Raw genomic sequence first — 59,431 nt, 5'->3', positions numbered from 1 at the left:
TTTCAGTCATATAGGCGGGTAGTTTCCTTACCATCGTTCCTGAAGAGTTACACCAGTACTAGACTATCTTCCTCCGCGCTAAACTACCAAAGCATCTCCCGGGCATCGAACCAATGCCAGAGAGGTGACTGAATTAGAAGTTATCGACTCTAACCCCTCGACCACAGAGGCGGTTATATATCTTTTTTGAAAATCTAATCAGAGAATTGCTCTACTTTAACCCATTACTTCATGAGCATTTTGTGAAAAATGGCTGTTTTCATTGAAAAGTCTCCCGTTACAAGTTCAAATTGCTATAATACTATAAAAACTGCTTCAACACTAATCAAACTTGGCACAAATGTTGACTGGACCATTGCACTTGCAACAACATGCTCAGGCTTAAATTTTCTGTTACCATGGCAACGAGGGGACATCTCAAAATTGCCAAAAATCACTATTTTGCGTTGATTTTTTCCATCAAAATTGATTTCAAAGTGCTGCACTTTCTCAATGGATTGAGATAGAGTCAAATGCTTTTCAGCGTTGGTTACACGTTACCTTATGATCAATCTGGGGTCATTTACAGCCTCTCCCAAGTCCAAAATTTTTCTTGGCGATGAGGGGGACTCCGCCCCCCTTCAAACCCCCCAAACAGAAGGGGGCACATCCCCCTTCTGGCAACCCCCTGATGTATCTTTTGGTTGGGGGGCCGCGCCGAAAAAGAGGTCACTTTTTTTAACAACATTTCTCAAACAAAAACAAGTGTTTGGGGCCTAAATAAGGCATTTTTTCATCATTTGAGACAACAAAAAGGGGGGGGGGGTGAAAAAGGCGTTAAAAGGCGTGTATATGAAGTAATGGGTTAATAAACCCATTTTCCTTTTTAAGAAAACTAATCAGACATCAGTAAATTAATCAATATCTTAAAAAATCAATATCATCAGTGATCATGTCACTATTAATCAAGATTTAAAATCATCACCGTCAATAATTCAGTGTACAGTTCATCATATCTACATATCCTTTTATTTATGTTTCTTATATAAAAGAGAGGTTGATTCACCTTTGTTGGTACATTTACAACAACATTTACCTAAAGCCCGAGCCTGCCAGGCAAAGGATTGAAAAAGTCTGAGGACTGACTACTGCAGATGTTAATGTACAAATCGAGGCGCATAAAGGTTATTATTACATGCTTTTCGGTGGTTTATAGAAATATATCAGTGATATAAAACTGGTAATTTTACTGTTTGAAACAGCTCGGGCTTTAGGTTGCGCCACTCGTGAAATATAACTTTTGGTGCTCACTCGGTAAAATATATTCTGATCTTACACTGAACTAAACAAATATCCTCTATTTCTTGCATAAAAGTTTATGTCCAATGCGTTTTTTTCTCATTCTTTTATCTGTTTTTTTAGTATAAAGAAACACATTTGTCATGGTTTTCACGTGTTGGTATGATGTTATTTGACAGTAATGTTTTGAAAATGAATTTATATGGATCGTCACTGCAGTAAGTTACTTTTACATGGCACCCTGAGTTGTGAATATTAATATATGTGCAACAGCGGTGTGTGCTCGCATGTAATTTTCTGTTCATGCATGTTTTTTCTCTCTGTTAATGTATAACTGTATGTGCTTTTTTTAAGCAAGAATAATTATTACATCAAGAAAAAGGATTGAATATCAATATTGTAGCTTAAACAAAACCCAAATAGTTAAAACACTCCTACAATAAAAACTTCACAAAATACATTTGTGTTATATTCTACCTTACATTAATTGCTTGTTAAATATTCATCTATATATGCATTACAAACAAGACTATCATATTACCCTGTAATATAATTTGTATCTCCTATAACATAATCAAGTTTCCCTCTACAAAGCCTAAGTATGAATTGATATATCTAATTTACCCTCATGTGTGTATCAAAATAGGCTGTTTATAACAATATGTAGGTGAAATGATCATTTTCAGTACATGAACTTACAAAATGTGTTTTTCAGAAAAATTTGAAATGAAAATTAACACTACTAGATGATAATCCATGGTTATTTTGATAATCATCTTTACAGGAATAATTATATTTTGTGTAAAACATCAAATATGAAAACCCTCACTGGGTGATAGCACATAATATTCATCTATCAAATTAACTGTCAAAAGTAGCTTATGCTTCAATAGTCCTTTAATCAAAATTGCTAAATTTATGTAATGCATTAGGAAAGAATTCAATGTGAAAATACAACTTGAGCTACCAACAGTCTAGTGCCTTGGTTAGATGGATATTCAGACTGGCCTGGTTTTATACTGGAGGAAAAGGAGTATAGGACAAAAGCCCTCCCAGACAAAAGCTCTCCTGTCCAAAAATGACAAGATAGACAAAATCCCTCCTGTGCAACTGACAGGGCAGACAAAAGCCCTCCTGTGAAAAATGACAGGGCAGACAAAAGCCCTCCCGTAAAAAAATCTTTTGTCCGCTTTGTCATTTTTGGATGGGAGGGTTTTTGTCGGGGAGCGCTTTTGTCTGTTTCCTGAGGCTTAGACTAAGCACTTTCAGTGCCAGCAGTTTATTCCTTGTTTAGTTTTATGTCAAACCTACACAGTATAGTTCATATGGCAACTTTCTAGCTCAAACAGTGGAGGAAGACCCCGGGTGCCCTTCCGTAAATTATTTCAGGCATGAAAGAGTTGGATAGCTTCCTCTAAAGTTCCTGTTGGGATTCAAACCTGAAGTGACCAGACGCAAGTGGTTTGAAGTAAACGACCTTAACCACTCAGCCCTCCGCCTGCTAACAGTTTAAGGAATAAACATAACTTGTATTCGGTGAAAAATTATGTTCTACCACCTTTAGTGGAATGGTATCTTGGTATTTTACTTATTTGGTTTATTTTGGTTTTTCTACCAATTTAAGCATGTATGTTTGGTCATATCTTGGCAGATGATTCACCATACCAGCTTTCCAGGATTAAACAGTTGTTACCATTATCTCTGCGAGTGACCGACAAATAAACCTACATAATTTCTCAATCAGCCTTGAAAAGGCAAATGACCATTACACTCAATGTCTGAGATCTATTGTCATGGATAATTACGCCACGTCCAAGGATCAAACCAGCAACCACTGGATAACTTAACCGATATTCTCCCTATTGAGCTAAGTCGGCTGACATTGTCATAGTTCAATAAAATACATATTTACAACTACAAGAAGTGGACTAACTCAATCAATATTTGTAGAGGAAAAACATTTAACATGCTTTTCTTTGTGCTAAGCAAACTAATAAATCTAAAATACAAAAAAAGCAAACCTCAATAAAAAACAATAACGTCAGCAAAACAAAGCATAATTCTATCAACAAAATCAAACAATTTCATTCATGTTTAAATCTACATATTTAGGCAAGTTAAAATATTTTAAACAAATATTTTAATAGCAACATTACTGGCATACATAAATTGCACTAAAACTTAAAACTGAAATGGTACATATCTCACAAAATAAATAAAATGCTACTAGGAACTTTTCACTACATATTATGCAGAAAATTATTTTTTGCACAGATTGATCCCACTATGTTGAGGGAGTTAAGTCTATATGTATATACCTTGTATTCACAAATTCAAGTCATAGACAAATATATTTCTGTGGAGTTTCTGTGGTCATTAACACTTCTAGAGCTGTTAACAATATCACTGTAAAATGCTTTACTTGTAGACAAGGACCCCAGCAGCCCCTTCATGCATTATTTCAAGCACTAGCAAACACTTGGGTAGAACCACCAACCTTCCGTAACTTGGCTGGCTAGTTTCCGCACATGAAAGAAGTTTCAAAGGGGCATAATTCTGTAAATATTGCAGGCAGAGTTATCCAACTTGTCAATCTGATGTACATTGTTACTATAAATAAGTATTGTAAGTTTTAATTGAATATCTCAAGCAATAATTGAGATATTTGACTTTACAAAAAAACTTTAAACAACGCAGACACCAACGCGGACACCGGGGCGACTGCAATAGCTCTCCATATTCGAATAGTCTAGCTAAAAACACAGCAACAAATAAATGATATATACTTTGAATAATTCGAATCCTGTCTAAAGAATGAATTAAACTTAACACAGCTAATTTATCAGAACAAAAATTGATGTTTTCAGTCTTCAGTGTATTAAATGCAAATTTGTATTGTATTGAACACACCAAAAAATGGCGCAACTCAGATCTAAAATTTAGATTTTTTAATATGTTTTAAAACAAACAAATGCAGTAAATCCTGTGGGGATTTCATGTTATTCACAACTGTAAATAAATATAAATGAGATCTTACAAATTAATCTAAATGAGAACATATTATACTCTAAAATATCAAAAGAAACAACATGATTTATCTCAATATCACTCAAACTAGTACACTAAAACAAGGGCACATTTTATAATGTACATAAAACTACTAAGAATAACTAATGATTTCAAATTGTGAAGACTATACAGATGGTTAAGATCTAAATTGATAGTAACTTACTATTCATACTATGTTAATAAAATAATTACAAATAAATGCAGTGACATTACAGGCAAGTTGAAAAATAAAACCTAATATAGACATATCTTATTAAAGTGTATAAAGCTATATATCTCAGCTGTCTAGAGATTTACACAATTTTTGTTTCAAAGTATAATTTCAAAATGTCGAAAGAGAAATATGTTGGTATACTTCCTTTTGAGGGAATGGTGCGGGCATTAAATCATTGGTAAACGGTTAAAATCTAACTAAAAATAGAAAGATAATATTTTGTTCCAGAACATTTTATTCTGTTTACCAAAAGTTTTCATGTGTGTTAAACAGCAGAGATATTCTATTTACAACTCTTTCAAGAATCAACCTAAAAATTATGGAAAAAAACAACATATTTTTAACATTTTTAAATCTAAATAAAAATATTTTCATTTCAGCTATATAGCCTATAATATATCTAAACACTCTAATTATAAGTGCTAGGCATACAAACATGTAGTATTATATACAATGTACATACAGACCAGTGTAAGAAAATCAATACAGTCATTTGATGACTTTACTCTTCTTAATCACATTAACTTCAATATTTCATATTAGGAGATATATATATATATATCAAATTATCTCCCTTTCTCATAATTTCTTACACCATTAAATATAGGTTAGTGTTCATTACTTAGCATTTACCAAAATTTAATTGGTCAAGAATGGCACAGCCATTAAACTTATATAATATGGTAAATGTTTACTAATGAACACTAGCCAATTTAGCATTTGAAATTATTTTTAAAAACAGTTGATTTACTACATTAATTAACAGTTAACTGATTTAGCAAGTAAATGAGTTACAATTAAATTGAAATACTGCAATCCTATTGGACAAACAATAGCACGGCATGTAGTGTTAACACTCATCTGTTAAAAATTCTAAGTTAAAAAGGGGCATAACTCTAAAATGTAGCTTTCAGAATGATTCCCCTTGTCAAACTACTGTGCCTTGTCATGATAAGCAAGCATGAAAGTTTCATACTGATACCTTTAAAATTGTTTGAGTAATAAACTACATTAAAGCATTTGCACGACGACAAAAAAGACCCAGAAATCACACTAGCTCAACCTTTTCCCCAGTAAAGAAAAAGACAAGCTAAAAAATGATTTCAAAAACTAACAATCATTCATAATATTATTAAAATATAATGGTAACTTTATAATTCATTTACATTATCAACATTATTTGTCCTGTTCATGTCACCAAAGTAATCTTACAACACCAGCAGATGAATGGTTAACAAATTATCCCTGCAATTATGTCAATGTTTCATCACAAATAAAAATTGCACCCCCTTCCTCCTAAAACAATAAAAAAAATCTGCTTAACTTTCCAATATTTTTGAAATTAAGCATAATAAATTTTTTATTAATTCTCAAAATGTTTCATGGAAACATATAAATCGAAAAGATTAAGATCTTTTCTTTCATAAATGTCAAATAAGTAAAGTATATGTTATATATGTTGGCAAGAAGTTACACAATTCATCACTAACAGGGTTCATAAACAGACTAACCATTGGTTGATTTTAAAACAATGATTCAAAAACAACCAATCAGATTCAGTCTATCAAAATCAGTCATAGACTGGTTTACATTCTAACAAATATCATTTTTATAACTGGAATGGTTGCAGCTATAAAATTAAAGAAACAAGTCTGTTTTAAAGCTCTGAGCTAGTTATTAAACACAATGTTACAATAATGAAATCTAAGCTCTGAGCTTAATTTTGTACAACTTGAGCTTGAAGCCGAGAAGTTCAGTGAGCACAGCAGAAAATGCTGATAGAACCACCACCTTCGTGACATTCAATATCAATGGATTTGCTGATATACCAGAGATCTTAAAAGGACTCTCCAATTCCTGAAAAGAAAATAAAACAACAAAAATCTTAAGACCAACATCGGGCAAAGGGAACTTTACAAAATTCATATAGCAGTTACCTGTGTATATTATGATAAATACGCTTCAAGATTTGTAATATCAAAAGTTTACAACTAAAGTTTATGTAAAGAGTGTTAGGTCTTACACATAATCAATTTTTCTTTTTTATTTATACAGTCGTAAGTGCAAAACATTAACTTATTTCAAGTAATATATAGGACAATCACACAAAAAATACATCATATATACAAATACTGTGAATTTTCTTTAAACTGTGGACATTAAATTTTTTGAGTAAGAAAGTAAAATGCAAAGAATGTAATAATAGCAGAAGAAATAAAATTTCGTCTGAATCTTTGTGGATTGACCTATTAAGGAAAACCACAAAAAATTACACCACATGAATAATTCATGCAATGATTTTGCAATACACTTAAACAAAATGGCTTTACATCTTTGAAACTTCTTCCTTACACAGTATCTTAAAACCCTGAACCTGTCTGAACTGAAAGTCATTAGTCTTTACCAATAATATCTGTGCTGTCTTGATCAGACTCAATGTTTGTATTTTGTTAATGAAATCCCTTTAAATTCAAATGAACTATTCCAAATTAAAGCAGGGTAAATTCATTTCACGAATTCAAGGCAGTTTATGAATTTTATTTATTCTGACATGCCAACAATTTACCTTTAAGAGACTTTCAGCCAACTTGAGGACATTATTGGCCACCATGAGTTCTTCTTTTTTATGTGGTTTCTGCTCCATCTGTAGATACAGGTTGATCTGTTCTGTGATCAACACCGATAAATTCCGGTACTTCTTGTTGATCCTCAACCCCAGGGTCATGAACCGTAACAGATAAACTCCAAGAGCCATACACCATAACAACAGCTCCCAGTTTACTAGATAGTTCAGGTAAGTTTCCGCATCTCTTAGCAACTGTAATTTCAAAAATGCTACTTTTTATACATAATACGTACATGTACTTTCTTTTGTTAATATTATCTTGAACAAGAGCTGTCTGTAAGACAGTGCACTTAACTATTCTCAGTGCTTAACAACGAGAAAAGGGCCAAACACTGTGAAAAGGGAACTCTGAGAGTTATGGGACCTATGCCCATCATGTTAGATAATCACATAGAACAAGTGTGTGAAGTTTCAACCCATTCCTTTCAGTAGTTTTAGAGATACCATCTTGCACACAAAAACTTAACCAAAGAAGGATGGTGACAAAGGCAGCCGGGTCATTACAATAGCTCCCTCTAATGGTCAAGCTGAAAGTTGAGAGTTGTGTAAACTATATATAAAATCACTGGAGTCATTTTACAATATATAATTATCTGTGTTCTCACTTTAAAGGTGACAAGCTCTTAAATAAAGATATCATGTCAATAGACACGCAAGAATGCGGCAAAAGTGGGTTTTTCCAATCTTATCTAAGGGTAAAACCAAAATTTTACAGATATAACTTGGTAAATATATTGATAATAGGCTTTATGCTTTGATCACACAATTTTGAATGGGAGTCTACCATGAAGATGCAATGGTAAAAATTAGTTTGCACCCTAGGATAAGATGGGAAAAATCCACAGTTGCCATGTTTGTGGCAACATCAGTCAGTCACTTACCTATTTCCTTTACAACTAATACATTAGGTTAAGCTCTTCAAAAGCTGTCATATCAATTTCAAAGCAGTACTTTGAGTGATTCATCTTAATATTAAACAGTTATAATAACTAACATACTTTGAAATAAGCATATGTTGTTGTTTTTTAAATTATTTCAATATTTTTTTTTTAAGGGGGGGGGGATGGGGGTTATTCAATAATTTAAAATAATTTTGTGCAAGGTCATACCTGTAAACACATTAAAATCAGCATACTTAATGTCATAAGGAAAGCTGATGATACGATCACATCTACAGATCTCTGTGGGCCTCGTTTCTGCAAAAAAATAAAAACTCAATTATAATATAGTCTTATATGATCTTCTTTACATGATTCTTAAGCTTGTTTAAATGATGACCTCTCATTTATTTTTATTTTTTATGAAAAATTAAAAATGTAAATATTCTACACATCTAGTCTATGAATGACTGATAATGACTATTTGATGTTTTCTTCCATTGGTTCAATTAGTCAAGGCACCTTTTGTACATTTCATTGACTAGATGGATTAAAAAAACAACTTGAATGTAATTCTATGTAATTCAGAATCAGAGTGAGATAATTGGCTTGAAAATGAATATTTGACCAACCCTGAAGGGCCAGACACCTCCGATGTATATTATCGTCTATAATTCAGTAATTGAAATTAATGTAACAATGTGAACAGTGTATAGATAAAACTATGTATATGAGCCGCGTCATGACAAAACCAACGTAATGGGTTTGCGACCAGCATGGATCCAGACCAGTCTGCGCATCCGCGCAGTCTGATCAGGATCCATGCTGTTCGCTTACAGACCCTATAACAAGTAAAGAACTGCTAGCGAACAGCATGGATCCTGATCAGACTGCGTGGATGCGCAGGCTGGTCTCGATCCATGCTGGTCGCAAACGCATTACGTTGGTTTTGTCATGACACGGCTCAATTATTTACCTTGAGGTAAGATCTGAGAGACAGCCATGTTCTAATGTTTCTGACTTTGTTCAGTCTCAGGTGAGGCAAGTCAAATTTTCTAGCTCTTCTTGATGATGTCAGGTAACAGAAATGCTTCGCATACAGTAACCTCTACAAATAACAAAATATCTATATATGGCATTTATACATTAAATATTCTACATAAAACTTGATTGGTGCTTTGCTTAATTAGAGATTACCAATAGTTAAAGTTAACACATGATTAAAAGTTGAAAAAGTAAAAAAAAAATCCAAAAATTCTGGACTTGCCTTTCATAGTCTTAAGTGTATTCTAAGTCCTAGGACATAAAACCAACTTTAGGACTAACTTAAAGACCATTTAAATAAATGTTTTTACCTTTAGTACAAGACTGTAGACAATAATTAAAATAATTCTCTTGAGAAAAGTTAAGAATTACAATGACAAGACCCTTTTATTCAAAATGTGTTACTGCTCACCTGTATTGTTATTCAAAATCATGACAAGACCGCTTTTATTCAAAATGTGTTACTCAACTTACTGCTCACCTGTATTGTTATTCAAAAACTAAGAGTTCAAACAAGAGGGCCATGATGGCCCTGAGGTCGCTCACCTGTATATAGGCCCCCCCCCATCCCCCACCCCCCCAACGTTGCAGGGCCAATTTTAACCCAAGGGCTTTTATTTGCACAAACTTGGTAGACACCCATAAGAAGATGTTTCATGCTAAACATCTAAGCTCTAGCTCATTGGGCTTTTTAAAAGAAGATTTTTTTAAAGTTTTTACTATACACATATAGTTAAAAACAATGACACCCCTGGGGCCGGGCCAGTTTTGACCCCAGGGCTTTTATTTGAACAAACATTGTAGACACTAACTAGTAAATGTTTCATGCTTAATATCTAAACTCTAGCTATTTGTGTTTTTTCAAAGAAGATTTTAAGTTTTTGCTATACACATATAAGGAAAATCAATGACCCTCGGGGCGGGGCCAATTTTGACCCCAGGTCTTTTATTTGAACAAACTTTGTAGACACTCACTAAAAGATGTTTCATGCTTAATATCTTAACTCTAGCTATTTGGGTTTTTTCAAAGAAGATTTTTTTAAGTTTTTGCTATACACATATAAGGAAAATCAATGACCCCCGGGGCGGTGCGAATTTTGACCCCAGGGCTTTTATTTGAACAAACTTGGTAAGACACCTATTAGAACATGTTTGATGCTAAATATCTTAGCCATAGCTCTTTGAGATCTTTAAAAGAAGATTTTTTAAGTTTTTACTATATGCATATTGGGAAAATCAATGACCCCCCGGGGCAGGGCCAATTTTGACCCCAGGGCTTTTATTTGAACAAACTTGGTAGACACTTATTAGAACATGTTTCATGCTAAATATCTTAGCTCTAACTCTTTGGGTTCTTTAAAAGAAGATTTTTTAAGTTTTTACTATATGCATATAGGGAAAATCAATGACCCCCTGGGGCGGGGCCAATTTTGACCCCAGGGCTTTTATTTGAACCAACTTGGTAGACACCTATTAGAACATGTTTGATGCTCAATATCTTAGCCATAGCTCTTTGAGTTCTTTAAAAGAAGATTTTTTAAGTTTTTACTATATGCATATAGGGAAAATCAATAACCCCCCGGGGCGGGGCCAATTTTGACCCCAGGGCTTTTATTTGAACAAACTTGGTAGACACTCATTATAACATGTTTCATGCTAAATATCTTAGCTCTAGCTCTTTGGGTTCTTTAAAAGAAGATTTTTTAAGTGTTTACTATATGCATATAGGGAAAATCAATGACCCCCTGGGGCGGGGCCAATTTTGACCCCAGGGCTTTTATTTGAACAAACTTGGTAGACACTCACTAGAAGATGTTTCATGCCAAATATCTAAGCTCTAGCTCTTATGGTTTTTTAAAAGAAGATATTTAAAGTTTTTTCTTTCGGTTGCCATGGCAACCAGAGTTCTGCATGGAATTAAATTCTTTGAACAATTTTTAAAGGTGACCACCAAAGAAACATTCCTGTGAAGTTTGGATGAAATTGGCTTAGTGGTTTATGAGGAGATGTCATTTAAAGTAAAAGTTTACGGATGGACGACGGACGGACGGACGCCGGACGAAAAGCAATCACAAAAGCTCACCCTGTCACTTTGTGACAGGTGAGCTAAAAAAGGAGTAAAAAGTTGACTTCACTGTAAAGATAGATGATAATTCATTTTAATCACTTAAAAGCAAATATCTGCTCAGGGATTTTGCTACACTGGAAGCAGTGCTGCTAAAACACACTAAAAATCTCAAAGAGTGCTATTGTTAATCGTACTATTCAGGATATGCCTCTAAACCAGAATAAAGGCTTGGTCTGAAAGCTTTCCCGTTTAACTGTGTATATCACTGAATTCATAATGTAACTAAAATACTAGATGAGCAAACCTGTTTAAAAGTCCTATCAGCAACAGAGAGCATGAAGAATAATATTGCACTGAGACAAAACCTCTGTAAGGCAGCATTGGTGTGAATCAACCGTGACCTGAAATATTGTAAAAAATACTGAGTTCCATAAGTCAGCTGGATAGCCTCCTCACATGAAAGAATACAAGTCCCTTGCGAGGATTTGAACCCACAGCGGTTGGTCAGGGGCAAGTGGTTTGAAGTCAACCATAATCACTAGGCCAAAGATGACCCATGTATTGATAAGACCTAAAATTAGTAAAACAATTTTTCTAAACATTAAGCCACATATAACATCTTGCTCTCACCTCCATGTGTTATGGCCGCTCCATTCCCAAATGACTGACAAAATATCCCACGTCAACAGTGCTGGCAAATCCTTTGAGTGAAATGCTTCAAACAGCAATGGTGTGGCAGCCATTAAGAGTGAAAATGTAAATCCAATGAAAATATAATCTGAGCTTTCTGGTATCTTGTCAACAGTTTCAATGATAGCCCAGCCGATGTCAAGGGCTGTAAGCTCTACTTTCTTACACTCATTCCTCTCCCAGATTATGCATGTCACTGAAATTAAGTACATTGAATGAGTGTAGATTTTTTAAAGTTGAATAAAATTTTATCATGCTACCCTTTATCTACTGTAGTTTGGGTAAATGGATTTGCCCTGCTTTGAATTAGAAACTGTCAATTAGAAGAAAATTAATATCAAAATACATACAGTACAGAACCTGGCAAAGCCTTATCACTTTAGTTTCCTTCAAGTTAAAGGGCTAAACATTAAATATGATATTTATATCATCACCTGAGTGCAGTAATGAGTTATTTAACTGGAATTAGCTCATTACTGCACTAGGGTAACATTACATATTACTTTTTTCATTGAATATGTTACATTCATCTATAAATAGCCTAGTTTTGTAAACTTTTACAGTTTATAATATCACTAGTATTCATCAACCAATAGAAAGCATACATTTTTTTTATTGGGTTTAACGTTGCACCAATACAATATAGGTCATATGGTGACTTTCCAGCTTTACTGGCTGAGGAAGACCTGAGAGTTGCTCCTCTGTACATTATTTTAGGCAAATGCGGATAACCTGAGTAGAACCACTGACGTTCCATAAGCTAGTTTAATAGCTTTCTCACATGAAAAACCCAAAGATGCCAGCGTGTATCCAACCTACAGAGGTTAGAGAACAGAAAGCATGATAAAGCCAGATTTACTTTTATAAAGAATAAGGTTACCTTTATCAGGTGGGTGAGCACTACTAGATGTTGATGACTGAAACGAAAACATAGAAGGTTTGTCTATCTTATTCATTCTTTATAAAATCTTTTGTTGTTTTTATCTCTCAAAAACTTATGCTTTATTAAAAACATTATATTACTAAAATGGAATGGCAAAAACTTAAAATGTACACAACATTAGTTATAGCAATAAAAAAAGCTTAACTAAATTCCTTAAAATTATTCAAATGAAAAAAAAATCACAACAATGTGATGAAAATTCACAAACACTCACTGTGTTGCAGTTTTTTTTAGGATGCTTACTCATTAGGCATGAAGATATTGTGTGAATGTACAATGTCTACTGTAAATAGTTGTGGTGACTTATAATAACTGAATATTTTCTTATTTCATCATTATTGTCATATACATTGTATGAGTTTCTGAAATTACTTATGTAATGACCAAAGAGGTTTGACTTAGAGTTAACATGTGATATACAGACTTCAATTATCACATGATATATAAATTAATTGCCATCACCCAGTGTTTCAGTACATGTCAATTTGAACTGAAGTTTTTTAACCTTTACCCTACTTTGTTTAGAAGTGTTTGTTGTTAGTTTACAGGACACAATATTTGTTTTTTTTCAACATGGAGCAGTAATCAGTGTACAGCCTGGTCAGTCTGTGCAAATGTACATATGTTTCAGTGTACACTCTAAAAATGCACATGTTTCAGTGTACATTGTACAAAATGTACATGTTTCAGTGTACAAATGTACATGTTTCAGTGTACAAATGTACATGTTTCAGTGTACAGTGTACAAAATGTACATGTTTCAGTGTACAGTGTATAAAATGTACATGTTTCAGTGTACAGTATACAAAATGTACATGTTTCAGTGTACAGTGTACAAAATGTACATGTTTCAGTGTACAGTATACAAAATGTACAGGAAGAAAACATCTAAATTGGATTTTCCCATTGCATTTTATTACGGTCAGAATAAGATAATTAAAATCAGATCTACTGATATATCATGGTTCTTCATAAAGTATCAAATTTTAATTGAGAAATGACTGATATTTAACAAACCTGGAATACCTTATAATAAGGAACTTATTATGGGTAATGATATAGTGTGCCATTCTGTTTAATTTTTTAATTGAAAATAATTATCTTTGTTTTTTTTTTACTTCAAAAGAGAGAGAGAGAAAGATAGAAAGAGAATAATTGTTAAAAAGACACAAATCTATACTATTATATCGATATAAATAAAGAAGAACATTGTGAAATCAAACAGAAATATGTGCTACTTTAAATATAAGTTATGTCACACTATCTTCAAGAAGAATTTGAGTTGTTTATAATGAATGTTACACAAAGTTATATTATGTTTGATTACATTGAAAAAAACAGGATATCTACAATTTATGCTATTATAAAGGTATTCTTGAAAAATTTAAGAGTGTAATAAACTACTATATTGAGGAGAGGGATAGAAGATTTATTATAAATTTGAGAACTGATTTCACCTCCCTTAAAGATTGTCTCCCAACTCATAAACTACTGGTACACATTACAACTATTTCCCCTTCCTTAAAGATCCCATAAAGAAAATGCTGGGACTCAATAAAACTACTGTTTATCACAATATTTTAGCATATGGCAAATTTACAATACATTATACTTTAAGCTTGATGATACATATATAAAATTTCATTCAATATAATGAGGATATGAAATATTGATTTTGATCACATAATGAAGGTGTTACTAATAATTAGTTACACCTTCATTCTGTGATCAAAATCAATATTTCAAGTAAATCAAACATTACCTTACAGGGCACAAAATCCTCATTTAACATAAATCCTAACATACAACACAGCTTTGTAAAAACTGACTTTACATTAGATATTTATAATGCACTCTTATCTTAATACAACAAAACCAACTTAACTTTGAGGATGCAAAAATGGTAAGTTGTTTCACATTTGAGGATACGAAAGTTCCTCTCATCACTGAAATCTTTTGATGCATTAAAATTCACTTTTTGGTACAATAAAACTAATCTTTTGGTACATTAAAACTTATATTTTAGTAAATTTAAACTTATCTTTTGGTACATTATAACTGCTTTAATACGAGTCATGCTGGCAACAGAGAATCAAATACACAAGTTCAGAACTGATTACAAAATACTTTCTGTACAGTATAAAACATTCTGTTTGGTAAAGGATACATTTGTTTTGCTTTTGACAACAGACAAAGACTTGTAACAATCAGATTTCAAACAAGATGCATACTGTGAACTGTTGTTACCTTTTTCCTCTAAAATATATCAATTATTATTAATAATCCACTATTATTAAAACGTCTATAAAAATTATAAAAATACAAATACCAAAGGTTAAACTTTCATTTTATGTAAATATTTCAAGAAAAATATGTTGAATTTGTTAATGTAGTCAGATTTAACAAATGCTCCAATGTCCCCCTCTACAGAGGGCATTGACCCTGGTGACCTTGACCTTTGAGTCAATGACTACTTAAAGGATTTGGTAGGTAGAGCTCATCAAGGTGTATGTTCCTGTGAAGTTAGGAGGCTCTAGATGGAAGAACTTCCATGTTAGGCCAGGGTCAAGGTTAAAGTTGTTACAGACAGACAGACAAACAAACAGACAGACCAAAAGCAACTAATCACCAGATTATTCTTCTGGTGGGCATAAAAATATATATGATATATGGTAAAAGTTTGTGTATTATCAGGGATGTCATACCTTTGTACTGGAATAACGCTGTATAACATATTGTGAAATGTTAGCATTATACACTGATAATATTTTCCAGAATAACAGGATTTAAACAACCAACACTCATGTTAGTGAAAACATGGTTTTTCTGCCTTGATTCACAGCACAAAAAAAAATGTGATTGAAAACAAAATCGTAACAATTCTGACCAAATTACTACTCAATAAATTATGTGCTTGAAAACAAAATCGTAACAATTCTGACCAAATTACTACTCAATTAATTATTTGCTTGAAAACAAAATCGTAACAATTCTGACTGAATTACTGCTCAATAAATTATGTGCTTGAAAAAAGAAATTCATAACAATTTTGATCAAATTACTACACAATAAATTATTTGCTTGAAAACAATTTTTTTCACAATTTTGACCAAATAACTACTCATCTTCATTTCAATGACAAATTCTCAAAATGAAATATTGCAGGTTTTCTTATACAGATTACAAGTAAAGACTGAAAATAGTTATTTTCTCATATTAAACAAAATAGTAAAGGAGGTCCTGACATATGTAATTGAAATCCATAACATGTATGATGACAAAGCAAATTTAATAGTGAAATAAGTTACATACAAACAATTATTAAGCAAATTAGTCCTAACATTTTTCTTTTAGACAAGCATTATATTTGATGATTATTTTTAAACTGTTTGGCAATCTTGAATAATAAAGGTTGAGCTAAAACAACAATATTGTTGGAAATAATGGTTGCTCCCCAAAATAGCACATTGGAATAAGGAGAACATGGGTAAGTTGTAGATGGAAGGAGAAGTCAAAAGATCATGATTGATCAATTTTAAAGATCATGGCTGATGAATTTTAAAGATCATGGCTGATGAATTTTAAAGATTATGAATAATCACTTCTAAAGATCATATGATTGATCAATTTTAAAAGAACATGATTGATCATTTTTTAAATATCATGAATGATCAATTTCAAAGATCATGATTGATTCATTTTAAAGATCATGACTGTTCAATTCAAAATGGAGTGAAATATGAAAAAAGACAAAAATTATCTTAATATTCAATTATTTGTTAAGTAAAATGAATATTTGTATGCAATTAAATTATTTAATATTCGTGTCTGACATATGGATGGACAGACGGACAGAGCAGCAGCTATTTGCATAAAAAAAATTCAAATCACTTCAACCAACTCGACAACACTTTTTAAACATTAATATAAAAAATTTACAACAGAACTTTTAAGAAAATCTCTGGAGAAAATAACTGTTACTGTTAAAACAAATGTTGTCACACAAACTCTAACACTCACTGTCATTAAATACATTAATTTTTAATTAAGATGAAATTAGTAAAAGGATAAAATAGTAAGATCATTATATAAAGACATGAAAACACTACAAGGTGTTATATACCCACCTGTCTTCTGTTCTGTAAACAGTAATTAGTTTAAAATCAATCACTGGTGATTATATAGTAATAGTTATGGGGTTATTACACCATGGTTATAACATGTTCTGAAATTTTGTTATGGTATCACATTTTCTAGAATTTTATCCTGTTATAACATGTTGTAGAAACTTATTCTGTTATTCTGTTATAACATATTCTAGAAACTTTTTCTGTTATAAAATGTTGTAGAAGTTTAGTCTGTTTATAACATGTTCAAGAAGCTAATTCTGCCATAACATGTTCTTTAACTTTTATCATGTGTTATAAACATCATTCTAGAAGTTTATTCTGTTATAACATGTTCTATAATTTTATTCTGTTATGACATATCGTAGTACTTTATTCTGCTTAAAGTGACATTATGCTCATATTTTCATAGTCAAGTGAAGCTGAATTGACTTTATATTTGAAAAGATTGACTGTCAAAATGGTGTTTAACCAATAGTTGATATTGGAAAATGTTCAGGATAAAATTATAAAACTGCCTAAAATATAAAAAGACTGCCCCACTCTTTTTAAAAACTAAGCGCTATAGGTAAATCCTTATGCATATTTACAGAAATTTTATTGGGTTATGTGAGTTATTTATTGTTTATGCGAACTTAATTATAAAATTAAAGGGAAAAATGACAAAATGAAAACTTATTTTGATCTTCACCCGTTCACTCACTATATACCCTTGGATGGGCATAATGTCACTTTAAATTATACGTTTCTTTGTTTATTCTTTTATAAAATAATATGATCTAGAAGCTTTTTTATACTAGAACATGTTCTACAACTAATCAGGCTATAATAACATGTTCTAGTATTCTATATGCAATAACATTTCAAAAACTTTATTCTGTTATAACATGATCGTAATTAGAGGTGTTTTTTCTGTTATAACAATGTTGCATTCAACCCTCAATATATCTATCATTAAACAAAAATATAAATCATGCATAAAAGAAACAAAATCAGACTTTGCCATAGGACCATTACAAGACGTGTGTAAAGTTTGTACATCAGTCAAAACTGAAACCAGACTGCTACAAAAACTGACAGATCATGTTTCAACATTGAAGGTATTCATTTTAAACAAATGGGTCCTGTGGCACCAGGATTGCTCGTCTGAGAAAGCTGAGACATTAACAACATCTAAATTTATAGTTTTAGCTCTGATAGCCATCTTAATCAGAGGAACAGAACTTTGTGATATCTCTTCCATCACAATAAGTAAATCCCTGCAAAAATGAGCCAATCAATGGGCATGCTCTGGAGTGCGGGTAACTAATACCTGCACTCCAGTTAACGCACTGTGCATGTATGTGTATACGATTTAACTCTGGCACATTTTAAACAGAAAAGTCCCCAAACTATGATACAAGATATTTTAAGGATTTTCTGCTTCTGACACTCAGGCAGATACTTTTTTTTTTGGACAATTTCTACTTTAATAATAGAATTTTTCAATATCTAAAGTAAGAACTAAAATAGAGAAAAAACTATCAAAAGCATTTTTTTCTTTCCTTGTGTATTTTTTTTATAACTGAGATATTGTCTTTAATCTTCTATTTTTCTTAATCATAATCCACAATTGTACCTTTTCAAGGAAAAGTTTTTACAAACATGCATGTATATGTTACCTATTATCTATGTAAATGCTATACTTATTATGTATGTATTCATTTCTTGGAAATAAATGCACCTTATACCTGGTAAAAAAACAAAACAAGAACCACCGCTGCGTCAATCATTACACCTTGACTTTTTCATTGAAACAGACGAGCTAAAAAAATGATAACTTGGTAGAAACATTAATTTTACACCTTGATAAAATATCAGAGATTTGGCATATATATATTTATGAAAACCCTGACAATGGAATTCGTCTAAATACATGCATTTAACAGTACCCTTTTTAAATTATATATTTCGCACATTGCAATATATATTACATGTACATACCGTAAGAATGTTCATTTGCGTGTAGATTACTCGTTGTTATACCAATATTTTGTCCACTTTGGGCCGACTGTGCCTCATTATCGGAGTCCTTGTCCGGTTCCTCGTGATTGCCAATCTCCGGATCTGTCCCGCAACTGCTCGATTCTGTTGTACTGTTAACATCAGATTGTAAATGGTCACCCCACTCCTCTGAACTTGCCATATTCTGTATAACATAATGATTAACATGAATAAAATTTATAATTTATAATAGGTCTTTATTCCTTTATCAACAAGAGCTGTCCGTAAGACAGCGCGCTCAGACTTTTTTTAGTGCTTGCCTATAATACAAAACATTGACAGTTAAGGGCCCCATAATTCAAATAAAATCTTTGACAGAATTACCTTCTCCTGGACATGTTTGGGAATCATGATTGTAAACAAGTATTCCAACTTTCAAATTAATATCTCAAACAGTTCAGTCAAAAAGTGGACTGGTACTAAAAACTTAACAAGATTCTAAGTCGATAAAAGGCCTTAATTTTTTAAAACAAATCCTTGACCAGAGCTACCTTCTCTTGCGTACAGATGGGGGTAATGATGTGAAATAGCATTAAAAGTTTCAAAGCAATATCTCAAAGGGTTAAGGCAATAAGTGGATTTTACCCATATTCAATGTATTTTCTAAGTCAAAAAGGGGCATAATTCTGTCAAAAACCTTGACAGAGTTATGTCCTCTTGTCTGTTGATGAAGGTCGTGATGGTAAACAAGTATGGTCAGTTTCAAAGCAATACCTCCAATGGTTTTGAAATAAAGTGAGGTGGTACAAAAAACTTAACCAAGCTCAATACACTTTCTAAGTCAAAAAAGGGCCATAATTCTGTCAAAAACCTTGACAGAGTTATGTACTCTTGTCTGTAGATGGAGGTTATGATGGTGAACAAGTATGGTAAGTTTCAAAGCCATACTTGTAATACTTCTGAAATAAAGTGGGGTGGTACGAAAAACTTAACCAAGGTGTGACGCCAATGCCGACACCGGGGCGAGTAGGATAGCTCCCCTTTTCATAGAAAAGTCGAGCTAAAAATTCTTTTCTTTCTTTTATTTTAAAATTTGATTGCGTTTACTTCCATATGCAATATTTATAAAACGTTTGCGGTGAACCAATCACATCTGCGATTTTTTCGTGATGTTTTACTTTCCTTTTCAGTTTCCAATTCCCTGCCTATGTGCAACAAAATAATTTTATCATAACTTTCTAGAATGACAGGCTTTATTAAGTGGAAGTCAAGTTTAAAATAAAACACCTTTCATCTATTTATGATCTCAACACAAAATCCATTTATTGCAGACTAATTTAAATATCAATGAGGCGGCAAACACATGTGCCTAAATACACATGGTTTGACTGTATATATAAAATCAAATAAATATCAAAACTATTCAATACCCTTACCCTTCTACTGCCCCTACTTCCTCTACTGTATTCTGTCCCTTCAGTCTCGCCCTCTGAAGAACTGACTCTTGCTGTACTATGCTTCTTATTATCCCTTATATTCAAACTCATATGTCTACGATTACGTAAACCAGTTCCACCAACTTCACTAGTGTCCGACATATTCATCTTTCTCCGTCTCACACTTGGCAAGATTTTATTTGAGGCAAGGTTATTGTCAGATTCAGACTCAGTGTCAGTGTTACATATACCACTCCCTCTTACAGACCTCTTTGTTTGTAACAAGACATCTGATTGGGTATGAGTTGGTGTTCCCTCCCTTGAACTCTTTGGAGTGATCTCCCTTAGTTGTACTAAGTCTTTTGTAAAGTGGACAGAACTCACCGAGTGTGTGGTAAGGTTAGAATCTTGAGCAGATATTGACTGAATGTCATTTTGACATTCCAGCTTTAGGTTAGAGGGACAAGTGCTTTTTAAAGCTCTCTTTTGACTAGAAACATCTTTGGTTTCATTATTTTTATCACAAGCACCTTTTGTGTTCTCGGTCTCCATTTCCGTAGAGATATTTACGAAAGAACTTTCACTGTCTCCAGTTAGAGTTTTATCATTCATTATTTTATCATTCAAGTCATGTATAGCTGTATCCTGAATTGAGGCTTCATTACAGGACTCAATATGGGAAAGTCCCTCAAACTTTATTTTATCACTTATGGAGATTTTTTCATGTAATTCATTGGCACAATTTGGTTCAGTTTCTGTCAGTTTATCGTTCATAGAAATGGTACAAATGTTCACACGTACCACATCCTCCTCTTCAGACGAAATAGACTGACTATGTCTTTTTGATTTTTCACAACCACTCTCATCTATTGCTAGCTTATCTTCATCTGAATTTGAATCTTTTGGAAAGTCACTCTCTTGACTTTCGTTCTTTTTAAGAAATGCTTTAACTTTAGCATCAGCACTTGTCGATACTACAATACGTGGAGAAATATCCAGTTTATTATCTAATAATGAATCTCTTACATCACAACCATTTGAGTCATGCTCTAATGATGATTTGTCAGCGATAGAGTCGCTAGCTTCATGTGTATGGTACGCTGACTCCGAGTCCTGGGAACCTTTCTCAAGGTTCTGTTCTCGTCGCAAACTCGGCCTCTGATTGTTTGGCTTCAGCCTAACTCTCCTTTCTTTTGTCCTTTCTCTCAATGGTCTTGAACCTATATGACCTTTCATACTTGACTTTGATTGACTTGGTGTCGGGTCATTTTGAGTTGTTGGCGAGGACCCAGTAATGTCATTGTTAGAAACACTTCCTCTATTCTGTGATAAGGACCTTTTTCTTCTCCATCCATCCCTGAAACAAACAAATCAAGATATGTTTCTACTCTACAGACCTTATGAGATATATGTCATAAAAGTTCTTGATTGCTTCTTAAAGCCGCATGCCTCTAGAAATGTTGGAAAATATCAAATAATCAGGTATTTCATAAATAAAGAAAACATAACCTTTTAGTTTAATTGACTTATATTTTTGGCAAGATATAAGAAAAAAATATTACAAGAGCTCTCTGTATGACAGCGCACTCAACAATTCACATTGCTAGACTGTTTGAAAAAGGGGCTAACTGTAAAAAGCTAAATCAGTTATGGCACCCACGCCAATAATGTAAAATAGTCACATAGGGCAAGTGTGTGCAGTTTCAACCCATATTCTTCAATAATTTTGGAGATATTAACTTCTACACAAAAACTCAACAAAAATGTAACAGTGCGGCCAACACTGTGGAGAGTACAGCAGCTCTCCTCATCTTCAAATATTTAAGCTAAAAACACAATTAAAATACTTCATTGTACATACTGTAGTGTACTAGTGTTGAATGTCAGCAATAAACTGATCTTATTCTAATATCCGTGACAGAAGAGACACGTTGTTTTAATAACGGACAATAATTGCCAGGAAATTAAGATTGGAAGTTCCAGTTAAAAGATATAAGAATTCAGGAAACAAAGTGATCCCTCAGAAGCATTAATCACAACAAAATAACATAAGAATTGCAGACTCGGTTTGATTGAGTCTGTACAAGATGCTCTATTACAGGAAGTGATATTAACAGTCTTATCTGATGATGTTACAACATTCTAAAAAGAATATTAACAGTTAACTTCTCTAATTTTGACAACATGGTTAGAAAAATTTAACATATCACTTTTGGAAAATTAAGTGAAGAACTTGCTATATAAAGTGCTCAGTAAACACATATATAATAATAATAATAATAATAATAATAATAATAATAATAATAATAATAATACATAAAGTATTAAAGGGACTCAACTGCGGATTTTTTGACATGATAGGACTGGAAATATTTTTATGATATTCATGTACCATTTGATATTGGTCTGAACTTACATGTAAAATTTCAGATCATTTTTCCAAAATAATTATTTTACTTGTGAAACAAAATACCCAATAATTGAACATTGTTACCAGGAAAACAATTGCATAAATATACAATTTTCAATATAGTTCTGAGTTTGTCTTTTTTTTTTTTTCTTTTTTTTTTAATCATTTCATTTTAAACAGCCCATTTGATCTTTGTAAGAAATTCAATTTTCTGTTTTTTTGTTTTTCTCTCTCCAGCTTTTTGACCTCAGTCGAGTTCCTTTAAAATGTCAAAAATTTATTCAAAGAGACAAGTCTACAAATCTCTACCAACTTGCAACTTTCCTACATGAAGTTAACAAAATCACTCAGCAAAAAATTGAATACTTCAGGACAATAATGAATTTTAAGAAGAAAAAAAAATTCAATTACATTACGTAATTATACTAGTATAAAAGTACAATTTAATAAAGAACGAAACATGGAAACATTATATTTTTCATTTGCAGCCCTAGCATTCAACATTCTTTCAGATATTCCGATAGCTTTCATATATGGTCCACTTAATAATGTCCTTTGCAACACTCAACCTTGCAACTCAACCAGTGTGGTCATAAAATAGGATTTCATACTTAAAAATATCATGCAAAGCTAAAGCTAGATTCTTTATAACTAAAATTGCCACAATTTTTTTTTTCCTGGGAAATTCTCTAATATCATAACAAACTCATAGAATGTTCACATCAATATAACAAAATAGGGAGTTAAAGGAGTTCAATGCATGATTCTTTTTACTGTCAACTAAACTATAAAACCAAAGGTATGTTTTCAGTCAAGAAAACATTGTATGACCTAGTTTTATAAATATTCATTCAACTAGCCTCAAGGAAAGAAAAAACTATTCAGGTCTTTCTGTTAACCCATTACTTCATATACACGCCTTTTAACGCCTTTTTCACCCCCCCCCCCCTTTTTGTTGTCTCAAATGATGAAAAATTGCCTTATTTAGGCCCCAAACACTTGTTTCTGTTTGAGAAATGTTGTTAAAAAAAGTGACCTCTTTTTGGGCGCGGCCCCCCAACCAAAAGATACATCAGGGGGTTGCCAGAAGGGGGATGTGCCCCCTTCTGTTTGGGGGGGTTTGAAGGGGGGCGGAGTCCCCCTCATCGCCAAGAAAATTTTGGACTTGTGAGAGGCTGTAAATGACCCCAGATTGATCATAAGGTAACGTGTAACCAACGCTGAAAAGCATTTGACTCTATCTCAATCCATTGAGAAGTTGCAGCACTTTGAAATCAATTTTGATGGAAAAAATCAACGCAAAATAGTGATTTTTGGCAATTTTGAGATGTCCCCTCGTTGCCATGGTAACAGAAAATTTAAGCCTGAGCATGCTGTTGCAAGGGCAATGGTCCATTCAACATTTGTGCCAAGTTTGATTAGTGTTGAAGCAGTTTTTATAGTATTATAGCAATTTGAACTTGTAACGGGAGACTTTTCAATGAAAACAGCCATTTTTCACAAAATGCTCATGAAGTAATGGGTTAAATCACCCACCTGTTGAAACCAAAAGTTATCAACCTTTACCATCAATATAAAGCTACAGGCCAGCCTGCAAATCCGTGCAATCTGACAAAGCTCTATGATGTTGGGTAACTAACATGAAATTTTCATTTTGATATCCCTAAAATTGATAATGGGCAGGACCCAAAGTAGAAAGTAGTCAAGTCCATTTCTGAAATTCAGCAGGTAAAGAGTTTAAATTTGTTCAACAGAAATTTACAATAAGTGAAGCCGTCAAGTTCAACATTACTCCTATGAATAAATTTCTTAAAAGAACATCCAAAGTGTACTATTTACCAGAAGATTCCTTTTTCTTTTTTGGTTGGTTTTCAATATAATAATGCACCAACACAGAATAGATCATATGGCAACTTTCTAGCTTTCCTGGTAGAGGAAGACCACAGTTGCCCCTCCATACATTATTTCAGGCACAAAACTGGCACCTAAGTAAAACCACTAATGTTTCCTAAGTTAGCTGGATAACTTCCTCACATCAAAGAATCAAAAGTCCCTGGCAGGATTCAAACTCACAGCGGTTAGGGGTTAGTGTTTTGAAGTCAACAACCTTTACCACTCAGCCAAAGATGCCCTAAGCAGATTTACTGGTGGAGGAAAGTTTCTATAACTGATTTAGATACATCAGTATTGTAATATCTTTAGTATGACAAAGTGTCATTCTAAATATTGAACCAAATAGCTTTTTTTCTAAACACAAATGGATATTTTTGATAAACAAAGACACATAAGACGGACAACACACTCGAACAGTCTCGGCACTTCATAGCAAAAATCAGGTAAATGTCAAGTAAGAATCTGAGCCAGTGACCTACAATAACGACAGATATGTGTAGATTTGAAGATTCAACTACTAATATCAGTTGTTCAAAAGATAGGATTTGCATGTAAAACAACAACAACAAGATATTTCTTAAAATAAAATACAGGAAATAATCCAGTAGAAATCATGTCTAGAATTAAGGAACTAAATCTGTAGTCACTCTGACCAAAAAAATAATCCTGAAGTTTCAAGAGAATCTTCTTTGGTCGTAAGTAAAGGTCACAGGCAACAGTTTAAACCAGGAATTTTTTAAGTTCACATAAAGGTTAAAGGAATATGAAGCAGCGGACAACAAGTGTTATACGGATGTGAGGTCAAGCCAGATGGTCCCATTATACTTTTAAAATCAAGCTTAAATATCAAATAAAGTAACTTTTTTGAAGAAAAAAAAATAATATAAATGTGAAATTAACAATACAAAAATAGGTGAGAACACAAGTGTTGCAAATGAATAATTAAGGATAATTCCCTGAGGCTAGGAGGTCAAAACTGGATATCAACAACTGTGGTAGGGTATTCTTTAACACATCTTACTTACGAATCACTAGAAGTTTCATTACTACATAACAGAGCGACAAACAATACAGTGTAACGAAAAAAATCAACAACGATAATGAAACTAAAACATAGAAAATATAGTTACATACATTACAATATAGGTAAAAAAAGAGCATTTATATGGATTTTGTCACTTAATTAGTGTATAAAATATACAGCTGTAACTGACTCAGTGCATAGCAGATGATAATTATTGTTGATATACACCAATACATCAATAATTACTTGAAAATTACTTGAAATAACTTGTCACCACTGCTAGAAAATATGTCCATTATAAAAATACAGCATAGATTTAGACATAAATGTCTGCTTCTGTATCTGTTTAGCGTGAATTTTCATAATTTCTAGACATTTAATTCATAAGTCAAAATTATTGATTCTTTAAAATGTGTAGTGACTATAGATCTACAGAAAAATATCCACAATATATCAATATTGTTTCTATTGATGACAGCTCTAATCAAATATACCTAGTTACTTCTAAAACAGAAACAATTTAGATCTAATCAATTATTTTTAGTATTCCTGTATTCCCAAGACCTTAAGTTTTATATATTAAGCATATTATTTCTAAACAGTTTGCCTGTTACATGTACAAATATTATATGAACCTTTTATTATCTCTGGTGGGGGGTTTCAGGTGGGTCAATATGGTCTGTGAATGGATCAGTCCAAGTAAAACCATGAGTATGACTGGTACAACAACTTCACTCAGTGACTGCTCCTGAAACATAGCATTAATTATCACATTAATTATTCCATTTATCAAATCAAAATTTAGATTAGAGAAGCTATATTTTGGGTTCGAGTTAACAGTAAATATTTACTGGCCCCCAAAATGCAATTATTTTAATTTCTCAAAATATCTTAAGTTACTTTTTGTATCCTATTAAGACAGTACTATTAATCATCATTTGCTCCTGCTTTTTTTGCAATTGATAGATCCCTACTCTGGCCTTTAATTTAAATAACAATAGTTTTGACCATAAACATTTTGTTAACAAATATGTTGGGGTAAAATTCTTTTTATATGCCCTTATCTGCTAATTAGAATTAGACAGGTCAGGGATCTATGCATTAGTACAGTTGAGATCATTTTGTATTTCTTAGTCAAAAAACCATTTTGTTTACATTTTGCTACCTTTATTACAAATTACTTAACATTCAGCACTACTTACTTTCTGAAGTTTCGGTGTTAAGCATAGTTTTAAAGCACATTATTCAAGCATAAGTATTATGGTTTGAAAGCAATATCTCAATTCATAAAAGAAAAACTTTTAAAAATGAATTGGTTTACAATGGGCACATTTTCTGAAAGTACCGGTGTCTCAAATATTGATAAAAACAACAGAAATGTATTATTTGTTATTTTCTTTTAAAATTATTGCAATATTGAAAGAAGAAAATGTCGATAAAGTTCTTGGGGATTTAGTATCAAGATTTTTATAATGAATAATAATATTTTGTCATAGAACAATTTATTATCAGTTATATAAATATATGTAATATCAGATCATGTATCTCACACATGCCAACACCATCCATATATGAGCCGCATCATGACAAAACCAACATAATAGGTTTGCGATCAGCATGGATCCAGACCAGCCTGCGCATCCGCGCAGTCTGATCAGGATCCATGCTGTTCGCTTGAAAACCCTATAACAAGTAGAGAAACTGATAGCGAACAGCATGGATCCTGATCAGACTGCGCGGATGCGCAGGCTGGTCTGGATCCATGCTGATCGCAAACCTATTATGTTGGTTTTGTCATGACGCGGCTCATATAATTCTTTCATTATTTGTTGTTATGTGTGATACTACATACTATCAACTTAATAATTACGTATTGTATCAGTCATCGAATTTAGCACTGGCCTGGTGGCCCATGGCCAGTGAAAATTAGTTCGGGCAAGTGAAAATTTTAAGAAAATTTAGTTAAATATATAGAAGAATTAATTCAAAACTGGAATTCGGGCTAGTAAAATTCAAAATCTTAAATTCATTGACTGTTGTATTACAGACCTTCAATTATAGACCAATTCAATTTATCAAAAATTGTGACATTTAAGCCGCTACCAACGCCTAAGTTAGAGAGGTAGCTCTCCCCTTTATATAAATACAATAGTCAAGCTAATAATATACCATATACCAGGTTATTTTCGTGTTTGGCAATTTTTGCAATTTTGGCAGTTCTCTAATTTTACCAATTTTGTTATTTTTTAGCTGCCTTAGTATGCTTGTATACCTACATGCAAGGTGTGAATTATTTTACAATCAGTTCAACAATCAAATATAAAGTTTGCTGACTGTGTCACTATAGATTGTTGATGTATTTTTAAATAATTAATGCTGAATAAACTGGAATATCGATTATTGGTATTTGACACATTGATAAATAGGTATCACAAGGTATAATTATATACTATAACTAAACTTGGTAGAAAATTTAAAATAGGAAGTCAAGTTACAGAAACAAGAGAATTCCAAGTATTAAATTGAAGTAAAATTTAGCAAATCTATTTTTTGTGATATTCAAAGTACATGAATATAGCAAAAATTAGAAATTCACAAAAAACAACCCAACAACCTGATATACAGTATGTTACTACGTACCCTCTACCAGGTAATATGGTTAAACTTACTGAAACACTTACATCCTGTGTCAATTCTTCCCCAACATTGTTGAAGAACACACAAGTTGTTATAATCTGCATTGTATATAATACCATAAGCCCCGCCCAGAATGGCAACGATGTTTGCTGTATCCACCTAGAAAAGAATATAATTGTTATACATGTATTTTGACTAAAAAAATACTTGATAGAAAATAGGTATTATCCGGGACTCTGCAAATGTTCGTTTTTCCCATCTGATCTCTAGGAAAAAAAATTTCTTTACTGTTATAGCTTCACAGTGGACTACCGTTCATATTAGAGTGATCAATGCAAATTAGCACTTATTATCCATATATTTACCAAGTTTGTTTGTGCCCCCAGATAATACCCATTTCAGGAGTATCACTATGTTGAGATCATGATTTAAACAAGTTATGAAGAAACAAGTTATGAAGTTTATGCTGATTCCTAACATTAACTCCGAAGATGGAATCCAATAACTTAATATTACACCAAACTTCTTTACTGACAAGCTCTTGTGTATTTTAACCATACTAAATATCTTAAATGGACTTATTCATCTTTTAATTTGGACAAAACCAGGAAATTTAAAAAGTAGGTACTGACTGAATTAAGCACACAGTGCACACTTTGATTAGATGGCACAAATGTGTTCACTTATCATGGTCTGCAGTCTGGACTGGTCACATTTGTAGAATAAGTTTCCACCAGTAGGCTAAATAATTAGGAATAACATGCATAAAACTGATGTGGCGACATCTAGCACACAGTGTCATAGACTGACAGTGAATGAGTCTGTCTTTCTAGGTTTAAAGATAGAGGTAAAGACCCTTTATATAGATCTTGCAGTTTTCACAACATATACTAGTATTCATTGCACAAACTTCAAGCTAACTATCAGCCTCAACTTTATGTTGTTTTTTATTTTAAAAGACAGTTGTGAGAGGCAAGTAATTATCTATTATGGCTGGCCCAAACAACATCACTAATGTCACAAATCTGAAATCAAGGAGACACAGCTACCATAACATGTATACATAAAATTTAGGGCTGTCATTGGCGGCAAACTTTGTATCCATTTATTGAGAACCCAATCAATTTAAACAGCTTTTACAGTGGTGACCATTTAAATATGTAAATATAAACTATCATCATCATGCTTTAAATGTTTGTTGTAGTCATCACATATTCAACACCATATTGCATTACTTATAGAAAAGCACATTTTCTTTTAAATAGGTTTCAATGACCTCTAAAACTTAAATTCAGGTTTTTTTTTCAAGCTAGCCAAGAAACAGAGAAGTAACTTCTCTGTTCAGTCATACATGGGTTTTATTTGTATTGATATTCCAAATAATGAATCAATATTGAATCAACTTTTAAATATCTTCTATATATGTACAATGATCCTGGTTGCCATATTCAATGCCCAGTTTTTTTCCAGTCTTTTGTGGATGAATCTAGGGCCCGTTCAATTGTAAAAATTTTCCCCTCATGACAAAATGGTGAGAAAAGTTTACATCATAATGTAGAAAATGCCTTGATACATGAGAATATAGTCCTATTTTAAAGTATTAAAATTCAACTATAAAATAGTGAGAAAAGTTTACATCATATGTAGAAAATGCCTTGATACATGATAAACGCCTTATCAAACAAAGTCTCATATCTAAATGTTTCTGTTTCTAACATTATTAAGTCATTCATTGACAATTTTGGTCAATAACTGCAATTTGACAATTGTGTATTTTAATTAAAAATGGTAGAAAAAAACATACTTTTTACTTCAAAACTGTATGGAAAAAAACCTTTTTACTTCAAAACTGTATGGAAAGCCCACTGATAATAATAATTCTTATTTTACGTACCATTGATAGTGAAATGGGAATAGCACAACACGACTGAATGTTTTGATTGTTATATATGTCCATGGCACTTGTGGTTTAGCCTTGGTAAATGTTGACCCTCTAACCAGATCTACATCTATAAGTTCTGTCTTTGGTCTAACAACTCTTCTAGGAGCTTGTTGAATTCCCTGTACAAATATATATAAAAACATGTAACAACATAATATGGAGAACAAGATCACCATATCATGTGTTATTTTAAAATATTCAAGTTAAAAAGGGGCATAACTTTTCAAGTTTTTTTTTTATGAATTTTGGTGAAATTTCTATAATCAACATAATTTCATAATCACAATAATAACTTTATCATTTTACAAAATGAGAGCAAATTAATAGAATATTTAGCATTTGTAAAGGCTATATTCTTAATTTTTAAACATTAATAAATATATACCAAAGTTCCATGCTTCATGATCACCCACAGTTCATCATTATTTTACTGTTGTTTTGCTTAGGTGTAAGTCACTCTGACACCGTGAAGGTGACTTTGCGACTTCCCAACTTTACAGGCAAGAGGCAGACCACAGGTGCACCTTCACGCAATTATTCAGGCAGAAGTATAACCATCAACCTTCTGTAAGCTAGCTGGATAGTCCCCTAATATGAAAGTATCTAAAATCCCTTAGGGATTTTAACCCACAGCTGTGAGGTGGCAAGGATAGTCAATCTTTAACCAACTGGCTATGGAGGCCCCTCATTGATAATAAATGACCATATAAAAAATTAATAAGATAAATTTCTAAGATAAATCTCATCTAAATGATAAAATTTTATGTAATTTTAACAGAGAAATTCAACATTCCTGCGGTGGCAAACTAATAATTAGGGATAATAAATCAATTTGTGTGGGGGAAAGTAATGTTGACACTCTTGCAATGTTAAGCACTATGTAAGCTATTCATACAATTATCTAGTTGTCAGTTTCTATATCAAAGTTAACTGCAAAATACTGGTTGAACTTTTCTAATAATTGTTTATTATATGTCATATAAAAACCTTTACAGAAATAGAACACAAGTCATTCCACACTGTAGAATCATATTTCAAATATTGAATACATTGTATGTCAGCAAACATTTCACACTCCTAATTGTTTACAAAACTTCTTGGTTTAAAACAATTTTCATAACCTTGCTTTGTGTTATTAACAAAGGCTTTTATTCAATTTAATATCAATTTTCCATTGTGAATATAATAATAAGAGATTTAAAAATCAAATTATTTGAATATATACTATGCTGATCTTTGGGTAAAATGCTTTAATGCAGGAGTTATTTAAAAATCTAGGAAACTCTTTCTGTATTTGTCAAATTTGAATAAGAAAATGCACAAACAATGTTTTGAAAGCTGCATACTCTCTTTTAACTGGTCATGTTTTTTTGGTCCTTTCTAAAAGAAACTGTCAGTTTTTTAATCTGCACTAGGTTCACCAAATGTACGTAGATTTTAAATGTGACATATCTTCTCTGTCTATATTTACATTGTATTTACTATACATTCAAAAAGAAATGACTGGAAACAATATTTTGAGATTTATGGTCCATTTGATGTAGGTCGAGACTAACTTATGTGCAAAATATCAGAATATTTACTCACTTCATTTTTTCCAGAATAATTATGATTATAATTATATAATTGTGATAAATTACCAAAAATTAATAGGCATTGCAAAACTTTTCACTCAAATCGGGCTTAGGAATAGAATAAGAATATAATTTTCAATTTCTTTCTATGTATATTTCTTAATCACCTTGACATCTCTTTCTATTTAAAGCGCCTCGGCTGATCTATGTAAGAAATTGAAAATTTATGTTTTTTTTGGCTTTTGAACTTCATGGGAGTTGCTTTATGTAGGTTTTTACTGTTTGGCAATGATTTCATACAATCGCCATTCACTCAGAGAGAAATATTCCAACATATTTCTTTAAAACACGCATTTTGAAACTATTTTTTCTTTTTTTAATCACAGGAGCTTGAAATTCTATCAATAATCGCTCAAAAGTCCGATCTAAAAAAAAAATCCATACCTATATATAGGTATGGATTTTTTTTTTAGATCGGACTTTTGAGCGATTATTGATAGAATTTCAAGCTCCTGTGTTTTAATTCAAACAAAAACTTTTAAACTATAAGCAGCAGAGATATAGCTTTATATAGTGTACAGCTGTATCTATTCACAACATACATGTACACGTAGCTAAAAGAGCAGCTCAATTTCTCCATTTTTTAAAATCTCCTTTTAAAAATAAAAAAAATTGACATTTGTAACAACTTGTGATGGATATCTATTTAGAAACAACATTTAATCTGGCATTTGTGTCTGTGTTTTTCATTTGACATTTAAAACAGGTGTTTAATAAAAAAAACATTTGGCATTTATTATATTATTGTATCTTTGGCATTCCAGAGACTTTTTACATCAACACAAAAATTTACCACCTAAATCAAACCTCACAAATAATATTTGGCTGGTGGCTCATCAAATTATTTATATCATATTTAAACATTGTAACCAAACTTAAAAAAGTTTGAAAGGTGTTAATGGGTGATCAAGTGGTTAAGGTCATTGACTTCAAACCACTTGTGCTTAAGATTAAATAAAAATCTCTAACGATTCTATCATCTTCATGATAAACAGAAATACTTCTTGACATTGGTGCTATAATAATATTACCCTTCAAAAATATAAAAGAATTTACCTACATCAGCTTTTTATATAGCTCTTTTTCATATTTTGTCAATTATATCATATAGAATGACCCACCCCCACAACTGACTACCACCTTTGGCAAGGGAGGTCAAATTAAATTTTGTCAAAAAGATGTCGGTGTGACAGCACTCTCCATTTTTAGTACTTGATAGTAAAACAAGAGTCTGGATAAAGTAGAATTTTGTAACTTCAAAAAGGGTCATAATTCTTTCAAAATTCATGCTACAGTTAAGGACTTTGGATAGTGACCTCCTTTTATATTGTTCAGCTGATACAAACTTGCAGGCAAAATCTTAACCAAAGTGTGTCAGTGTGATGCCATTGCCAGAGTGTGTGTAACAGCTTTCCGTTTGAATAGTTAAGCTAAAAATTAGGAATTATCTATAGCCAACAGTCAATTTGTGAACTACAGAAACATACCTCAATAACCTTCTGTTCTACAGATTGTTCCCACAACTGTTTGTCATATGATCCTATCTGAAATTGTTCAAAAATAAAAGAAAAATTGTAGATATATAAACAATCTTGAAGGCAAAATTCAAACTTATACGAAGATTCAGCATATTCAACCAGACATAACACTGTTACTTTATGCTTATTGGTGTTGTTACTAGCTAACTCCTATTCAAACTATTCTATAAATATTCTTAGATATGTACATGCACCAGCAATATTCATTTGATAAAAAGAGTGGGGCAGTGTTTTCATATTTTAAGCAGCCCCTAAATTTGTCATTAATTATCAATAATTAGTCAATCACTATTATTATATTCAATCTTTTGAAATAAACAGCTTTTTAGGCTTTTAGCATAACTTGAGAGCAAAGAATGAGCATAATTTCATATTTGTGCACTTTGTATAGGTCACAAAAATGTTTTGAATTTTGTTTGCTGCCAAAGTAGTTTAAAACCTGATGGACATATGGTTACTTTTAGCTTATCATTGCTGGAAAAACATCGAAGTTAAACTACTGTGTATTACAGGCAGAAACTAGCTACATAAACACACACTTAAACCAGCAATAACACCAGGTACTTCAAATGATTTTGAGCCAGTAACGTTGATTTAATGAAACAGCTGAATCAGCTTGCTAGTCACAAGATAAGATGAAACTTATCAAACACACCTGAATTTTTTTCATTCAAACAAATAAAACATATATTACCTTTTGCTGATACCATGCAACAGTAGTTTGAACTCTGTCCATACCTTATGGACAGCTACAATATGTAATTTGTCTGTCAGATAAAACTTCTTTTGAAACAAAACAGTCCTCTTATAGTGGAACATATAAAATGATTCCTGGCTGAAAAAGTAAACCATTTTTAAACCGTTAAAATCACATCTTCTGGAATAGTATTTAAGCTTATCATACAGCAATGAGCATATTAGTGCTGCTATCGGTAGAAAATATAATGATGTGTCCCCTTTTTTCTCAAATGACCCCCCTTTGAAAAGTTTATGGGCCCGAAGGGCCCCCCTGGGAATCTGTTCCAGATTGAACACTGAAACAGGTATAGGAAAATTTATGTATGTTAATGATTAAACAATTAATAAGTGCATCATGAAGCATTAATTTGGTTTTACTTCTAGTTTGGGGTGATTTAATGTCCGATTTTAAAACTTATTACACCAATGAAAAGCTTGTGATCTTAGCTTTGTCTCAGTATATATTTCAACACATTGTTTGACACTTAAGGTATTTAAATTTACGGTTAAACCTAGCACAAGTCAGGCCATTTTACATACGTTTCAACAGTGAGATACGCGATTGGTTATCTTTACTCGCAATTCTACTGATAAGAAAAGCCTGTCGTCTGCTAGTTTGGAAACTGTCAATCCGTGTATTTGATAAATCATCACGCCATGGCCATCCCTTATACTATAGGTTATTCACAACAACCTCAGACTATTTTAAATTCTCATTCTTTCCTATAGGATGGTATAGTTTTCCAGCCCCTGTTTTTTTACATTTCAATATTCTTTTAGTTTTATCCTCTTTTAAACAACTCGTTTTAACTTTCTTGTGATTTTTGACTCGCAGACATGTCTACGTCCCCGCGAGGGTTTGACATTAACAGAAGATAGATAATAAATCATCAAATAACGGAAAATCAACAACTCTGATTAGAGATTAAATTAACAAAAATGGCAAACGAGATAATCGGAAACTTCAATTCACTTGTATCTAATTAACAGTGTTCGCGTTTACTGAGTAAACATATCAATTTACTCTCTAAAATTGCCAGGGAGGAAAGAAAAAAAGGGCTGTTGAGTCCCTGGGATGAAACACTTTTTTCCCCGATAATTGGTCAATTCTCTCTTAAGTTTTTTTGCTCTGCTTGAAAATGATTTTCTATTCACTTTAAATAAATTGTATTATAAGAACTTGACTTTCACCTCATTTTCATTTGTTCCTTTCTCATTAGCAATGCAGATTTATATCCCAAACGTAGACTAGGAGCAAGTGCTCGGCCTCGTTTTGGGCCAACCTATCAATGGTATCCGCGAACATCAACAGTCACAAATTTGATTGTATTATGAAGTTATGCAAACATTGACATTTTTGTAATTGAAGACTCGTTCCATTTGAATTGGGACGTAACAGATCTATTAGCACTGAGTCCCAGGTACTCAGTAAAGTTAGGGAAAATCGCTAACACTGAATTAACATTTTAAAATACTTGCATTTACTCATTATTTATTTGCTTTCCAAGATAATTATCGTCTAAAAAAATAGAAATAATCTTTTTCAGCAAAATAATTCATAACTAATCTATTCAATATGTTGCATAAAAGTTCCTACATCCTGTAACAATAAATTATTAAAACAAAATCAAAAGAAGTCGACTAGAACTGTAAAAATGGTGCATTTCAAAACGTGCTCAAAGTAAGAGAATAAAGTTCAAAGTTTAACGTAACAAATCCAACAGCCTCAGAAATAACATCAGTTCACACTTGTGTTCCACTCCTTGACACAATTTGACAGCAAACAGCTGATCTTTTGTTTTCAAAAATGTTGGTCGATATTGTATGCGCAATTTCCATTGTTTTAAACCGTATTGTATAATCTCACTTATCTGTAAAAATCAATTTAATATGGTCATAGCAAAACATGTGATTATTTTACCTGGTTTTAAATTCAAGACTGCAAATTTCTAAAAAAATTCTGCAACCTTGAGATTTTTTTCTTCCTTTATTTATAACCTCCACAACTGAAGAGTGATACCTAACTAAAATTCCCGTTGAGTACACCGTATCAAACCGTACAGAAACCGTCTGCTAGATAATAGCATAGGCACTCGGTTTCAGGATGAAATAACCCTTTGAGAGGTTTGTAGAACTTAAATATAATTAAATGTTACAATTATTTAACGTAGATGTCTCTTTTCTAAAACCGTCATTTTTCGTTTAATATCGGAAAAATGTAAGTCTCAAAGCCGTTGTCCCAGTGAAACGGCCGTGACAGCTCCTCGTAGCGGGCCCCTTGAATGTTGTAAAACACATTATTATGTGAACGTAAGTAAAAAAAATCAAAATGCGCATGAGTCCACTGCTTCGATCCACTGCTTCGACACAACGCGTCCGATTCCGTTGCCGATTCGATTTTATACAAGCTTGAAGGGTCCCCTTTCCAGAAAGACCTAGCCCAAGAACAACGTCCGTGAGAACTTGTCGCGCGCGGTCCGATTTTCGTTGCTACGTACTGATTTATATGTAAACGTACGTACAAACACACAATGCCCTCACAGCAATTGCTTCGGCACCGCTCGTCCGATTCAGTTGCGGATTCAATTTTGAACAAGCTTGAAGGGTCCATTTTCCAGAAATGTATGTCTCAAAGCCGTAGGCCCAGTGAAACGACCGTGAGAGCTCCTCGTAGCGGGCCCTTTTAATGTTGTATACCACATTATTATGTGAACGTTAGTAAAAAAATCACAATGCGCATGAGTCCACTGCTTCGACACCGCTCGTCCGATTCCGTTGCGGATTCAATTTTGTACAAGCTTGAAGGGTCCCTTTCCAGAAATAAAGTATCAAAGCCGTAGGCCCAGTGAAACGACCGTGAGAGATCCTCTTAGCGGGCTCCTTTAATGTTGTATACCACATTATTATGTGAACGTAAATAAAACAGGCAATTATCATAGTATTGCAAGCAATCCATAAGTCCCCTACCGGTTAGAACCCAAGCAACATTCTGATGGGCCATTGGCCATTCAATTTTACCAGTGAATGAATGACATGAATGAACTTAAATCTTTTGAGTTCTAAGTTTGTCTATATCACAATAATGTGTTAAGTTTCCCTGCCTAGTAAGGAAATAATGTTTATACAACCTTGTCATATTATTACAATGTGGGATTTTAAAGTAAATCCTATAAGGAATAAAGAAGTTGGAGTGAAAAATACCAATTTCTCGAAAAAAATCTAAGTTCAAGGGGGACATAATCCTGTAAATAGTCTTGCCAGAGTTTTTAACCTTCTCAAAAATGTTAAGTGATAATAAGAAACATATATATGAAGTTTGAAGAAGATACAGTAGGAAATAAAGAAGTTATTTAAAAAAGACAACTTTTTTTTTCTCATAAAAATTCTAAGTTCAAGGGAGATAATACTGATAATTTTTGTGCTAGAGTTGTAAACCTTGTCACATATGATGTGGTTGATGACCAGAAACTTATACTTAAAGTTTGAAGTAAACACCTTAAGAAATAAAGAACTTATAGTGAAAAAGCTGAAAAATTTAAATCAGAAATCTTGAAATTCAGGCTATTTGTTGCCAAAGCAACCAGAATTTTTAACATAGGAAGAAAAGAAAAAGATGTGCATAATCTCCAGACTGCCATCTACCCATATTTCAAGTTTCATAAAAATATTTTCAGTACTTTTTGAGTTATCACTGGATCCAGTTTATGTGTTAAATTTGCCATATTTTCAGATTATTTGTTGTCATAGCAACCAGAATTTTCAACATAGGAAGAAAAGAAAAAGACGTGCATAATCTCCATACTGCCATCTATCCATATATCAAGTGTCATAAAAAGCCGTAGGCCCAGTGAAACGACCGTGAGAGCTCCTCGTAGCGGGCCCCTTTAATATTGTATACCACATTATTATGTGAACGTTAGTAAAAAAATCACAATGCCCATGAGTCCACTGCTTCGACACCGCTCGTCCGATTCCGTTGCCGATTCGATTTTGTACAAGCTTGATGGGTCCCCTTTCCAGAAAGCTATGTCTCTGAGCCCAAGCCCAAGGACAACGTCCGCGAGAACTCGGCGATCGCGGTCCGATTTTCGATGCTACGTCCTGATTGATATGCAAACACAAAAACACAATGCGCTCACGGCCACTGCTTCGACACCGCTCTTCCGATTCCGTTGCGGATTAGATTTTGAACAAGCTTGAAGGGTTCCCTTTCCTGAAAAGTAAGGCTCAAAGCCGTAGGCCCAGTGAAACGACCGCGAGAGGTCCTCGTAGCGGGCCCCTAAATGTTGTATACCACATTATTATGTGAACGTTAGTAAAAAAATCACAATACGCATGACTCCACTGCTTCGACACCGCTCGTCCGATTCCGTTGCAGCAAGCTGTAAGGGTCCCCTTTCCAGAAATGTAAATCGCAAAGCCGTAGGCCCAGTGAAACGACCGTGAGAGCTCCTCGTAGCGGGTCCGTTTAATGTTATATACCACATTATTATGTGAACGTTAGTAAAAAAAATCACAATGCGCATGAGTCACTGCTTCGACACCGCTCGTCCGATATCGTCGCAGATTCGATTTTATACAAGCTTGAAAGGTCCCCGTTCCAGAAATGTAAGGCTCAAAGCCGTAGGCCCGGTGAAACGACCGTGAGAGCTTCTCGTAGCGGGCCCCTTTAATGTTGTATACCACATTATAATGTGAACGTAAGTAAAAAAATCACAATACGCATGAGTCCACTGCTTCGACACCGCTTGTGCGATTCCGTTGCGGATTCGATTTTGTACAAGCTTGAAGGGTCCCTTTTCTAGAAATGTAAATCTCAAAGCCATAGGCCCCGTAAAACGACCGTGAAAACTCGATACGTACATTTACATATCAATTAGTACGTAGCAACGAAAATCGGACCGCGATCGCCGAGTTCTCGCGGACGTTGTCCTTGGGCTTGGGCTCAGAGACTGTTCCAGAAATGTTAGCTTCAAAACCGTAGGCCCAGTGAAACGGCCGTGACTGCTCCTTGTAGCAGGCCCCTTTAATGTTGTTTACCACATTATTATGTGAACGTAAGTAAAAAAAAAACACAATGCGCATGAGTCCACTGCTTCGACACCGCTCGTCCGATTTCGGTGCAGATTCAATTTTGTACGAGCTTGAAATGTCCCCTTTCCAGAAATGTATGTCTCTGAGCCCAAGCCCAAGGACAACGTCCGCGAGAACTCGGCGATCGCGGTCCGATTTTCGTTGCTACGTACTAATTGATATGTAAATGTACGTAAAAAACACAAGGCACGTAAACGTGGTTCTATTAGCTAGAGACGTATTATTGTACAAGACTTTTAAGTAGTAATGGATTGTATATTTGTTAATATGATGATTTAAGTAAAGAAAAACACATTCTGCAAAATGTACAATTTTAATCCATCGATTTTCATATTAAACCATTCTTTCGATTCCAATGCTAATGCATTATCCCACCAAGGCAGACGAATAGGTGCTAAAATGAAAAAAAAATACAGTTATGAAAAAGACGAAGTAGATTTGTTAAATTAACTTTAATTTTTGTTTAAACAAAGTTGTACATCTTGGACTTCAGCTGAATGAAATTTTTTAATAGATTCTTCAAATCAATCAGTTATATAACAATATGAAATCTAAAAATGATATATTGTATTTTTTACTTTTTAATGCCGTTAAGTATTGTAAAGCACTAAAGTTTTGGTACATACATGGATTTTTCACATATAAAATTCATATGAGTGCTACACCTATAATCCTGCCATTCAAAGTTTCGACGACCAATTATACACATACAGTCTTCATCATGATTGCCAGAACCTGCATATATTTATTGAACAATAAGAACTCTACAGTGCTATAACATCCAGTTATAATGTACTGCATAAAAATACAGAGAAAGTTTAATAGCTACGTCAATAAAATTTTAAGTTCTCACAGATGTCTATTAATGACATTTACGAAATCTTATATGAACAAAACCCGTCAATTAAAAAACCTAAAAAAATCAAACTTTTGGTTTAAAAAAGTAACTACCAGAATCTGGTTCCCCGGAATGCCAGTTTTTATATCCCTGTATGAGTTTGTCTGTATGCCTGAAACCATCAATCCATTTCCAAATTCCTTCCGTGTCATCGTCACTTCCGGCAGTCCATAATCCAGACGCCTGTGTATGATGCAAATCTGGTAAAATACGGGAAAAAACCTGAACATATATGCCTAAACTATTTCATAATCATAATCAAGCTATTCTGATAGGTTTTGACGAAAGGACACGGCCGGAGCCAGTGATGACAAATTCAAGGGGCAGGATGTGAAGTGGTTGCACACTTGGTTCAAGCGAGCGAATTGGTTGCAAACTTGACAAAATGGCGAACACGGTGTAATTTTTTGAAACGGGTGAACGAATTTTTGCCAGGCAAGTGGGTTTCTTTGTTATTTTGAAGTTCATTAGTATGTCTATTCCATAATGCAATATATATGCCACACTCGGTTAAAGGTTTCAGCATCATAGATTCTGTTTTGACGAAGTTATTGAATATATAAACTGATCATGTAGATATTTTGAAATTTGACATGTGACTGTTCTGGTCGGTTTTTCTCCTAATTTATTCGAATTTGTAAGTTTTAAACTGCATTTAACAATAACAAAATATGTTTCTGTCAATGCTGTACAAGTTGTTTAGTTCAAAAATATCTTGTTCAAGCACATTTTGGTTGCAGACTTATACTTCAAGCATTTTTGGTTGCAAACTTTTGTGTCAATAATGTGGCATGCATATTTTTAGCGAGGAATAATAATCTTTTTTTTTTTTTTTAAATAATTAGCAATATTAAGGCAATTATACCCGTTCATCTAATAAGAAATATATATACAAAATGTGCATGCGTGCAGATATATCCTAACACAGGGTCTTTCAAATAATATGCTAAATTGAAGTTCAGTTTGTGATCTTCATCGTTTTTTCTCCTCGATGTACTTCTTTTCTTTTTACAAAGTCTTAAGACTTTTTTTATAACTTGGCATGACTAACTGTAAAGGAAAAGAAAAAAATAGCAACAAACAGCTTTTATATTTGTTCGTTTTAGAGATTTGAAATAAATTTGATTATATAGTAAATAAAAACTATATTAACATTGACACAAGGGCATGATTCACATGTTTCTTTATTACTGACCAATCGAAACATCTTCCAAATTCCCTAACTCGAACAATGACTTTAAGTAGTTTTGTCAAGTATCAGTCAATGTAAATAACCAATCGTTTATCAGTTATATTACGATCTAATTTAGAATACCAATTGTTTGTTTGTTTGTTTCATTTTACGCCTTTTCCAACAGTATTTCAGTCATATAGGCGGGTAGTTTCCTAACCATCGTTCCTGGAGAGTTACACCAGTACTAGACCACCTTCCTCCGCGCTAAACTACCAAAGCATCTCCCGGGGATCGAACCCACACCAGAGAGGTAACTGGATTAGAAGTCATCGACTCTAACCCCTCGACCACGGAGGCGGTTGAAAACCAATTGACATATGATATACATCAAATCCGATATATTGTTAATAAGCATGTCATTTTAACTTTTGGTTTCTAAAAATATTTTAAGTACATTTACATACTTTATGTCTAAAGCAACTGCTGATCTTTACATACGAAACAATTAACATTTCTTGTGGTTTTGATAAACTTTAGAAATTTTGACGAGTAACATCGTATGTGTGCACATATCCTAAAAATAATTCACTTACATACAACAGTACTCTTACATACGTTTGTTTTGTATGTAGTTTTCATTTGCATATTTTACATATGAAGTATCAATAAATATTTTTTCTATATGCTATTTTTTGTTTGCAGGCTTTTACTGATGATTATAATATTGAACTGAGAACCATGTAATTTGAAACGTGAAGTGCATAATTGTTGTAAAAGAAGAAAGAATAAATGACATTTATAACAAAAACAAGTAACAGAACATAAATGTCAATAATTGCCATTGAAAATACAATTTAATGACTACATTTAATATGTACAAATATTTGCAGTACATATTTTACATATTTTTCAATGTTTGAAAATTGTTGTTTTAGCATAATTATATAAATATATAGTTTCACGCAAGTGTGGTATACAATGGTATACAACCACAATTACAAAACATACAGGATCTTTAATAAAAATAACCTTCTACACTTCTTTTGCAAAGTTTTACTATGGATTTCAATAGAATAAGAATAAGTTTGCAACCAAAAATGCTTGAAGTATAAGTCTGCAACCAAATGTGCTTGAACAAGATATTTTTGTGTATTGAACGTTATCTTCGGATTTGCGAACTAAACCACTTGTACAGCATTGATAGAAACATATTTTGTTATTGTTAAATGCAGTTTAAAACTTACAAATTCGAATAAATTAGGAGAAAAACCGACCAGAACAGTCACATGTCAAATTTCAAAATATCTACATGATCAGTTTATATCTTCAATAACTTCGTCAAAACAGAATCTAGGATGCTGAAACCTTTAACCGAGTGTGGCGTATATATTGCATTATGGAATAGACGTACTAATGAAATTCAAAATAACAAAGAAACCCACTTGCCTGGCAAATATTCGTTCACCAGTTTCAAAAAATTACGCCGTGTTTGCCATTTTGTCAAGTTTGCAACCAATTCGCTCGCTTGAACCAAGTGTGCAACCACTTCACGTCCTGCCCCTTGAGATTGCTGCAGTAAAGATAGAACTCTAAAGTTTACTGATAGGTAAGTTATAAACTTGGTTGGTATATTTATAATATTACACAAATAAGGTAAATTTCATTGCAATAGACTTACTGTCTATAGACTGGATATGCTTTATAGTAATTTTGGACACGTTTCACCTTTTCATATTGAAGTTGGCAGTTTCGGAAAAGTTCATGGAAATGTTTTAACATATTCTGTGTGTCTTTAAAAAGTATGTCTTCAGTGCAAATGTTAACGTTCTGAGTAACACAACCGATCAGATGACTTCCTTTGATTTAAAATAGTTTTTTATCGCATTGGTAACTATTCCATCTTGTGACAATATTACAAATTAAAGTTTATAGACTAATGCTTCAGTAAAACACAAATTGTCACCTTAATGCAGTAATGGAATATGACCTTCTAAATTTAATAGGAGTTAATTAGTTATTGCACTATGGTGACGACATATCAGCAGATTGAAACCTGTACAATTCAATTTGTTTCAACTTTGAATGAGTTAAAAATGCAAAGGCAGAATTATTTGAGCTTGGAAATATAGTGTGGGTGCTAAACAATGAATATAAAGTTTCTTGCTCAAGAAAACCACGACTTGCCCCTGGCTGGACTTGAACCCTACTTACATTACTTGTCCGACGCGTTTGATCAAAATTAATGTATTGTTGTAGATAAGACTTCTGAAAGAAAAAAAAACATTGCACCTTTACCCTGATGTAACTAGTATAGAGCAAAACCAGATTGAACATCCTTGCAGTCTAATCAGGCTATATATGTAATGTTGGCTGACTAATGTTTTTAAATTTTTATCTTGATAATGGACAGTTCAAAGGGGGAGTGGTGGCCTAGTTGTTAAGGTGTCTGCCTTTCAACCCAGGGATCATGTGTTCAAGCGGCCATGTTTCTTCATATAAAACCAGTTTTTTTTTTGGTTCCAGGAAGTTGACTCGAAAGTGATTTATAAAAGTTGCAAGAACCTGTTTTGCAGTCGAGCTGAAATAAATATGTTTAAACAGTTCCAGAAGTGGAAGAATCTCAAATTTCATTTTTTTCTTCTCTTTTTCAAGTCATCACCTTATCTTTTCTATTACAAGTAGGAAAAGTCGAGTATACAACGTTAAATAGGAAATAAAATGCGTTATTTATAAAAGATAATGTCCAAAAAAAGATATTTGCAAACATGGTGTGAAATATGTTGCCCAACGACATTGACCTGGCACTCTTGCATTTGACCCTGTAGTCGGTATATCCCATCTACTTGTAAATCGATATGAATTTTTAAAATGTAATATAAATAGTAAGTTTGAATCCTATTTCAGCGATTTTTTTTTGATTTTTTGATTTTAATTTTAAAAGTGCCATTCCCTTAAAACTATTGCAAACCTTTTTGTTGTGTGTACTATCAGTATAGTATTTTTAATGACTGCCTTTATAGCGTGTATGCGCTAAAGCATATACGATTGCATAATGTCACAAAGAGAACCGTGAAAAGATACTGTAATGAAATAAAAAATATAATTGTGTATAAAAACACCACTTAAAAGGTGTTCTAAAACCAAGTGTAGTAAAACGATTTCAGATTAATTCTTGCAAGTAAATTAAAAAGAAAAATTCATAACATGGTGTTGGTAAAGAATGGAACCAGCGACATTCAGATCGGTAGTCCGACATCTATACCAATACACCACGCCTCGTTGACGAGTGAAGTTAGCAAATATATCGACACATTCGATAGATACTGGTCAGTTCTTATTCAAATGACCTTTTCGAAAGTAAATGAAGTGCCAGGTCAATATTGTTGGACAATATCTCCCACTATTATTGTTTGTATTGAAAAAAGGTCTTATTTAGAAAATATCATTTCGTACTTAGTTGTGTGCTTTCAAGAACGGTTCAGATGTTGTCAAATCTGAATGCCCACGGAATGAAATATTTTCCTTGTCTTAGATATTTCTCTTGTCTTGTTGATGGTTCTAGATCTTCCTTTTTTGCACATTGACATTCTCTAGTTGTTGTTTTATTTCTTAAGATTTATCTGGAGAAGTAGCCCTTGATCTAGATTTACACATGACTAATTATTTAGCTTAAAAAATGAATGCAGTCTTCATATCTGTACAGTAGATCTATAATGTCAATCTGACGTCATTTTCGGAATTTTCGAGGATCACTATTTGGTTTGAGTACACTTAATTGATTTTTTATTTTGCTTGAAAATAACTACATTTCAGCCATCTTAAGTCTTTGCGAATTGACTACGTCATTTTGCACGTGCTCTAACTCACGCCTGTTATGGAAAAATAATGCAGAGTAGCAAGGCGGCCAAACTTGCATAATGAACTTGATCTTGCCAAAATGACGTTTACATACCCTATATTTTGTTAGTGTATGTAGTTACAGATATTCAACAAAAATATGTGACACTGACACGCCAATGACGCTGTAATAACGTTCAAAACCTTGTGCATTTGCGGAGCTGGTAATTCCAGTAAAATTCAAAGGACCTTTGTAATTTTTACCACTTTTTCTCAAATATTTCTTTTGCCAGTCTAGGTCATTTTATAAAATTTCGTCTTGTAAGTATCTCACCCACATAAACATACTTCACTCGTTTTTCTTAGCTTGAATTCGATTGAATATATCTCTAGGCGAAACGGATGTTGATGTAATATCATTTCCTTCAAAATTCTAAGCAACAAGAATAAAGTCTACATCCATTCGATCTGTTCCTTAAACTCACACCCGTACATTTTACATTTCCAGGTACACACTTTCTATTTGTATTTTTGCAGAACTCCATTAGCCTGTTCTAATAACTATCCCAAAACATTAGCCATTTGACAGTGTTGAGTAAATGCTATTGATATACAAAACGTGACCATTTATGATAATCTTCGATATTGATATCACAATTGTTACCTGAGAGTGATCTTCTGTCGGAATGTAAATAAATGTTTTTACCATCATCGGCAGCTTCAGAATACTCAGAATACATTTCTGCCTACAGCGGTGGCATTTCTCTCCGACCGGACTATTTTAAACGCCTTGTAGCATTCTAAACAAGACACTATGGGTTAAAATTTGGCTAGCATGACTCTAAATGATAATTGTTTATGTATATAACATGAAATCCCTATAGTTACTTCAAACTTGAGATATATTGAACAAAACACAATCATTTTCACGGATTTTCCGGAAATGCCAATATAAACTCGCTCAAAACATTACATGAAAAAAATCACCTGATATTGGGACTAAAAATGTATATCTTTCTGTCCCAGCCTGATAGTATCCCCACTTAACGGACAGTAAGTCTAGATCTATAGCAATTAAATTTACCTTATTTACATACTATACAAAGTTTATATTTCGTCGGAAGTGGGAAATTGACACATCGCAACTTTTCTAATTACAAGATAACTATAAAAGCCGAAGATTGACAACGGATGCGAAGTCTAGTGTCCTGTTCATATTACTGTGTGTACAGTAGATGAAACAAGAAAAAAGGAAAAATAAAATAAAAATAAACATTAGTAAACACACAAGTGGTTGAAAACAAATAACACCAAGCCAGATTTGGTCTAGTGAAACATTCAGATTTTGTTAGGATATGTAATAAAACGTTCTCATTTCATGCTTCTGAACACAAACCGACGAACATCGAGAGAGAAACTAGTCCGAAGATTAATACGATAGTAATATTACAGGTAATCAGTAATTTTGCAAACCAAGTTAAAAGTAGGGAATATCTAAAATTGTATAAATCAACCCGAACTAAATATAATTATTTACATCTATCAAATTCATATGTCATGCCGATAGCCTGCATTGGCTAAGAAATAAAACAGAATTATTTTCATAAAATATTTAACTTTAATCATACTGTTAACAAAAGACAATTTCAAACGCGCATATGTAAATGATGCCAAAGATGAATGTAATTATTGAAAGGGAACATGCTCTTAATAAATAACTGTTTAATAAACCGGTAAATATTTTGTACTTGAAACAAGTACCAAATACAAGTACATGAACATGTCCTTAAAACAATATTGGATTGGTATATAAGCTGCAAGCTCTGTGGTATTTTCTGATCTTTACAATCTAAATCGTACTGTATATCTGTATGTATTTTCCTGTATAAGTTTATTAATATATACTATAATTCATCTTGCAGGGCACCGAGATGCAGCGATTTAGATTTTTTACTATAACAGTCTGAGTTTGATACATACGGAATTTTGCATGACTAGAGTTGCATCAAAAATCATTTATGTTCATTTCTTTTATGTCAGCCACACTTTATCCTTGCATATCGTGGCTACTGCCTTAAAATAGACACTTAAAAAAATAGTTGCCTCGACTGGAATTTGAACCCCAGACATCTCACACCTTAAACGAGCGCGTTACCCCTGCACCACGGGCAAAAAATCATTTATGTTCATTTTTTTATGACAGTCACACTTTATCCTTGCATATCATGGCTACTTCTTTAAAACAGACACTTAAAAAATAGTTGCCTCGACTGGGATTTGAAACCCCAGACATCTCACACCGAGCGCGTTACCCCTGCACTACGGGGAAGTTATACGAAGAATGCCTGATTAAATCAAATAATTCTAAATTTAGAATTTCCCTTTTGGGTTTGTGATTTTTATAAATTTCAAGGTATTTTGGTCACGATAAACCTGTTGTTTAACACTGATGTAAATAATTTAGCGAAAATCTTCTCGCCATGTATATATTCCACGACTCGACAGTCAGATTTATTTGTGTACTATGCTCTGAAGTATTCGGTAATCGACATCGCTAAAAATAGCATTTTCATTGATTAAAATGATATTCATCCGCGTAATTTGTGCTTATGCATTTATAGACAATTCTATAAGCCAACGCTACGTATTTTAAACTTTGAATGCGTTGTAATTTGTTGGATACTTGTAACAAAATAAATATATTTCTTTCTTTTAAATCGTTAGTTTTAAGCCATTTTAAGAACTACTTGATGTTAGGTTTGTCGTGAAATTCTGTGCCAGAGATTGAATGTCAGCATTGTATTTCCTGATCTGCGACCAGAAAATACAATAAAAATGGTCAGTATTGTACTAAACACTCATCAAGATCAATACATGTATATTGTTTTGAAAGCACTCAGCACGTACCGGTACATGAACATATAAACAATAGATCGCTATATTGTATTCAAATCACTCACCGATTATCGGTAGTGTCAGTTGTTTGAGAAAGTTGTCCTCTTCTGCAGTTTCAATGATGACAAGATGTGCCAGTTGTGTTGCACAGAATGACTTAAATTATAGACATATTCACATAATTTGACAATGAATGTCTTTATTAAGAGGTTAATACTTGTGTTGACTTTACGACAAATGAAAAACATTAATTCATTTCTTTCCTTCAGGCAATAAAAAGAAGAGATCTAGACTTGTAACAAATGATAATTAAATATACTTATCAATATTACTCGTATGTTACTTAACAAGAGCTAGCGGGGGCCACGCTCGACTTTTTCTTATTCTAAATTAAGGTAAAACAAAACAGGGGAAGAATATTTTAGAAAAGATTACTCCTACAAAACATAATTTTCTTGTAACAAATAAAATTCCAATTTCATATTTGACATTGACGGTCAAGGTCATTCAAAATTCAAAGTAACACTGGAATTAATCAGTTTTGTTTACAAGTGCTGTTTAGTCAAAGAATGAATCAAATTTGTAAGTAAATAAGAAATTAATGACAAATCATGCACATTTCAATAATTTGACTTTTACAGTAGAGGTCAATTGAAGGTTTAAACCATATCAGAATAATTCAACATGTTAGTTTTGTCATACGTGTTATTTTGTCCAAGTATGAATCAAACTTGGTAAATAACATAGTTATGGCATTTTAAACAAATTGCAATAATTTGACCTTAACCGTCAATTTCAATTAAAGGTTAAGGTCATAACAGGATAATTCAACCAAGTTTGAATCAAACATGTCCATAAACAACAAAGAAATGACAATTTAAGCAAATCTCAATAATTTGACTTTGTCGGTTAAGTTCAAATAAAGGTCAAGATTACATATGAATTATTCAACATACGGATTTTGTCGAAAAGGTTCTTTTGAAATAAAATCCTTAAATAAAAAACAAAGTCATGGCCAACTGTAGCAAAATTGACTTATTTAACCTTTAGTATCAAGGCCAAATCAAGGTCAATTTTAATTAATTTTTTAATGTCTTGTCCGAATGATTGTTGTGCACAAGTATGAAGGAAGTCTTGGGAGGGCATAATGTAATGTTGTTAGATTTTTTGCCCAACCCATTTGCTTTTGTTTTATTGTTATATTATGTGTGTGTATATTTGCATGTCTATAGACAATGTAGAATCATAAAAAAACTGCTTGGTATTTATGTTGAAAATTTTTATAATGCATACCTTCTTCCTATTTTTGATTATTTTTGTAATATATGGGGGAAAGAAAACAAAAAAATATATGTGCCGAATATACAAAATACAACCCCGAATTTGCAAAATTATTCTAGACCTTCCAGTGAGAAAACTACGGAAGAGCATTAGTGCGAAGTGTGTGTTTTTTTTATTAACTCGAAATTTCGGCTTACTAACTTGAATTTTTCAGTTACTAACTCGAAATTTCGAGTAACCTATCTCGAAATTTCGAGTTACTTACTCAAAATTTCGACATACTTACTCGAAATTTCGAGTTACTTATCTCGAAATTTCGACTTAGTTAATCAAAATTTTACCTTAATAACTCGAAATTTCGAGTAACCTATCTCGAAATTTCAAGTTACTAACTCGAAATTTCGACTTATTAACTCGAAATTTCGACTTTGTTACATTACTAGAATTGCCAAAGTTAAGAGTTACAAAGAGTTTAGATAATATAAGATATAGTAGGGAGTGCGGTTGAACGATGGAGATGGAGAAACAGGTGCCTGGACAAATTATTAAACTTAAACTTATTAGCGTGGTCACTTTTGACAATGACATGTACACGCCCGACCTAAAAACACAAGGCTTCCTTAAATTTGTAGTTCAGGCGTTCTTCAGTCGTTGTATTGTATCCCACCTGTTCGAACATATCTTTTCACTAACCATATTCTTCTCATCCCTGTGAATAAAACGATCATATACTTCACGTGTGGGACATCTGAAAAAAGTAACGCGGAGTGGCCAAAATAGGGCATGCTGAGGCCTTTGTATGACTATATTTCTTGTAAATTCGGATGATTTAATACTATTCCCAACATGTATATAACAACAAGTTCCACTCTTATCAACTTTTATCAACACAATATGAATCAAAGTCTTAATAAATAAGTGAATATAGAATATTGACAAACATCTTTTAAAAATGTTACAAAAACATTATTAGTATAAAGAAACGTGACAGACTAAGTGACTAACACGCCACTTAAAACTTAGTTAACACATTGCACAGTTTACAATAGGGTGGGTTTTGGACATGTTGTATGTCCACATGACGGTTGTTTGTGTGCTTTAGACACAAGAAACATCTGGTGAACACGGAAATGTGGAAAGTGTTATCCCCCCACACACAAAAGCAATCAAGAAAATGGAAAGTATATGTTCGGTATGTGTGGACAAATTTGACCCTATTTAATTGTTCTGTGAAATACATAGGTGCTCTGTTAATGTGCAACAGCTAAACATGAAAGAAAGTTTCTTGAATTCAACCCTTGCTTTCACCGGCAACAAATGTAAGTCGACATTTCTAGTTAATAAGTCGACATTTCGAGTTACTAAGTCGAAATTTCGGGTTAGTTAGTCGAAATTTTGAGTTAGTAAGTCGAAATTCGAGTTAGTAAGTCTCGAAAATTCGAGTTAGTTACTCGAAATTTCGACTAAGTAACTCGAAATTTCGAAAAAGTAAGTCGAAATTTTGAGATAGTAACTCAAAATTTCGAGATAAGTTAGTCGAAATTTTGAGTTGATAAAAAACATACACCTGACACTAATGCTTTTCGTAGAAAACGATCAGAAAAATTTATACAAAAGATTTAAAATATTGCCTTTCAAGAAAAAGATGTATTTTTCACACTGGTGTCCAAGTATTTAAAGCACTGAATAATATGTCCCCTCAATATATCCGAGACTTACTTATACCATATCAAATAATCAAAAGTATAATCTAAGATCGATATCTCACGGAAAATTTAATTTCGTCATCAAACCACGTTCTTCAATAATGTACCAACTGATCAAAGGATATGTCCTCTCTGTTATATGGGCCCAGATGACGAATATCACATTCTCTTGATTTGTACTCACTTTAATTCTATACGTAAAAACATTCTACAAGATATATTGGTGATAAATCCTTCACGTGAACAATTTATATCTGTTCTAAGAAACGCAGATGCGACATTATATAAGACTATTGCACGTTTACCATGCATGTGCACTTAAATATAAACGCCAATTCAGTACATAAAAAAGTACGTGCATAAAACATTATAATGGTAATTATATAGTGATCTACGAAATTCTCTTAATATCTTTATATATCTTTAAAAGTTTGATATGATGTCTACCAAATGTTCATATTACAATATTCTACGTACATTCATGATCACCTCATTGTATTTTCAATTGCTATTTCATGTTTGTTGTATTATGTTGTATTTTGGGCCGGAGGCCTATGTTACAGGAAATAAACTTAACTTTATTATTTACTTTATTAATTATTTTAATGACACATTCCAATATAATGTCATGGTTAATTGAAATTCCATAGTGCTGACTATAAGAAGAAAACAAAGTTGTCAATATTTAAAAATAGTTTCAAGAAATACTTATTTAATCAACTTTAGCACAGTCCGTGTGTATTATATATAAAAGACACGCTCTTTATATCCATACATTTGTTTTGTTTTTTTCTTATAATGGGTGTCTGTCTTAGTTTTTGACTGTGATAATTTTGTAAGTTTTTTTTTACTTTCTATATTGCAGATTAAAATGATGCATTGAGGAAAGCATAATATAAAAATAATTATTGAAATAAAATATGGTTAAGCTAAACAAGTATAAAGGCAATACATAGCAAAACGAAAACTGTAAAATAACTTATCATCAATTTAGTCCACTTGAAGGTCTTGTCCGAAGGATTGTTGTATACATGTATGGAGACAATCCATTCATAAATCACAAAGTTATTGTCAATTTAAGTAACAATCAAGCAAAATTCTAACATTTGACCTTGAAGATCATTGTCGTTTATGAGTCAAGGTCAGGCTCAGTCTAGTCTACTTGAAGGTCTTGTCAAAGGGCTGTTTTATCCAAGTATGAATATAATCTATTTAAAAAAAAACATAAAAAAAAAAAAAAAATCATTGTCTTATGTGTAAAATTTCTGGACGGTAACGGCAACCAACAACCTAATTGTAGCAATAGCTCGAAATATTTCTTCGCAAAAATCGAAAATATCAATGTCTGGCAAATTTCACTATTAAAATTTATGAACTCCGTTCACATTTTATTTATACATTAGTTATTAAATGATGTTATGTGAGTGATCAAACTTCTCTTAATAGAAAAATACATTGATATAATATATGAAGTTTCATACATTAGCATCTTTCCAGGTGTATGGACTGTCCGTGTGAAGCAGGTAACATGATCTATCGTTCATTACCCATCCAGGTGGACAATCTAGAAAAATATATATTGATGTTATATTGCCACGATATATAACAAAATGTAACATTATCCCGTTTATGACACTTGTTTATGTACATGAATAAGGCAGATCTTAAAACATACAGTTTCAAAAGTCTTATATTTTAGAGATAATTACCACAACGATAGCTCTACGTTGCTGGAATATGGATACTCCAGAACTCTGTGGGTTTCTCTTGTTCAAAAGATTTTTGGTACAAACTTAGCAAAAAATGTCGATATTAAGAAATTATAATGAGCAGAACGGGTTTGCAACTCGAGTGCACCGTTAAGTTATCACGGTGATACGGGAATAAATTGGGGAAAACCTCATTTGCCGAGTTCCGACTCATCCGGAAAACATATATTGAATGCTTGATAGATTTTGTGTTACGAAAGACATTCTAGTGAAACACCAGTAATGATTATATTGATGATACTGCAATATAATCTATAACTTACATGCGTTTGGAAGTTGTGTTTGTGGAGCCATGAGTATTCTAAAATGAAAAATTTGTTAATGAAATGATTTTCAAGTTATAAAGTCTTTACACCAACCTTCTAATTTTCAAATAAATTTGGTAAAATTGTTGATTGCGGAACAAGCTACCTCATTTTAAAGGAGCTCCATTGAGGTCAAAAATACTTTAAAAATAAGATTTGAATTTCTTACATTTTTGGTCATTTGTACTACTAAAATAATTATTCTGGAAAAACTAATAACTGGATAGAGCTAATGATCTGAAATTTTGCACACAAGTTAATGGTTAAGACCTTCATCAAACAGAAATTGATTTCCAAAAATCATTTACGTTCCCGTCATGTCAACAAAACCTTAGTGGAGTCTCTTTAAATCATTTATTTATTGTACAAAATGACCTAAAAAAGAAAAAAAACCATTAAATGTTTTTAACGCGATTCAGGCTCAGAATCGAAGAAAACCTGTGATATTTAATTTTGAATATTCTCATTGTCTTTTGCATAAATATTTTCTGTTTCTTTTTAGTGTCACAGCGCTATTTCTCGTATTTAAAAATTTCAAACTTTATGATTAAAGGGTTTGTACCTCAGTGGAGTACCAATCATATCCTCGGACATCCTTGTCTAGAGATGATCAAAGATAGAATTACCCACAGAAAAAAACAGTTTAAGATCACATTTGTTTATACACAAATAACGGTGTTCATTATAGGCTATTTTCTATGCGATACTGTTATTCTTAAAGAGTGAACTCATTTGATACAATGTATATTTACTTGAGTTTGTTTGTTGTTTCTTCTAATGACAAGCTTTGAGGGTTTTTTAATGCGTTTATTTAAGGTTGCCGCCGGAAAGCCCATATGGGCGACCGTACACTCAAGTCGGGCCATCTTAGAGCGTCCCGCCGAGATTTTTCGTCGATTTTATTCCAGCTTTATTGGTGGAGGAAGACCCCAGGTGCCCTTCCGGGCATTATTTCAGGCACGAGCGGGCACCGACCTTCCGTAAGCCAGCTGGATAGCTTCCTCAATAAAAGTTTTTCGCCCCGGGGGATAAAATACGGTTGAGGGCCCTGTTTTTTCAAGTCGGGTCCAACCACTCGCCAAGTTTGGGGGACTAGACAAAGTTTTTAAGGGACGCGTCAAGGATTTCTCATATTTTTCTCAACAGAAACCCTATCATAATGGGGTGCACAAAACAACGCTGTTTTGAAGAAGCCAAAAAGAGGGCCCTAATTTTCATTTGGGGTTCAAACCCAAAGATTCGGATAAGGACCCCTGGCTCTAACCAAAGTACCATATATATATATATATCCCTTTGCTTAGAAAACCAAGGTTTAGGATACAAGGATTAAGTAATATAAATGAAATAAATTATATTTGCTAACTTACGGGGTAATTGTTCGCCATACTAGAAAAATCACTTGGTCGCCAGTCATAGTCCGCCCATTATAACTTTTGTGTGCAACCATCGCAATACAATCTTCATCAGAATGACCATGATCTGAAATTAAATCACGTGATTCTTTTGTTAACTTTTTTTAATCCCCCTTTTTTTCTCTTAATAATTTTACGTGTTTTCATCCGAAAAATTTAGTAGTAAAAATCTGATTGTCGTAAAAAACCAGTAAAAATTTTATGTATTTGTCAGATATTTTAGAATGCGAAAATAAATTTAAAAAAAATATATCCTTAAATTTGTATATTACATTTTAAAAGTGAAGAAAGTTCTACCCCTACAGAAAAACTTGTTCATATTGCTAAAAGGTTTTATGGAATTAAAATTAAATGTTTGAAATTTAAAAAAGGAAACATAACAAAATCACCAAACACAACGCCGCACGCAATGCAACACATATAATAAACAGCATGAAATTTATAAATTTATTTAGTATAGAATCAAACACATTGGTGTATTGGTATAGTTTAGAGTACATTCTTTTTTCCCTGCATTATAGGGTATTCCGTTGAGGTGCTCTGACATGACGAGTCTGAACATATTTTCTCGAAATTTGATTACCATTTGATGAAGGACCGGACCAATAACTTGTGTGCATAATTTCAAATCATTCCCTTGCTCTGTTTTCCCTGAATACCCATTTTTATTGTGTGAATTGAAAACAAAATTAAGGCGGGACAACGCTTTTAGCTCAAATCGGGCTTTAAATTGCACAAAGTTTTCAATTTAATTGTGAGTTTATTTTTTTTTCAGCAAATTGTTTCAAGCTTAACCGTTTCAAGATGACCTCTGTAAGTAGTTAATTGGCCAGTAGTTTTCCTTTAAGTATCGGATTAAGATGGGTTAGTCCATATAAATCTATAGAGTGGATAAATATATTAAACGGCGATTCCAAATAATATAAAACACCAAAATAAAACAATAAAACAATTTCAAACTTACTGGAGTTAGGTTCGCTATGTCCCCAGTTTTTGTAAATAAGTTTTTTGTACGTGTTTGTGTAACTGTCATACCATTCCCAATGACCTTCACGGTTAGGATCTCCCCCGCACCACGTGACGTATCCAATATCGCGAAAGTGAAAATCTAACTGAAATTTTCCCCAAAAAACATATTCACTTTACATACAAAATTCATACAGTTATGGTTCTCATTACTTTTGAAATACAAAATTATGTACAATACTATTTTGTATTGAAATTAAAAAATAGATTCTTGAACTAGTAGAAGAACTGTAACAGAACTTAAAACAGTACTAGTAACAGTGCTGTAACAGTATTGTAACCGTGCTGTAAAAACTAGTAACGAAGCTGTAACAGAACTTGTAACAGTACTGTGACATAACTAGAAAGAGCAATGTAACATAACTAGTAACCGTATTGTAACATAATAAGTAACAGTTTTGTTTGTTTGTTTGTTTCATTTTACGCCTTTTCCCAACAAAAATTTTTGTATATAGGGGGGTAGTTTCCCCAACCATCGTTTCCCGGAAGGGTTTCACCAGACTAGGCTAACCCTTTCCCCCGCGCTAAATACCCCAAAAATTCCGGGGATCGAACCCGCCAGGAGGTAATGGATTAGAAATCATCGCTCAAAACCCCCCCACCAGGGGGCGGTTTATGTACAGTGCTTTAAATAAATTTAAAGGTATATCATGCTGCCCCCAAAATGTAATAGGCTGTAATATAACTAATAACAGTATTAGTAACAGTATTGTAACAGTGCTTTAAAAACTAGTAACATTGCTGTAACAGAAGTAGAAGCAGTACTCTAACAGAACCAGTAATAGAGCTGTAACATAAATGGTAACAGTGCTGTAAAAACTAGTAACAGTGCTGTAACAGAAACAATAACAGTACTAGTAACAATGTCGTTAGAGAACTTGTTATGGCAATGTAACAGTGCTGTAAAATAACTAATAACGGTACTAGTAACAGTATTATAATAGTGCTGTAAAAACAAGTAGCAGTTTTGTAACATAACCAATAAAAGTACTAGTAAAAACTAGTAATATTGTTCTAACAAAACTAATAACATTGCTGTAACAGTAACGTAAAGTGCCTTAAAGTCCTCAGATCCATTGTCGTCGTTTTTTGTATTTCTTTTTCTCTCCTTGCTTATTGGAGTGCAAAAGGGGATTTTGAAAAGGTGAAATATTTTCTATTTCTTGATCTGTTTTACGTTTTAAAATTGCAAAAAAACCACCCAAAAATACGACAAAAAAAGTATATGTTTTTGAAGAGAATGTTAGAGCTGTCGACGACCCAAATTCTTCACACCAAAAAGGGGAAAAACTTGGTCATTTGAAAACAGGGGAAGTAATTTTGTCCTGTAGTTCCCCTTCTAAGAAAAACAAACCATCTATTAAAAGAAACCCCGACTTTAAAAGTACCAGTTGCGAGATTTGGGCATATCTTTTGAAAACTGTCCTCACAACTTAATTTTAAATAATTGTTGTAAAGTAAAAAGGGATGGTGAAATAACATGTAATTAGGTTCTGTTTATGTAAAGCGTAAAATGTAAAGTTAAAAATCAATGATTTTTGTATAATTTGTAACGTTAACATATAAATGTGAATTATAAAAATTTAAAACTAAATTTAAATACTTATGCTTACTTTTGCTAATCTAGGCGGTGGGGGTTGAATTAAATTGAAATCACATGTTTTAATGGGGCGCGAGTTAGTTTAAAGTCAGTCCTACCATCCGCTGTCAATCGGTTGGGCGCGAGATTGAAAATCTCGCTAGGGGGTTCGTTTCCCGGGCTGGCCCCAACTAAAATTACTAACCAGTCTTTCGGATGAGATTTAAAATCGGGGGTCCCGTTTATGGTGGCACATTAAAGAACCGGGGAAAGTTTTCGGAAATAGGGCTTTTTCGTATTTGACTCTTGCACTACCCTCCAAAATATAAAAATGACTAATATCTTCTGGAGGACTTGGCTTGGGCAACCGGTGCGAGTATAAAAAACTCAAATACACAAAAAGTCAGTCACTGTCTATTTATTCAAAAAAATTCCCGGGTACTGAATGGTGTTTGGGGCCCCGAAAAAATTAACTTAATAGTAAAAGCAGAACTTATCCCAAATGTTTTGTTAATGTGCTGGTTGCCCCCCCCACCACCCTTCTTTGTCTAAAGGTAAAAAGAAAAAGCCAGGAAGGCAAGAGTTTTGACAAGTACGGATGTACAGCAAAAATTGAAGCAAAAAAAAAAGAAAAACGAAGGATATAAAAATTAAAAGGAGAAAAACGCAATGATTTCCAAGAAGGATTATAAAGGGAAAAGGAATTATTTTGAAAAAAAGGTAATGAAGAAGAAAAAAAAACCGAACTGAGAGAAAAAAAGAGAAGAAAAAATTAAATTCAAAAAGGAAAAAAGAAATAAAGTTAGTAGGAAAATTGAAGCCAGCACTTTTTAGACCACAAGAACAATATCAAAAACTAATTTTTTAAAAAAAAACACTGATTTTCTTTTTTCTTCAGGTAAAAATGAAGAAAATTTGTCCTAAGAAAATTTAAATAGTTGAATGCACCATTCGTTCGCGGGATTAATCGACGGGGGTCATACATAGTTTTATTCGGGCTAACTCATATGATCAACGCCTGGCAGTATATGATGCAACGTAAATCGGCTCTGAAGCGAGACGCGGGAAGGCAAATTCCGAGGGTTTTAACCCCCCAACAAGTCCAAATCAAAACTTCCTTAAAATTTGAAAACTAATGACCTAGGCGCTGTAAGACTTTGTACTCAAAAACATTGCTATTGTTTTTTAAAAAAACTTAAAAGATATTGAGTTATAAACAAATGGGTTTAATAAGCACAGGATAATATACCAAAAGTTGGGTTGTCTTCAAAACGTCCCTTAAAATGTCAAGGGCATGGGTTACTGGGTCTTCGTGTTATGCTGGTTTTTCTTTCATGAAATTTGTTCTTTAAAAAATTTTATATTTATTTTGTTCACTATATTTTTTGGGCTGTAACATTAAAAAATTCAAAAATTTCATAAAATTTTTTTTTTTCAAAATATTTTATCAAATTAAAAAATTTATTGTTGCTTTTTAATTTTTTTTTATATTTTTTGTCAAAAGTAATTTGCAAAAAAGACATTTTTACTGGGGTTTTTCAATAATTTTTAAGATTTCGTTTTCATTTTTAACAAAGGGTTTTTTTTTAAAACACCAGAAAAATTTGACGTTTAGGTCCCCCATTTACGACATTTTGTTCATGTGTTTAGAATTAAGGGTTTTATTTGTCCATGGTCGTCAGTTAGAACCCGTTGTTTCCCCTTTTATCAAAAAGTTATTTAACAGCATGCGTTTTAAATTTATTCAAAAAGGCCAAAAATTAAATAGATTTGATGACAACAGGGAACAGTGTTAAAATAATTGTTTGGCGCCGTTAAGTTTAAAGTTTACGAGTATAGGGGATTTACGTTAAACCCCCAGTGCCTTTTAATTAAAGCGGGAAAAAACCCGGTAACAGCTGTTAAAACTTGTAAAATATGGTAAAGAAAATAGTAAAAGGCTAAACATTATTTTTACTTGTAAAACCCATATGTGTAAATGTAAAAAAAATTTTCTTTTAGGTCCCAAAGTCCCCTTACTTAAAATGTTTTATATTGGGCCCAAGTGCTGTCAAGGGACGTGTTGTACCCCCAACAAAAATGTGTATTGTTTTTAAATACTTAAACAGAATTGAGTGTAAAAACACAATGGTTAAAAGCACAGCATAATATATCAAAATAAAGAAATTTTCTTCAAAACGTTCAATTTTAAAAAGTAATCAGGGGTTTTGAGGCTTTCTTTCTCGATTTTTTCTGTAAAATTTTTTCTTTAAAAACATTTTTTGGCGACGCCGGTGAGCGGCG

At 32.8% G+C, this 59,431-nt stretch overlaps 2 protein-coding genes across 2 annotated transcripts; both read right to left on the bottom strand.

Annotated features, from left to right (window-relative positions):
• Positions 1-1,425: 1,425 nt before the first annotated feature.
• Positions 1,426-36,247, bottom strand: LOC132745440 (protein PHTF1-like). The gene is made up of 17 exons (XM_060734356.1): positions 36,094-36,247; positions 34,129-34,269; positions 33,384-33,440; positions 30,215-30,381; positions 28,365-28,479; positions 26,319-26,431; positions 20,357-21,713; positions 18,921-19,125; positions 15,516-15,533; positions 15,042-15,066; positions 12,748-12,824; positions 11,808-12,063; positions 11,482-11,578; positions 9,042-9,173; positions 8,297-8,383; positions 7,128-7,379; positions 1,426-6,418 (listed from the first exon to the last, which is right to left on the bottom strand). Exons 2-17 carry the CDS (start codon positions 34,168-34,170, stop codon positions 6,266-6,268), a joined length of 3,153 nt encoding a protein of 1,050 aa, XP_060590339.1. The 5' UTR covers positions 34,171-34,269; positions 36,094-36,247; the 3' UTR covers positions 1,426-6,265.
• Positions 36,248-39,567: 3,320 nt separating this feature from the next.
• LOC132745436 (asialoglycoprotein receptor 1-like) lies at positions 39,568-53,121 on the bottom strand. Its single transcript, XM_060734350.1, has 6 exons — positions 53,090-53,121; positions 52,539-52,621; positions 48,136-48,226; positions 40,218-40,364; positions 39,893-40,001; positions 39,568-39,660 (listed from the first exon to the last, which is right to left on the bottom strand). Exons 1-6 carry the CDS (start codon positions 53,118-53,120, stop codon positions 39,633-39,635), a joined length of 489 nt encoding a protein of 162 aa, XP_060590333.1. The 5' UTR covers position 53,121; the 3' UTR covers positions 39,568-39,632.
• Between the last annotated feature and the right edge of the window lie 6,310 nt (positions 53,122-59,431).

This window comes from Ruditapes philippinarum, unplaced genomic scaffold (assembly GCF_026571515.1).
Source record: "Ruditapes philippinarum isolate M1 unplaced genomic scaffold, ASM2657151v2 ctg2043_1_1_1_1, whole genome shotgun sequence".
NCBI lineage: Eukaryota > Metazoa > Mollusca > Bivalvia > Venerida > Veneridae > Ruditapes > Ruditapes philippinarum.
The sequence above is the reverse complement of the archived record's forward strand: the minus strand, read 5'-3'. Positions and strand labels throughout refer to the sequence as shown.

Excerpts from the sequence above, each read along its gene's own strand:
- LOC132745436 (XM_060734350.1), bottom strand. The coding sequence starts at position 53,120 with ATGGCTCCACAAACACAACTTCCAAACGCAT. Across the intron at positions 48,227-52,538 it reads ACACCTGGAAAGATGCTAAT|TCATTCTGTGCAACACAACT; the intron begins GTATGAAACTTC and ends CTATAATTTAAG. Across the intron at positions 40,002-40,217 it reads TTCCGGGGAACCAGATTCTG|GTTCTGGCAATCATGATGAA; the intron begins GTAGTTACTTTT and ends AAATATATGCAG.
- LOC132745440 (XM_060734356.1), bottom strand. The coding sequence starts at position 34,170 with ATGGACAGAGTTCAAACTACTGTTGCATGGTATCAGCAAAAG. Across the intron at positions 12,825-15,041 it reads AAAGGTAACAACAGTTCACA|AATGAATAAGATAGACAAAC; the intron begins GTATGCATCTTG and ends GATTTTATAAAG. Across the intron at positions 8,384-9,041 it reads CTCTCAGATCTTACCTCAAG|AAACGAGGCCCACAGAGATC; the intron begins GTAAATAATTGA and ends ATTTTTTTGCAG.